This window comes from Taudactylus pleione, unplaced genomic scaffold (genome assembly GCF_031769625.1).
Source record: "Taudactylus pleione unplaced genomic scaffold, aTauple2 ptg000127l, whole genome shotgun sequence".
NCBI classification, from domain to species: domain Eukaryota; kingdom Metazoa; phylum Chordata; class Amphibia; order Anura; family Myobatrachidae; genus Taudactylus; species Taudactylus pleione.
The window spans coordinates 1,140,001-1,209,435 of NW_028284529.1; the positions used below are offsets into that span (position 1 = coordinate 1,140,001).

General features: G+C 43.6%; 1 protein-coding gene across 2 annotated transcripts; it reads left to right on the forward strand.

The window, feature by feature from the left end:
- The first annotated feature begins 24,133 nt into the window (after window positions 1–24,133).
- LOC148523797 (E3 ubiquitin-protein ligase TRIM32-like) lies at window positions 24,134–47,102 on the forward strand. 2 transcript variants are annotated; one of them, XM_088472638.1, is made up of 3 exons: window positions 24,134–24,217; window positions 31,465–32,004; window positions 46,740–47,102. In XM_088472638.1, the coding sequence occupies exons 2-3, from the start codon at window positions 31,471–31,473 to the stop codon at window positions 47,100–47,102; spliced, it is 897 nt and encodes a 298-aa protein (XP_088328764.1). In that variant the 5' UTR covers window positions 24,134–24,217; window positions 31,465–31,470. The 2 variants fall into 2 exon arrangements, with proteins under 2 accessions (XP_088328764.1, XP_088328763.1); XM_088472637.1 differs by lacking the exon at window positions 24,134–24,217 and adding an exon at window positions 29,418–29,459.
- The last annotated feature ends 22,333 nt before the right edge of the window (window positions 47,103–69,435 follow it).

A 69,435-nucleotide genomic window follows, 5' to 3' on the forward strand; every position in this document is an offset into this window, starting at 1 on the left:
CACCCCATGGCACAGACCACACCCCCACATCACTGGTCACACCCCCATATCAGTAATCACACCCCTTGCGTCAGCACGCCATAGGCCCTTCATAAATTTCAGCTCCAGGCCCACGAGGGCCTTAATCTGGCACTGATGGTTAGGGTCTGCGTCTTCCAACACAGATATCCTGGCCCTAGCAGAGGAGTTCCAGTAGCCATTCTGAGTAAGCTTAGGCTTACTCAAATAGTCAATGGCTGCCCGATGGTGATCCAATGCTGAGTCTACGGACACAGTATTCGGATCTGCAATGCTGGCAGTCTTTAGTCTTCAGATGCCTTCTGTAGCATTAGCATTTGTGAACCCCTCAGCCCGGCGCATTGCTAGTGGGGTGCGTGATCAGTGTGATCGCTCTCCCCACGGGCACAGGAGACTGCTGCGGCTGCTACTTAGCTGGGCTGCAATGGGAGACTGCTCCCACTACTACTTAGCAGCTGCGAGCAGTCTCCCAGTGCAGCCCAGCACATAGCAGTGTGTGCTGGGCTGCTTTGATATAAGAGGAAGGGGGTGCGGCGCCGGACCTGGGCCCCCGCCGTGCCCCTCCAGCACACACCAGGACGAAATCGTCATGATTTGGCATATTGTCACGACAAATCGTGTATATCTGCTAGTGTGTACGCACTATTGCGCGTTCCCGCTGGTCTTATGCGACGTCTTCCAGTCGTCTATGCTGCACGGACAATCGGAAGATATTGCATGTGATATGATGCCACTCGTGCAGTGTTTACGGCCAACTGGACGACCAGACGATTTGTTGTTCCAAGTTGGCCAATTTTGATGTCATCATGTAGCCAGTCCCCTTTCCTCCTACAAGCCTCAGTGTCATCATGTAGCCACTCCCCTTTCCTCCTACAAGCCTCAGTGTCATCATGTAGCCACTCCCCTTTCCTCCTACAAGCCTCAGTGTCGTCATGTAGCCACTCCCCTTTCCTCCTACAAGCCTCAGTGTCATCATGTAGCCACTCCCCTTTCCTCCTACAAGCCTCAGTGCTACTCTGGTCATTGTGTTTCTTAGATGAGGGGTATTGATGCAGATCAGCAAAAACAGACATCCATTACAGTTCTATGCCATCCAGATGTTGCTTAACTAAGTCTGGCATTTTACACTGTACTTAATGTAGAAAATTTTAATAGTGTAATAAAAAGCCCAGAATAGTCTTTGCCAAACTATGACTCGTGTGAAGTGATGGGTATTTGGGAGTCCCTGACTTGATAGCTTTTACACATGGTGTGTTCTTTCATTATGTTTCAGACTGGTTTATTGACCAGAACATATATTCTAATGGCCAATTAGAAGAGGCTATGGGCCTGATTCAGACCCACTCGCAAGCGCTTGAGCGCTCGCGAGTGGGTCGATGGTGTGGTCTGCGCACACACGCAGCGGCCGCACTGCGCGTGCGCAAGCCCCAGAGCAAGAGAGAAATTCTCTCGCTCCGTGGCTCACTACAAAAGGGGCGGCTGTCGATGTTGATCGACAGCTTGCCCCATTTTGTAGGCGTGGCGGGGGGGTGGCTTCACAAACGGAGGCGTTCGTATGTGAATGATTGCCGTTTGTGGGCGATGGTGTGGTCTGCGCACACACGCAGCGGCCGCACTGCGCGTGCGCAAGCCCCAGAGCAAGAGAGAAATTCTCTCGCTCCGTGGCTCACTACAAAAGGGGCGGCTGTCGATGTTGATCGACAGCTTGCCCCATTTTGTAGGCGTGGCGGGGGGGTGGCTTCACAAACGGAGGCGTTCGTATGTGAATGATTGCCGTTTGTGGGCGGCCGTTTGTGGGCGGCCGTTTGTGGGCGGCCGTTTGTGGGCGGCCGTTTGTGGGCGATGGTGTGGTCTGCGCACACACGCAGCGGCCGCACTGCGCGTGCGCAAGCCCCAGAGCAAGAGAGAAATTCTCTCGCTCCGTGGCTCACTACAAAAGGGGCGGCTGTCGATGTTGATCGACAGCTTGCCCCATTTTGTAGGCGTGGCGGGGGGGTGGCTTCACAAACGGAGGCGTTCGTATGTGAATGATTGCCGTTTGTGGGCGGCCCCACTGACATCACCAGTGATGTCAGTGGGAGAGCTTCTGGCTCTATTAGAGCCAGAAGCTCTCTGGGGCTTGCGGCCAGGAGACCCTACCACAAGCTTCTCGTCGCAAGCCCCGATGGTCGCGATGGTCTTGACCATCGCGACCATCATCCTGGCCGCTCGCAATAGCTGTGGGTGGTCACCCACAGCTATGCGAGCAGCCAGGAGGCCGCACCAAAAAAAACCTCCCTGATTCAGAGCAAGCGCTCTTTCAGAGCATCCGGCTCTGAATCAGGGCCTATATTTGTTCCCTTCTCTCCTGGTGCCCTTCTCTATATTCCTAAACACGTAGTTCCCTCTCATATTTTATCTAATGTATTGTATAGCGATACCTATTTTTCTTGGTTAATTATATACAATAACATTTCTAGGAATCTGACAACCTCAAAATATATCACATTGTATGGAAACCCTGTTTTCACTCCTACCTTAGACAGCTTGGGGAAATAAGGGGTTAATGGCTGTTAAAGATGTATTTGACCTTTGTCATAAGCATATGTTTGACCTTTCCTATAGCCATTGTTTATGTATCTCCAAACACTCTATTTTGTTACCTCTCTTCCAATAACTATGCTATCATCTCAAGATCCTTTAAAGTATTTGTTGTCAGCGGCGGCTCCTACCCTCTTAGATGAGAGGGGCCACCGCCGCTGAAAACAAAAGGGAGGGACGGTGCAATTACTCACCCACTGCTCCCATCCTGGCCGGGTCCTAGCGCCTGCACAATCGATCTGTCAGGCGCCGAGGCCGGCGCATGCGCTTTAACATCGGGGAGCCGTGCATGCCACCAGCATCCAAAGAGCTGCATCATCTGCAGCCCCTAGGAGCCGGTTAGGGCTTGTGGAAAGGCAGAGTAGCGTTTTCCTCCTGGAAGCCGATCTCTGCTAATAGCAGCCTGGACTGGCAGTCCCAGGGGGAGGACCGCCCCCTGAGACTGCCTTTTGTGTTTGTGACTGGCAGGTAGAGCTTCCAATAGGAAGCCACTGCCAGTCACAGTGTAGCCAGTGCAGTCACGAACTGCATTGACTGCACTGAGGTGGTGGATTTTACTGGGGGGCCTGCAGCCTAACAGCCCCTAGGCAAAATCTGCCACTGTTTTGTTGTCTATCATAATATCTAATGTATACACTTAAAGTGCCCATCCACTAGGCGATTAAATTAAGTGATTGAACGATAACGATATTGTTATCATTCGATCATCGTTTGAAAATCGTTTGCAGATTGTTTAAAAACTTTCTAAAATGACCAGCGATGCACGTTCCTGCTGGTCGTTTAGACATCTATCATCGGGCAAACATGCTGGACAACCTGACGATAACATCAGGTTCAGCAGGTTTGCAGATGATTGATGTGCCTACACTGAATGACTGCTCGTTCAGTGTAGGCACGTCACAGACTGACAAATGACTGCACTATTACAATGTCGTAATCGTGCAGTCGTTTTGAGGTCTGCTAGTGGATGGGCACCCGTAGAAGCGTTATGAGAAGTCAATTTTCAAACTATCAATAGGGCTTACACCTCACAAAACCGGTGGAAGTCCAATTAACTGGATGAAACTGGGCACTACCCAAAATGCAAACATTTTAGAGCTTCATTATTTCACAATTTTTGGGAATATGGCAACATTATTACATTTTAAGATAAAATAATGTCCTTTATCAATACCTTTTATTCAATCAGACTGAAGAAAGACCCATTAGCTAAGCTGTGTTCTGGTTCTGGTTCCCAGCATAAGACCGTTCTTCCCCTGCTTACAGTCACTGTGGCGACAAAAGTTTTTTGCTCAATTAGATGGTCCAAGCTACCTCATTCCTAGCTACAACTAGCTATATTTTGATACTTTTTACAAACATTGAAAAGGGAGTCTTATGTCAAAAAATGTAATGGACAGACTGGTTCATATGCCATCAACTCAAAAGGTCATTCTAACCCTGTGCTCCACTGATGTTTCATGTTTCTCCATGTTATTCGGGAATATTTTTTGTAGATAAAACCTCTTTTGACTGTCATTTATTTTATTGTTCTCATTATGTTCTCATTGTGTTTTCATTTCTCCTACTGTTATACAATAAAAGAAAGGAAGAAAACAGTAGAGTGCACATATAACCTTAGAGGTAAACTTAAATAGTTGTCAGAGCGTCACAAAGAACCTGATTTATGGTTTATAAAAATATTTACTTCCGGATGGAGACTCTGAATTGTCCTTACTCCTCCTCAGCTAACTCACTGATTATGAAGCTGGTATGATTTCTCCACTGAGTGTCCATGTCTTCCAGTAGACACACAATGATACTCTCACCTTGACCCTATCCTTTCTCTTTTGATTGTCTCCTAGTCAGAAGTGTAGCATGTGGCCAGGGTGCCCGGAGCATGAGCGTGCTACGGCACTGCTCCAAAAAAGTGTGTGCTATATTATATAACCGCTATATAGCTATATATATATATATATATATATACACACACACACACATACAGACAGGCAGGGTCACACATACATACAGGCAGGCAGAGTCACACATACATTCATACATACATACACACATACATACAGGCTGGCTCACATATACATACAGGCATGGTCACACATACATACAGACAGGGTCACATACATACATACACACATGAAGGGTTACACAGGCAGGGAGGGTGATAGACATAACTGGGGTATAACCTCTCTCACCTTAATGTGGACCCTGCAGCTTCTTCCTCATCGACATGCTGCTGTAGCCCCCCGTCTGCTGGGGTCAGATGAACATGTGCTGAGCTTCACCAATCAGGGCTCAGCATAAGCTCCTCTGACCCCGAAGTCACTCACTTGAGCAGCAGGAAGGCAGGACAGGACGCTGCTGCTCTGTATCACAGCACCTGGCAGGCTGGACATGGACCCGGCCAGCTGTCAGCTACTTGACAGCTGCTTTCGGAGTCCGACTTCAGGGCGCCCTCTGGTAACTAAGGCGCCTGGAGCTCGCACTCCGGCGGACCCGCCCTCCCTAGGCCCCTGCTCCTGACAGTTTTTTTCCCTTTTTACTGTATACGTTATCCACTGACTTTGACCTATTGTATTGTTTTATTTTTAAATGTATCACATGCCTGAATCCCACTAGGTTTTTCCACTTCCTTTTTTCTGTACCACTTTACTGTTTGAAAAAATCTAATAAAAACCATTGTTTAAAAAAATATATTTTATTACAAGGAGCATAGATCTACTTGATTAAAATACTATTTTATTAGATGTACATAAAAAAAAGATTTGAAATATTTTACACACATGAGATTACAGTATATTATAAATGTATTTTTGTAGATCAAATGTTTATATAAGTTTTATATAGACCCAATAAACTGGGGTCCACAATATTCAATCAATTGTCCATAGTAATTGTTATATTGATTTGATGACATATCTGTCCCATCCCAGCCTACCGAGGGACGCCTCGGAGATGTTATCAAATCAATTTAACAATTATTATGGACAATTGATTGAATTTTGTGGTCTTGGTGCATTTTAAATTTGTGTGTTTTTCACTGCTATTAATTGAATTTTGTATATATTTTCACTGATAGTTGCCTCTGTGGCAATTGTCATCACTTTTCACCATTTCACTGCACGATATGTGCTTCCATCCTATATTGTTTAGTTCTTTATATTTTTACCCTGGAATAATTCTTTCCAGATTTCTGCTTGTGTACATTATTTTTAGCTTTTTTTTTTATTTCAGTATTTTGATGCATAAATTAAAGATTTTCATTTTATGATATAGATTTTTTTTAGGTGTGCCCCAATCACAGGGGTACTTTTTCACTTCTTTTGTGGATTGTGATACTCTCCAGTTTTTGCTCCGTGGGTGCACCCTCTTGAGAACCTTAGTGTCCGGTTAAATTGTTTAGGAATCAATGTAAGTTTGTTACCTGTTGCTTGTTTCCAGTGCGGTTGACCCTCCCCTATATTTATTATTTTATTCTTTATCACCTCTTCCTTCCCCCATCTCCTCATTTTTTGAACACTCTTAAATTACACAGGTTCTGAGGCTGAGGGGCTGGCTTCATACACACAGTGTCTGTCACAATTCTCGGGAGAATGGTGGAGCTTGCCCATACTTGGGATTGGCAGAGACCCAGTATTGAGGCATGTGCCGGTGGTTTTCCCCAGGGACCACTGCAAGGAGGTGTGGACTTAGCTGTGCCCAACATGCAGGTAACGGCCCTATGTCTGGGTTCCCTCATACAGTGCTGGTATACACTGGAGTGTGATATAGCATGTCAGAGAAAAGACGTATAAGAGAAGTCGACAAACCGGGTCAGAACCAGCCGAGCTGCGCAGTATCAGGAATGAGGCAAAATCAGGTCAATGAGGATAGCTGAAGTCAAATGGAATCACCAATCGCAGTACAAGGGAGGAGATGGATACATGTCACAAGGAAAGCCGAAGTCAGCAACTAATAACTGAAAACACAAGACCGCAAGGGCGCTGGAGTATGTATGAGCCTATACTCTGGCACCTGCCTAGTGTCAGAGACTCCCTCTCAGAGGGAGGAGTCCAATTCTTGCGGCAAACGTGACTTAATGTTTGGCGCACCTGTCACTTTAAATTTCCCTGCAGGTTGGCGCACGCACCCCTAGGGGAGCTGCAGCCACCAGCACGTTGCAGCTGCATTAGGAGACCAGGGCCGTATTATAGACGGGAGATCACCTAGGGGCCACCACACATTGCCCCTACCAGGCCCACTTTGCCACCGCCCTTGCCTGTCCGGCTTCCACAAGCATAGCTGACTCACAAACTGAAAATCCGGGCCCTGCCCTACTCAACTTCTAGTCCAGTGTCCAGTCCTGCTTTCCCTCGGGCAGTGTGGATGTGCTCCTCTGCGATCTGCTTGGTTGCCTGGCTTCCCTCTCTACCAGCCCAGGCTGCTGCTGCTTTTTGGTGAAAGCCGGGCCAGTGACAGCACCTCTGGCAGAAGGAATATGGCAGCCAATGGCATGATGCTCACCACTCACGGCCACCAGTGACCTGACAGGTAATGCACCGGTTCCTGGCCCTCTCCTTGTATGTGTTTGTGCATGCTCTGCCCTTCACTGCCCATTGCAATGACACCGGCTGTGATGGGGGGCTCCAGCTGGCAACCTGGTATTGCAAGATGGCACCTGGCTGCCCAGAGACCACCCTCCCTGCTGGCTCTACTGCCCCCAATGTATCTTACAAATGCCACCTGCCATGTGTCATACTAACATGTACGGGCATAGGAGTGACAGCAGGCGTTTAGTGTCAATTTGATTGGTTGAAGCCCCCACAACTTAGTTGCTCCGGGGTCCCCACAAGTCTTTATCCGACCCTGCGGTATATGGAGAGGGGCCGGGAGCAGGGACACCAGCAGCGGGCACCAGGGACTCCCCTCCCGCTGCCCGCAACCGTCCAAGACCCCAGTGTTGCCGGACCCGGCAAGTATTGGCCAGTGTCGGTGCAGTGTGACACTGTCACACTCTCATCTCTTCCAAAGTCTGTGTTATATCAATTCTCCAACAGCCGTATACATGAAATATGCCGTTAGTCAGCCCTCTGTGTTTGCATGGTAAACTTTGACATTAAACAGTGTGCATTATTAGCATTTCACTCACTGTCTCATCCGCAGCTGCTCCAGGGGTCTTAATCATAGCATAATCAATTCACAATCTTGTATCCTGGCAAAGCTTAGCATAAGGAGATTACAAACAGAAGGGTACACTGACCACAGCCACACAGTGCCACTGTGAGCAGGCCCCCTTCTGTCCGGGAATGGGACTCCAGTCCTGGCATTCAACCCTGATGAGCAGCCATACTAGACATGGTCTTCAATGTTGGTCTGTAGAGTGATTTAAGGGGGTGATTCTGTGATTTCAGGGGGAGATTCAACTGTCAGGAATTACGCAGATTCTCGATTACTGGGAATCTGCGCATGCACCTAACCCGTAATGCGTATGTGCAGTACAGGTCTGCGATCCTGCACTCATTCAGGCAGCTGACTGTCAGTGATAGACAGTCTGGTGCCATTTCTGGGCAGAGAGGGGGCAGCAATGGCCTCTGTTTCCTAAAACAGAGGCATGTCGCCACTGTTGCAGAGAAGTGGAGAGGCAAGGATCTCTGGTGGCAGATGGAGATTTCCTGGTCTCTTTTGTTCATCTGTGACTGCTGGCTTGCATGACCCCATGATCACTCAGCCGGCCAAAGGGATCGCAGATGATCCGATGCTGCGTCCTTTGACGCAGCTCAGGTCAGTATTGTATGCAGGAGGTGTGACTTCTCCTGCTGCATCACCATATTACAGCTATCCGTCTGTAGCTGAATCACCCCCTCTGTTGTGCAGTGATTCCTGAAACTCAAGTGATTTTGGAAGCTATAATGATTTCTGTTCTGTCAGTCTGCTCCGGATATACTTTATACTTTATTCCAAACGGTATGAGAATACGCCTGTCTGCACGGTCATTTACTCCTAATTTGCATAGTTATCCATGTTATAGGTGAGGACAATGTAAAAAAATGACGGCTGCAGGTGAACTTCAGGGTCCAGTCTTCAACCCAGGCAACGCTGGGTATTTCAGCTAGTTATGAATAAGTCCCCAGGCAGGTGATCTTTATCATTTATTTGTGATATATGAAATATGAAATTTTCTTGAAGAAGAATATGTCTGCTGTTTGAGAATAGATTGCTTTTCAATATGGTTGTATTACAAGTGGATATAAAGCTTAAGCCTATGTATTTTTCATTCATCAGGGCTGCCAAGAGTGGACACTCGCTCGGGTACTGATGGGGGTGTGGGCAAATTTCAGGAGGTATGGCTATGCTCCCTAAAAAATGCAACAATTTCAAAGCGGCACCAGTGGCTGCACAGGGGAACATTTGTTACCCTCACAGTGCTGCAAAGAGGTACAATATCCCCCTTAGCAGCCGACCTGGGCTGGGCCACTCCAGCAAGCCCAGGCCCGGGTAATTAGTACTCGCTTCCCCCCTCTTAGCGAGTGATGTGCGGTGAGGTGAGGCAGAGCCTTTCCTGTCATACTTAGGTATACGAAACAGTTTACTTTTTACTATAAAAATTATTAGAAAAATGTAAAGAAAATATAAAAAATATCTTCTTTGTAATATTCTAATCATTGTTATAGTCAAAACTCTGGAGTACAAAGTGTATGGCAGATATGGCACTGCCTCCCCTATATACCTTTTCCACACATCCCTGATCAAAACACACCAAATTTCCAGCACTATATACTACTGCACCTTTGTATAATGCCCATATGAACACTTGGTTCGTATATGTATCTATAAATCTGGCTCTGATACTAGCCTGTGACTCCCCAGCCATTTTGGAGAACTCTTATCCTAATACATACGAATAACTAACTGTTGGTATGTTATGGAGGTTCCCACACGGGCGATCCGGTAATCTGGTCTCCACATAGTGAAATGCAATTTGTTAGTTGTGTCAGATTAGGATAACCCCATATAGTTCATGTATCCATTGTCAGCAGTGTGCCTGCTATAGTTACTGTAACTGTTACAGAACCCCTCCACATCCTCAACCCACCACAAAAGTGAATCTGATCCGGTGGGTGCAGAGGTGCAGTATGGAGCCCTTGTGCCCAGAGCAAGCACATGCTATGATGCCACCTCTTAATCCCAACAGTGCTGACATGAACCAGATGCTGCTCGGTCCTCTAGACACACCACTAGACATCCCTCAATCCCATGCATGCCTCTCAGACTTCACATATGCCATCAGACCTTCCCATATTACTTACACACATACGTGTGTGTATAAATCTATTTTAAAAACCTTTGAAGGTTAAAAATAAAGCATTTTTGTAATGATTTCTAAGGATATTGTTGGTACATACAGTACTATGATTCTTATTAAATATGCTTCCCTATGCAAATATATATAGAAAATATATAGTCAAGGTATTGGTGGATTGTATTATTATATCTATTTTATATAAATTGAAAAAGTGCATATTTATGCATGTCTTATTGATTGTTTTACAAAGTTGCCTTTTTGCATGTCACATACAATATATTAGCATGATGGAATATGATAGGAGCTCATTTAGACCCGATCGCTAAGCAGCGATTGCTCGATTGCAAAAGGGGCCGGGTATGCAAATCAAGCGTTCGCACGTTGCGGTGTAAGGACGCCCTCTATGTCCTAGAGAGCGATGGCAGTGAATGTAAGCAGGACTATACACGTCATCTCCAGGAAGTGTGTACTTAATCGGGAACATCGAGGGCCATCGGAGCTGCTCACAGCGCTTGTGATAGACACCCTCCCGCAAGCGCTGCGACTTCAGGCTAAAAAACAACCAAGTGACGTGTTTATTGATGCTACTTTGCTAATTATGCACACCCATTAAACTCTGTTCTGACGGTCAGACACGCCTGCGTTCACAGCACCACTCCCCCGTTCACAAGCACCTTCCCCTGTTACCACCCGCTATCTGTCACTCAAAGTAGAGGCCATTCTGTTTGCAATGAGCGCTCGATTCCCGATCACTAAGACTGGCTTGCGCACGCGCATTGTGAACCATACGTATGCGCAGATGTGTTATTATCGGCAACAGCGAGCGGCCGCTGCTTAGCGGTCGGGTCTGAATGAGCTCCATAGTACCATAGTACATTAACATTATGCATAATAATATATAATTTGGAATATTTCACAATACAATAGAATACATATTATACCATTATCACACACCAACACTCATTTCTCTAATGGAGTATTGGAAATAAGCACCCAGTGTAACCAGGCTGCAGAACTCGCAGGCTACATATTATACCATTATCACACACCAACACTCATTTCTCTAATGGAGTGTTGGAATAAGCACCCAGTGTAACCAGGCTGCAGACCCATCTCTTTAATTTAATCTCTAGTCACTGGAAAAAGTAGGATGGAAATCGGAACTCTATCCTCAAATCCCAATAGCGGCTAGGTAAGTATTATAACCCTCCCCCCTACACCCTTTCTGCATCCTAACCCTAATCCTCCATACCTCCCACTCTAACCCTCCCGGGTAGTGCTTAAACTTAACCCTTCCCGCTTAGAGCCTAACCCTAATCCATCCCCGGGGGTGCCTAACCCTAAATCCCAGTGGTGCCTAAACCTAAACCCCACCGCAGCTAACAGCTATCCCATCCCATATACTTACGATAGGGATGCTGGCTGTCGGCATCTCAACTTATGTTGGGATTCCGGCCACAGTGTTCTGGCTGCGGGTTTTCGTCGCTGGGATTTCATCAGTCAACATCCCGATCGTAGGTAAATTGACTACATCCCTATGAGAATGTTTGTGTTATTACCACTTCAGTGTTGTGTCATGTTCTTTGTTTGACCTCTGTCCTATTTATGTTTTCATTTGGAGGTCTGGTATTGCCATTGTGACAAATTACCCATGTTAGATTTGACCATTAGCTATACATCTGCCTGCTCTGGGTTCCTGGCCTTGGTCTGTCCAACTATTCTTTAATTGTGACATCATTATTGGATGCTGACTTTCTTTGCAACATTGATATATTTTCCTAACATCTTTGTCCTATGCATTATGTTAGTTCCTGCCCTCACAGCTGGTGCAAATACTAATCAGCACACAACCAGGTAAAGGCAAAACAGTTATTCATTACATTTTAGGAATTATGAAATCAGGTGTTTATTAAAAGATCTACAGTAATTAGATAGACAGTCAAAAGATTGACACCAACTGGTAGACAGGCAATAGGTTTGACAAGTACGAAAGCTCAGCAGGTACAAAAGGTCAACACATAAATGGTCGTCATGGATGAAGATGACAGGTACAAAAGGTCGACATTGGAATGGTCGATACAAAAATGGTCTACACATTTTTTCTATACCCTAATCTTCACCCTAACCCTCCCCTTGCTGCCTAACCATAACCCTCCCTCCTAGTGCCTAACCCTAACTCTCCGGTAATTGTCTAAACCTAACTGTCCCTACTAGAGCCTAATCCTAACCCTCCAGTAAGTGCCTAACCCTAAAAAACAGAAACAAAATAACAGGCGTCAACCATTTTTTTGTCGGTCATTTTGTGCCGGTTAATCTTCATCCATGTCGACCCTTTATGTGTCAACCTTTTGTACCTGTCAACGTATTGCCCGTCTAGCAGTTGGTGTCTACCTAGACCAGGGGTTCCCAACCACGATCCTCTAGGCACACTACCAGTCCAGGTTTTAAGGATAGCCATACTTGAGCACAGCTGACTTAGGGCCTGATTCAGAGCCGTTCGCTATTTGCGGTCGTTCGTTCAAAAACAAGGGGTGGCTATTCAAATGATCCGTTCGCAAATTGCAGTCTGTTCACACCTCTAAGTCTGAACGAGCGAGCAAAACATACGCTCGTTTATTTGTTAAAAACGCCCCCTGGCCGCTCGCACCATACGTCATGTCCGCTATTTATTAGATTAATCGAGTACATCGACCAGCGTATGAACTGCTCGCTATTCTTGTGGTTGGTTTTTACTACCACAATTTTGCGAACAGTTCTGGCTTAAAAAAAACCCAGTGACGTGGTCAATGACGCTGCTGTTTTAAATATGCACACCCATAAAACGCCCGTTTTGACCTTTAAGCACGCCTGCGTTCTGATTTCCACTCCCCGTTTTCAAGCACCTTCCCCTGTTACCACCCACATACGCCTCATCCTGTCACTCAAATTATCAGGCATTCGCTATTTTGCGAGCACATGAATTTCGGCCGCACTGACTGGTTCGCGCATGCGTATAACGATCCGTACGCATGCGCAGATGTGCGAACATCGCTCGGAACGAGCGTACTGCCGCTAGCGAGTGGCTCTGAATGAGGGCCTTAATTAGTACCTCAGTTATTTTGATTTAACCATCTGTGCTCAAGCATGGATATCACTAAAACCAGGACTGTTAGTGTGCCTTGAGGACCGAGGTTGGAAATCACTGACCTAGACACTGTCGACCTTTTTATTGTAGATCTATTGATTGGAACCCGATTAAATCAGCTGATTCTCCTCAAAATAGAACAGAGTAAATACTACATAGTAACTGTCTATTAAGTTAAGACAGTCATTAGCAAGGATAACGAATGTACAAAGAGACAAGAAGAACATTGAATATTGTCTTAAGCAACATAGATACTTGATAAGTCATATTGTACATAAAATGACATAGTTTCCAGGAACTGTCTCGTCATTATTCATGAAAGTATTACATTTCAAATCCACTCACAGGAAGAGCTTGCAGTTCATTTAGCGAAGTACATTGTAACCAGATATCTAGATTAGCTTTTAAATAGGATCTACCTGAGTGGTGTCTACTTGTCTACCGCTTACCTATTCAGCCATGTATAACCTTTGACTTACTTTTTGGTTAATGGACCAAAACAAACTAGTGTCACACACTGACCATACTGACTATAATGCCATGCTCCTTGTCAGATAAGATGATTGCAATAATTTAAACCTTGTATTTGACAAAAATATAGTCAGTCCTATATGTCAGAAAAATGTAGAACTTAGGACTGTGGGCCTGATTCAGACCCGGACGCAAGTGGCCGTTCGCTCGTTCGGCGTACGAGCGATAAAATGTAAATTCAAGCGTTCGCTCGTATGTTCGCTCACAGCTAATCTTCCGCCCCATAGTCTCCCAACCCCTCCTCTAGCTAGCGAACGTTCTAAATAGCGACCGTCCGTCTCCTCTTTGGTTGCAGGGAACGCTTGCACAAGTCAATTCCGGAAGTGGCCCTGTCAGTTTTTGATTGCCAGCTATTTCATTCAGCAAACATACTTGAATCGATTAATGGCAATCACTATATTAATTACCTTAATTGGTATTCACATGTTTGCCATCCTTTTTTTTTTTTCAATGTCAATAAACTTTATTATTGTTAGTGTGTGTCATTGATTCCGCAGAATACGTACGGTTGGACCAAGGGGATGGTTGTTCAAAATTAAAAGTTTGTTTGAATGCTACTATTGTTTTGCGATTTTTTATATGCAGATTTTTCATCTTTTTTATTAATATTTAAATTAGCTTACGCATGCCACTGCATCAAGTCATATTATATTTGTGAGGGTGTAGGTCACATGACTCATACAATAACCAATAGAATGCTTTCTGTTAATTTACAAAGTACATTAGCCAATCAAATTTTTTCTAGGACCTTTATTAAAACTGTTTGGTGTAAAAAAAATCATTGCCATCATGAGAGCCGCAGCTTATTGTCGCCGTGAACTCCTGGTCATCACTGATGTGATGGACTGGAGAATAACAAATTCCACGGGCCCCATCACTAACCTCCGCAAGCGGCTTGCCTACGAGGAGGTGCGGCGCCGCCTGCGTACGATCGGCTACCGCCGAAATATCGGACATCTGGAAAGAAGGTGGTCCGATCTGCGGCGCCGATCCCCACGCCTGTTGGCCAATTTACGTCAGCAAATACTGGAAAGTAAATGTTTTTTTTTTTTTTATTTAAAATGTAAGCATAACTGCATGTGCATGTTTCCCGTATAGCCCTGTTTCTTTATTTTGGACATACCTGCGTGTGCATGTTTCCCATATAGCCCTGTTTCTTTATTTTGGACATACCTGCGTGTGCATGTTTCCCGTATAGCCCTGTTTCTTTATTTTGGACATACCTGCGTGTGCATGTTTCCCGTAGAGCCCTGTTTCTTTATTTTGGACATACCTGCGTGTGCATGTTTACCGTATAGCCCTGTGGTTTTTTTTGGTTTGTAAATTTTGGAATCAAAATATTAAATATGTAATAATATAAATTTTTCGACATCATTTAGGGGTTGAGCGCAGACTACGACGTCTCCAACGTCACCGACGTCGGGCTTGTCCCCTATCCCCCACTCACACCCAAACATCCTCTCCCCACTCTTCCCCAAATTCCCCCTCCACCCCAGACCTGGCAGACCGTGAGGCCCCTCCCTCTCCTTACATTCCCATCCCTCCAACTTCACCCTCCCCTCCACCCCCCCTCTCTTTTCCTCACCCTCCCCTCCACCCCCCCTCACTTCTCCTCACCCTCAACTTCCTCCCAAATCACCCCTCCTCCATCCGTGCAGCACTGGCCCACCTCTGAGGAGGAAGATTTCGGGGCACCTGGCCCAGGCAGCATTAGGCCCGGTATGTTTCCCTTTTAAACTATGGTTGCTTTTGCATTTTTTGTTTTTTTGGTGATGTTGTCCTTTTGCCTGTGCAGTTCAAAATTGTAAAGTAGTTCTAATGTTTTGGATATATATCTTTGTGAAACAATGTCTAGGATGTTTTCCCCTTACACATATGACACATGTCCAAACACTCATACTTGTGTCTTTCTTGTTTAGGGTACCAACAAATGTAGTATTTTTGCGTAGTTGTCCCTATTTTTTGTTGAATTTTGATGTAAAATTTGTTTTTGTTTTTTTACAGCAATCTTTGCGTTTGGCATTTCTTTTGTTTTGTAGATGTTTTTTTTCTCGTTTTTTTGTATAGTGTGATTTTTAAGTTGTTTGTTAACATATAAATTAAGGTGTCATTTTAGTAATCCCCACATTTTTTAAACCCACAGAGGACCAGAGGCGTAACGAACAAATGTATGCAGGCTTGCAGAGCTTGAGGGGCCATCTAGTTGGCATGCTAGTGGTCTTGGATCATCTGTTGGCGCTCCTGCGCCACTAGTTTTTGTTTTTTCACCCAAAAAAAAAAAATATATATATATATATATATTTTTTGATTTATTTAAGTCTCATTCCTTGTCTGTAAATCTTAGATTGTTGAACCTTACATAAGTCTACTATTTTACCATGAGGTTTTAAGTAATGTAAATTGGATTGTAGAAAGCTCAAGTAAGTATGTAAGCTGGCACATTAAACACCTAACAATACCAATAGGTTTGTAGAATTAACGGCAACAATAGTTTGTTCTTTTTTGGGGGTAACGTAAAAATTAAACCAAACCTGCTTAGGCCTACATTGGCAAACAGACTGATTCACCATAATACCTTTGGTTTTTGTTCTTAGCCACAAAGCAGGGTCAAAAAGATTACAATTTAACACATTACAGGATTAGCCATTAAGCAAGTTTGCCTTTTTTGGACCAGGTTACACTTGCTTGTAATTTACCCAGGAAATGTTTGTTTAACGGTAAAAAAAAGTTTAATGCACACAAATAATAAACACCAAGTGATTTGTCACAATCAATTCACACAATGAAAACACACACAAAAATCCAAAACACACCCAAAACAACAAAAGTAAAACAACAATCAGGAACTGTTTGAAGAAGTAGCATGCCAACATGATTCCACAAATGAGGTGAAGAAATCATTGTTCCCGAAGTTATATCCAATGTGTCCACATGAAGTAATTTTTTGGGATCAGGTAGTAGGCATCGTTTTTTATGGTAATTTTATGGAATAAAAGAAAAAAAAATTTAAATTGTACATTAAAATCTTACATGTCTACATTGTGTCAATTAACTTAATTTTGGAAAAGAATTACCTAAAAAATCTGGCCACAATGTCATCGCGTATGGCCCCCCCACATACTGACCTCCGACCAACCTCGGGGGGGCCATCCTCAGGCAAGGCATCCTCTGGCTGCATTGGGACACCACTCCTTATGGCGATGTTGTGAAATATCCCACATAGGCCCACAATTTTCGAAACCATAGCCGGCAAATACATGAGCTCGCCACCAGAGCGGTGGAGGCATCTGAATCGTCCTTTTAAAAGGCAGATACAGTGCTCCACCACCTGTCTGGTGGCTGTAAGTGCGGAATTATACTCACTTTGTGGCCCTGGTGTGGGAACCAAATAAGGAGTGAGCAGCCAGGGCGTGCAATGGTAACCACTGTCTCCTGTGAAAATATAAAAACAAACATCAGAACCATTGTGTAACAAGCTTTGCATTGGTTTCAACAGAAGGTTTCAACTTACCCAGAAGCCACGCATCACCACCTTTTAGGTTGTTTAAGTTGTGCCAAATCCCTGATTGCCGGATGACGAAGGAATCATGTCCACTGCCTGGGAATTTGGCATTCAGGGACAGGATCTGGAGGGAGGCATCACATACCACCATTACATTCAGTGAATGAAAGTGCTTTCTGTTCCTAAAAATAGCCTCCAGCCTTGCTGGAGGCTGAAGTGGTATGTGAGTGCCATCCACAACCCCTATGATGTGTGGGAAGCCAGCTATTTGGTAAAAATTCGCCTTCGCCACATTAAGGGTACCCATATCCAATGGCATTTTAATAAAATGATGGAGGTGTTTATAAAGGGCCTCCATCACTGCCCTCAGGATCCTTGAAAAGGAGGATTGGGATATTCCCGCAACTATTCCCACAGTGGTTTGAAAGGATCCTGAGGCACAAAAATGTAACACCGACATTAATTGAGTAAGTGGTGGTATTGCTGTAGGACTGTCAATTTGCCGTTCAAGATCACTCTCTATTAATGAGAGAGTGTCTATGATGATTTGAGGCGGCAGACGGTATCGCCTTAACACCTCATCATCTGGCATTCCAAAAAGGGTGACACGTGTTCTATATATCTGGGGCCTTGCACGCCTACGAGGCCTATGCCTGGAACGAAGTTGAGGTTGGTCGGGTTCTGGAACCATGGCCAATATAATACGACCAACATCAACCTGAAATGGTAAGCCAGGTAGTTATTGTTTTAGACAAATGTGTAAAGAAAAATATACTTATCTTTTCTAAGAAATCCAAAGATGCTTACAGGCCTGGGATGTGTCATGTGCAGAACAACCTACATTTCAAAAGTAGAAAATATGTTTAAGATTAATTAAATAAAATATGATTGGAAACAAATTTTTTTAGTGAAAAAATAGAGAAGGGAGCACACATTAGTTCAGAAAATAGTGCGCTACATTTAGTGGTAAGACATGATTTTACACTGAAAAATTCTAAAAACATTAGTTCGCAAAATAGTACGCTACTTTTACAGTTAAATCAAGACACATTAGTTCGCAAAATAGTACGCTACTTTTACAGTTAAATCAAGACACATTAGTTTGCAAAATAGTACGCTACTTTTACAGTTAAATAAGGACACATTAGTTCGCAAAATAGTACGCTACTTTTACAGTTAAATAAGGACACATTAGTTCGCAAAATAGTATGCAAATTTTACATTTAAAACCACTCAAACATTAGTTCGCAAAATAGTACACTACATTTAGTGGTAAGACATGATTGTTCCCAGAAAATAAACAACATTACTTAGCGAAACACATCAAATTTGTAAATTCATGAAACCAAAAACACTTACCAAAAACAGACAAATATCCTAAAGTTCAAAAACGTCACTGGGGCAATGCCAAAGTAACTGTAAAACAAAACAAAAAAAATTATTACAAACTTTGTAAACTATTTACTATTATTTTTTATGGTGGTTTTTTAAAATACTTACTCAAAAATTCAAATAAAAATAGCCAAACAATAAAAAAAAAAGCGAACGGAAAAGAAAGAAGTTAGAAAATAAACAAAATATCGCACAAAAAAAGTCCTCCTTCTACTCAATAAGCCAACAATCCACTCCAACGCAAAACCTCCAACAATCAACATGCCATATCGACTCGAGTCACACCAAGCCATAAATAGTCTTTATTTTCCCGCTCAAATTAAGGACGGACAATAGGAGCGCACAGTCCATGATGCAGCCGAATAATGCTGATGCATGTATAAAAACGTCATTGAAAACCCAAATCGGTCTGCTGTAGTGAGACCTGAAAGTCCAAAATGACTACAGAGCAGCAAAGCACTGGCCAAGAGGCGCCAGGTAAATATTTCTCTTTTTTGGGCTAAAGGATTATGTTTAACAATAATTTTGGGAACATTTTACATTATAAATTTTAATCCCATTTTAAAAAAAGGTGTTGAGGATGCCATGGAAGAGGCTGCTGGGCCTGGTAGGCCAACTAAACAAAAAAAAAAAAGGCAGCCACAATTCATAAGAAAGGAGATGGAGGTTTTGGTGCAAATGTGCAATGACAACCTGCCACAGGCAGCAAGGAATATGGGTGCAAGCCAGAAATGGAAAATGTGGGATGACATAGCCAGTGGTGTCAATAGGGTGGGTGATTTTGAACGTTCAACCCGGGAGGTCAAACGCCGGTACGTAAAAACTACATTTTAGTAAAAAGTGTTTACAGGTCCAAATGCTGCAGGAATAATGCCAACTTTTTACCCCACAGATGGAGCGACTTCAAATATCGTCTTAAGCAAAAACTGGCTGGTAGGGCTAGGCATGCAGGGGGGACAGGTGGGGATTCCACCCCTGTGTCACTGGAGCTCACAGATTTGGAGGAGATGGCCCAGGGGTGTGTGCAGGATGAGGAGGTGTTTGGCGTGTCGAACATGGATACCGACATGCCAGACTTTGCGGCTCCTCATGTTGCCCCAGTTAAATGTTGTAATGTTAACAACTCAGAAATGTGTTTGGGACAATATCTAGATTATAAAGTTACTCTTTTCTCTTTTTTCTCACAGAGACACAGGCGGATGAGTCTGCTCCAGAGGGGAGCTTTGGCCGCAGAATTTCTGCTGGCTCTGCAGGGGAGGCAGCAGTAGATCCGGCTGGGGACCCTGTGGCAGACAGTCCAGGGCAATCCCCCTCGCAGGCAGTGGGCCTCCTCACTGATCTCAATATTAAAACAGATCAGCAGACCGAGATTCTGCAGAGGCTGGATGCCAGTCTGCTACGGGTGGCGGACGCCCTGGAGCAAAGTGCTGCGGCCAACGTGACCATTGCTAAGGCCCTGGCGGAAAATACTGGGGCCAACGTGCGAATAGCAAATGCCCTGCGGCAGCTCGTTCGCCAGCACATGTTGGAGCCGGCCTCCCTTCCTGCCGGAACACCAGGACCTCCACCTCTGGCACAACAACAGCCATCCCTCCAAATGTGCCTAGCCCTATGCCTAGTCCAGAGGCCACAACATCTGCCTCTGGCCAGGCCAGCAGAAGGACATCCCAGACCCGTTCAGGCTCCCTCCCTACCCCGGCCAAACGGGCTAAAAGGCGATGACAGCACTGGCTAATTTTCCCACAATCCTTCTCTGTGTTTGCCCCATATTCCTTAATGCCCAAAACCTCCCTCTCCTTTCTTGTGAATTTTTTTTAAATTCTGTTTGTTTGTGGATTTCAAATGCCACTTATTTTGTTTGTGTGTTTCTAAAATCATTTGTTATTTGTTTTTACGTTATCAAGTTTTTATTATTTCCCAAAATTTTTTTTAAATAAACAACAACAAAAGTAAAATCTGCACAATTCTATTGTTAATTTATTCAAAAACTGGTTAAACGGTAATCCCGCAAACAAAATTACAAACAATACAATGGAAATCTAAACATTATTTTTGAATAAAAAAACCAAGGGTTAAAAACAATTTATGAGTTTTAATTAACACTTAGCAAAAAACAAAAAGCACCATTGTTTTCTTGGCCCCTAAAAAATGAAGAAAAAAAACAAACATGCGTACAATATTGTTGCCCTAAAAAAAGAAAAAACAAATTTGGAAAAAACACGCAAATTTAAAATAAATTTGTAAGCTAATTGATTTTCTAACCCAGAAATTAGCAGCTGAGTAGTTTACCTGCGTACGTTTTTTTGCTACTAAAAAAAGGCTATTTGCTAAACACCTTACAAGCATTTTTGCAATTCAAAACTGATTGTTTTTGAGGCCTCAATTGATAAATCGGAATACCATCGATGTGCCTTGGGAAGGACGAAGAGACCATCGTCATTGCGGTAGAGTATACCAGACCACAAGCTGAGCGGGCAGTTTTAATGGAAAGTGGATCAGACAGTGACGTAACACTTGTTCCATTCACATTGGCCGTTCGCATCAGATAATTTATGTACGCCCAAAAAACGCCTCGACACGCCTGCGTTTTCCCATCTCCACCCCCGTCACCGCCCCAAAACGGACAGTTCTGTCAATCACACTTGACATGTCACTTCCCGTACGCTATTCGACAAACGACTGAAAAAATTATCGCAATCAGCCGTACGCACATGCGCACTGTTACACCGACGCATGCGTGGTTTTACAACATCGTATGACTACGAGGGTACGGCCGCTTACAAGCGGCTCTGAATGAGGGCCCGTGTGTGCAAACTTGTTAAAGCAACTTTGCAGCTTGAAGACGTATGGTTTCTCTGTGTGTGTTATATACAGTAGGCAGCAGACACCAAAGTACTTCTAACTTTGGGCTACGATTGGGCAGTACTTATTATTTTTTTAAATAGCATGGTGATTCCAAATGACTTGACTCCTCATAAGTAATCATAACTATTTCCAAAATAACTTTGTTATATGGTAATTATTGTTTAATTACAAGTAAAAAATTGGGGAAAAATTAAGAGTGTAAAATTGTTTAGACACCACAATCTAGCTTGCTATAACCAATAACATATCGCACATTGGGCCTGATTCATTACGGATCGCTATTGCGATCGCAGCTGCGATTACGCACGCATTCCCACTGCGAAAATATACTAATGTTTACAATCACAATGCCGTCCCAGCCTAACATAAGGACGCCCACATCCCCTTACTCACATGCGTAATACTTAGCAAGTCTGCAAAATCATCGGTAACATTGATTACCATCGTAGCCTCACGCACACTTGCTCAGGAATTGCTAGCCTCATCGCACGCAGTGAAAGCCCAAGCTGCATATGGCATCGCAGTGGCTAATTTATGCATGCCCCTGTAACTGCGTTCAAACGTACTGACACGCCTGTGTTTTGGCGACCACCACCCTGTCACCACCCCCAAATACTCACTTCCTGTCAATCACCCTGCGATGGGTCTGTGTAGTCACAATCTGATCGCAGTGAGACCTTCGCGCACACGCACTGCGATGCATGTGCAAAATGCAACAATTGCCTGTCTGCGTGCATAATCGCAGTTGCGATTGATAATGAATTAGGCCCATGTTTATTAAAGAAATACATATGGTGCTTCAACATTCTCTAATGAACACACAACTCTGCAAATCATAATTCTGTTATAAATATAAATATGATGCATCATTCAGTATAATTGCAACTTTGTAATTTATATTATTAGACCAAAAACATTTTTCGTATAATCTTTTTAGGACAATCGTTTATATCCCGTAATACATTGGGAGAAATTTTTTTTCCTACTTAGCTTTTGGCACCCATGAACTTTTTCTTGACTCTTATAGACCACTAAATACAGAGCCGGCCCTAGCCCATATGGTGCCCTAGGCCAAATTTTGACTGGTGCCCCCTAACAATTTCCTATACCGAGCTGAACAGCCCCTCAGGAAAAAAAACAGGCGGCACTCCTCAGTAGGTGCTGTCGTTTTACGACCCATCTGTCTTTTCATCAGGACATGTCATGATGAAAAAACCAATGGGTCTTGAAACATCAACAGAACCTATGTGATTTGTGACAAAATATCACTTTGTTACAACTACTGAGGAGTGCCGCCTGTTTTTTTCCTGAGGGGCTGTTCAGCTCGGTATAGGAATTTGTTTATTATGCTAGGAGGACACCCTCGAGATTACCAGTAAATGTACCCAGAGTGTCGGGCTGAATGCATATATATATATATATATATATATATATATATATACACACACACACACACATATACACACATATATATGTATATACACACACACACTATATATACATATATATATAGTCCCCCCCAGCAGTGCCCTTAGTAGTAGTCCCTCCCCTTTCAGCAGTGCCCCTAGTCGTCCCCCCTTCCAGCAGTGCCCGACAGACACACACACAAAAGAAAAGAAAAAATTCCACTTCCCTTATTCCCCGCTCCGCCGTCCACTCCTCCGTCCAGCGTCCCCCCGTGCCGGCCCGCTCTGCATGACGGGAGAGACGTCATGATGTCTCTCCCATCAGCCACTCCGGGAGCCAGAAGCCCGGCTCCGGCAGTGGGCGCAGCAGCCGATGAGAGTCTGTCTGACTCTCATCGGCTGCTAAAACAAACACACAGCTGCTGGCGCTGGCGGCTGTGTGTTTGTTCCTGGCAGTGTAGTGCGGACTGCACTTATGTGCGGTCCACACTACCGCCGTGCGCCTGGTCCTATGGAGGTGGAGCTGTGTCAGTCACGGCTCTGCTCCGCAAAGGCCCAAGGGAGGAATGGACGCAGCTGGGCATGCGCAGCATGTCCTCCCGCGGCCATTTTGTTTCCTCCTGTAGCCAGAATGAGCTTCTGGACAGAAGCTCATTCTGACCTGGGCGGCTCAACTGGCCACTGCGCTGCTCGATCGGAGCTGAGCTCCGATCGCGGCAGCAGCAGGGTAGGGAGGAGGGGTATGCAGCGCCGGTGGTGGTGGGGAACTGTGACAGAGTCCTGGAATGCCCCTGGGCATTCCAGTCGCCCCTAGGCATTTGCTTATTATGCCTATGCCTAGGGCCGGCTCTGACTAAATAGACAGCTGTAGAACTACTAGGGGTATATTTTCTAAAGGTCGATTGTAATCAATTGTGATCGATGAACATAGATGTTGTGTTTCTAGTGCCAAGTCACACATTTACTAATACTTGTTGATCGATCTTCATCGATTTTAAATTAAACAAAATTTATCTTTAGTAAATATAGTAAATATATCCCCTAGCCTTTAATCATAGGTAAGTTGAGAGCAGGAAATTAGCATGTAATAAATCAAAACAATGAATACATCATAGTGTATTTGTACAGCACATTAAATCCTAACACATAGTAACAAGTCACCACTCCTGTAGTTTATTATTCTTAATTGAAAACTTTACCCAGGGAGAGCAGTACTTCATGCTAATATTTTATTGTTGACATTCCAACCAGCAAATACAACATTATGGGTTTCCAGGGAACCTTGTCTTGACAATAACACAATCAAATTGATAGTCTGTCAGTGGTGAGTGTTAGTGTGAAATATATCTGAGCTGAACAAATTGGATATCCTGATGTACATCAGCACTCAGCAATGCTGGTCTCTCAGGTATTGCTCCATGGTAACTGCATTGGGATAAGACTATAGTAGCTGGCTGCTTCTGCTCAGGTCCCCTGGCTTCTCTCACGTCTGTGCTGTGGATGAGACGCTAGCAGCAGGATAGGTAAGTAAAATACTACAAAATGAAGAAAAACTGTCACTTGGACATTCATGATAAATTTTATTATCTTAAGTTTAAATATTATACGTTAAAGCTCTTTATACAGACGCAGTCATAAAGTTGTTTTGTGAGTATGAAAGAATACCTCATCTGTTAGCACAGGTGTGTGAGGAGGGGTTCGGGAAGGATAGACTATTGGGTTTTTAATCACTGGTGGTAATTTGTGAAGCACAAAACTACTAATTATCACAATCCACATCTAAAATGCAAATGGGTGGTGGTAATATCTCAAATACGTATCAAATATTGCATGCAGGAACAGAGCTTGCAAGACAGGTCTGTCCCTGTGAATCCTCTATGCACACTTTTCAGGGTATTTTTCCCCCCAAAAAGACCCTGACAGTGTGAATGTGCATGCGTCACAGGCTTACCCCCCCCCCATCCCCTTCCTCGCGTGACCCCCCTGGACTGATACTCTGGTCAGCTGGTATCCGGGCTTCTGCAGTATGACCCCGGTCAGCTGCTCTGTGCTGTAAACTGAGAGGTCGGCAACGAGTAGGTGACCGGAGTCACAGTGCAGGAGCCCAGAGACCAACTGACCAGGGTCCCAGAGGTCCTCACCAAAGCGCCGATCACCAGTCCCTGGATGCAGGTAAGTGTTGTTTTTTTTTTTTAAACAATGTGATCTTCTTGTGGTCTATTTAGACACACAAAGCTGATCACAGGGGCCAGCTCCTGGCTCTGCCCTGCCTGTTAGAGCAGAGCAGGAGTCGGGGATACAAGTCAAAGCCTGGATAACACCTTCTGAAGATGGAGTTATTATCACAGGGCTTTCCCCGGTATTTGTTTTACAATTCATTTTTAGTAAATCTGAGCAGATCACACTTCACATTACAAGTATGGAAAATGTGATTTGCTTACAAAACATATGTGAATTGACGGGCTTGGATTAGTTTTTTTTACGAAAACTGCTTTAAAAACCCCTTTAATACATTTAAGTGAGACTAAAATAATGTAAAAAAGGTGTAAAAAAGAATGACTAGTGGGGCTGTAAAGCACAGAGTAAAACCATCTTAAGTAGTGGTTTGCACATCAATTTGAGCAAAAGTGCCTTGACGACCGCCAAAGTGTATAGTTTTAGGGGTAAAATGACAGCAGTAGAGGAGCAGATTTTTGCACAGGCTGATGGGAGGAGCTGGATGGAGAGAGGACATGGAGTAGTGTGAAAATTAAATCTCTGCTTGCAAAACAAGGCTTCTGAATGGAGATAAAAGTGCGCAGAGGGCACATTTTTTTGGGCAGTCCTTTGATACACATGCCCATTTGCACTTCACAAAAAGCATTTGTTTGCTCACCAGCTGTGCACTGATAGACTGGGTTTTGGTCTATATTTTTATTGGGCTGTATCTTGTGGCTTCCAGTTACACTTCAGTTGTGAAGCACATTTGTTGAACTTTCATGTGATATTTACACATTTGCTCAACTAGGCCAGGAGCAAATGCAGGATTTCTAAAGAGGGCAGAGGCGTATCTATAATGGGTGCAGGGTGTGCGTGGCACATGGGCCCCTAGGGCCAAGCACACCCTGCACCCACAGTCCTATACTTACCGAGCCGGTGCAGAGCAGCAAGAATCACTGGGAAAATGGCAGTGGCAGGTTGTGGCAGTAAGGTAGTGTCAGGGGCGAATCTATAATGGGTGCACACCCTGCACTCATATTAACGCTCCGAGGTCCCGCGCCGGGTGTTAGCGCTGTACAAAAAATGGCCACCGTGGCCATTTTACTGGCGTTTTGCGCATGCGCAGTAGAGTCTACTAATGCTACGGTGGCCAGCTAGTCACGTCAGATGGCTGCCGGGAAGAGAGGAGGGGGCCCCAGATGGGGAATGCACACGGGCCCCACCCTCTCTAAAGACACCCCTGGGTAGTGTCGTAGGCCCTCCCCCTAAATATTTGTTATCTGGTGAATTATCCTAACAGAATTTTACTCTTGATTTGCACAACTGATGTTTCCACACTCTGGGGTAAATTTACTAAGGATCGATTTGACTTTCGATTTGTAGTTCAATTTAGCTCACCTCAAACCGACTCAAATCAAAAGTTCAAATCCCTCATTTACTAAAATTAAATTTGAGAAGCATTTCTCAAATCAAATTTGATTTGGTTCGGTTTGGAACAGTGATTTGCTGTTCGATTTGACATGTTCATGTGCAAATCGAACTGCGAATCCCACTTCAAAACGAACTGCAAATCCCCGACTGCATAGAACTGCTTCATGCTTTCACTTTCAGCATGAGCGGTTCGTTTTCACACAGATACATGCAGACATCAGTGATATGCCTGCATGTATCTTACTGTAACAAGCTTTTAAATAGTTAAATTAAGAAAAAAATTGACGTGGGGTACCCCTCCAAAACAGAACCAGCCCCGGACTTTTCATAGCCAGTCCTGGTTGCTTAAGTACAGGGAAAAAAATATGTAGGGTTCCACTGTACTTAATCAGGGCCGTAGAGAGCCCTGGCGGGCCCAGGTACAGAGGGGGCATGGCCTAATCGCGGGAGGAGTGGCCATGCCCCCTTGAGCAAAAAAAAAAAGCACTTTTGCAGCGCCGGGGAGGGGGGTGCTGTAAGCCCCTCAGCCCGGGACAAAGCCAGGGGGGGCACAATCAGTGTGATCAGTCCCCCCCAGAGGCAAAGGAGACTGCTGTGGCTGCTGCTCAGCAGCCACGAGCAGTCTCCCACTGCAGTTCAGCACACGCTGTGTGCTGGGCTGCTGTGAGAGTGAGAGAAAGGAGGGGGGATGGCGCCGGACTCCCACCGGGCCCCTCAGGAAGCCCGGGCCCGGGTAAACAGTACCCGCTCCCCCCCTCTCGGTGCCCCTGTACTTAATACAACCAGCACTGGGCTCTGGGAACCAGTCCTGGTTCTGGACTTACAGGGAAAAAATTGCATATGGTTCCCCTGTAAGAACCAGCACCAGACCCTTTCTAGCGGCGACTGATACCACAGCCAGGGGAGCCCTATCACCAGACGGGGATAGCCCCAGGCTATCAGCCCAGGCTAGGGGTGCCCTGGAGAGAGGGACCCCTTTATTGGGGGAGTCCCCAACTCCCCAGGGATCCCTGGCCAGGGTTGACTAGCGGTCAGGGCTGATGCTGCGGCTGTGAGGCCCCGTGATAGGCTGGCTGTGGCATCAGTCCCCTGCTAGAAAGGGTCCAGTGCTGATTCTGGGAATTACAGGGAGACCCTACACAATTTTTTCCCTCTAATTCCAAAACCAGGACTGGTTCCCAGAGCCAAGTGCTGGTTGTACTAAGTACAGGGGAACCCTACGCAATTTTTTCCCTGTACTTAGTCAACCAGGGCTGGTTCTGTTTTGGGGAGGTACCCCACATAATTTTTTTACAACATTTAACTCACTGATGTATGCATGTGTTTGTGTCAATCCGACCTGCTCATGCTCAAATCGAAAACATGAAGCAGGTTTATTCATTTGGGGATTTGCAGTTCGATTTGAAGTTCGATTTTGTGTTAGATTTCAAATCGAATGATAATAAATAAGGGATTTGTGTGTTGGTCTATATAAAAGTACCGATGTTTGTCCGATGTTCGATATTACTAAAATTCGGTTTAAAATTCGATTTTACATTCGATTTGGCCTTTAGTAAATACCCAAATGCAAAATCAAATGAAAATCGAATGCCAAATCGAATGTTAGTAAATTTACCCCTCTATCTGAGAATGATATAATTCGTACATCAACATTTTGTTAGATTTTACAGCAGGATTTTGTTTATATTGCTAGTAAATCTACCCGAACATTGGTGTTCTGTGTACATTTTTCTATACATGTTTTTCTATATACATTAATTTGTTTATTGTCCTCTGTGATTAAGATGTTAAGTCACATTTAGAGCACATTTGACTTCTTAAAGTTTTGTAATATATATTCACAATCACAAATACATAAACAGAAAAAAAAGCATGTACCTCAAAAAGTTTTTCATTCTTTTCACCTCCTTGCAACCCCCCCTATAGGGACAGTGTGGTCATATGTGACCATAGGCGGGATGATGGATAGTGGGTAGAAGCATTTGTGACAAAGGAACGGAGAGTTAGGAGCATAGTGTGACCCAACCAACAATAGAGGTGCATATAGCAGCACCATACCAGTCTCTATGTGAAATATAAAAGAGCTGATTCTGAGTTGGATGAATCTCGTTTCACGGGAGCAAATAATGAGTTTTAGCATGCTGCGCGTGTGCAGGAGCAAATTTGTGCAGTTTTCCCTATCTCCAGCTGATTCTGAGATGTATGGATCTCTCTCTGCATGAAATGGGAGTTTTGGGGTGGGAACTGGGCCGTGACAATGCAATCACACAGAACTGTTCTATCTTGCGGAGAGTCACGGGAGTGTTGTGGGCCTGTAGCTTGATACCAGTGCTAATCTGAGTTGTGCATATGGGGAAGGTAAGTCTGTTTCAGATGTAGCTATTGCGCCTAGCATGGGGCTGGTGCAAGTATTGATGACAGTATTGATGTGGATGGAAAAACAGATGGCAGTACTATAGAACTGGCATTAGCATAAGGTAGTAAGACTGGCTTCCGCGGCATCACACAAACACAGCCACTTTGCGTCCACTCAGAAGCAGTCTCACATTGTGCCACACATCCACCATTTTTGGTGTGCTGCATAATGTAGTAAAGACTTGTGTGTGTTGGAGGCACTTGGCATATGTACAGCTAGAGTCCCAGGTCACCATAATCTACCAATGAGGTAGTTGGATATATGAAAAGCACTTACACTACCACCCCAGTGTAAAAGGGGCCACACAATCTATTGCTGATTAATGGTATTACCATTCGCTAAAGATACAGCTGCTTTTGTGGCACGGTGTATGTGACATCATGCTGTCACCGCTGCTGCATTGTACACTGAGGAGCCACGAAAATGAGCAGGGGCCAGGGCAGACATGAAGACACAGGCACAAAGGTGAGCTGCTGCTAGAGGGACATGGGGGAGGGGGGTAAGCTGCTGGTGGAAGAGGAGACACAGTGGCGGGAGATGAGTTCTATCACCTTTCCAGGATCACTTTAAGCCCTGGTTCTATCTATTAAATTGTGTCTATATTATGCATGCAGGTAAGTTGTATTAATCATTTTTTTTGCCTCTCGTTTCTTTATTCCTGCTCTCCATAAGGAAATATGCTAGATCCTTATTATTTACAGGAACTGGATGATGAGGAGGTATTGTGTGTACTTTGTCTACTGCATGAGTTTTATCTTTTATTTAACCTTTATAGCGATGGTCCCATTTTGTCTTAAACTGTCTTTATTTTTACTTTGGTTTGTGTTTTAACAGTATATATTATTACCTTTATAACACACCTATATAATTATATGCAGCATTTAAAGAGCAAGTAAATAAAACAGTATTACTGCATGTGCATTTTTTTAAACTATTTAATATACTATGGCCCTCATTCAGAGCCGCTCGTTAGCGGCGGTACGCTCGTTCCGAGCGATGTTCGCACATCTGCGCATGCGTACGGTTTTTAGTACGCATGCGCGAACCAGTCAGTGCGGCCGAAAATCGTTTGTACGCTATATAGCGAGTGCCTGCTATTTTGAGTGACAGAATGAGGCGTATGTGGGTGGTAACAGGGGAAGGTGCTTGAAAACGGGGGAGTGGAATTCGAACGCAGGCGTGCTTAAAGGTCAAAACGGGCGTTTTAAGGGTGTGCATAATTAATCCAGCAGCGTCATTGACCACGTCACTTGGTTTTTTTAAACTCAGAACTGCTCGCAAAATAGCGGTTGAAAAAACCAACCACAAGAATAGCGAGCAGTTCATACGCTGTACGATGTACTCGATTAATCAAATAAATAGCGGACATGACGTATGGTGCGAGCGGCCAGGGGGCGTTTTTATCAAATAAACGAGCGTATGTTTTGCTCGCTCGTTCAGACTTAGAGGTGTGAACAGACTGCAATTTGCGAACGGATCATTTGAATAGCCACCCCTTGTTTTTGAACGAACGACCGCAAATAGCGAACGGCTCTGAATGAGGGCCTATATCTGTCTAATAGAAGTATTTATACTTATACAGTAACTGAAATCCAAAGAAACAATTACATGCATCTGTATTCTAAACTTAAGTCATTCAGGTTTAGCTCAAGAAGATGTATGGTGGGGTTCTTTTGTTTGCACTTACCTACTAAGTTAATGATTTATAGTTTGCTTAGTGTCAGTCAACAGCCATGGCATCCACAGTCACATTCACAATCCCCCACCCCACTTTCGTTTTTTTCCCACGCTGTACACGGAAGGAGGGCACTGGTTCCTAGATCACATGACCTCACCCTTGGGTATGAACTTGAGGGTTGAAATGAAACTAATGCAACCAGGCGGACTGTGTCTTTAAAGTCAGTCATATAAGTCTGCCTGACAGAATTTGCAAAGTTTAGAGTGAGTTATAGAAGACACATAATGAGATCTATTTTTGGTCATCAGAAAACTACAAGTTACAAAAAAATTATATTGTATCCATTATCATCTTTAGCATATCACACACTGAGAGGAGATGAATCAAACCTTGGAGAGAGATAAAGGGGGGACATGTATCAAACCTTGGAGAGAGCAAGTTATACAGTGCAATATTACACTTGAACATCAGAGTGTTTTGGGATTTTTTTCCATTACATAAAGCACTGTAAACCATATGTGTGTGATTGTAATGGTTTGCTTTGAGGTCATTTCAGCAGCGTGCTTTAAAATAATTGCATCCAGCATGGCCATGCCTCCTGTATGTGGCCACGCCTCTCGTATTGCCAACCCCCCTCACACCCACTCCTTTTCTGTATGTTTCCAGAACAAAGGTGGCAACCCTAAGTTCGAGACTATGATTGACTATAATTAGAAAGTGTAACTGGAGCCAGGAAGTTGCTAATATGTGATACAGATGTGGGACTACCAGATGAGGAAATAAGAATGTATAAATAGGGGAGATAAGTTATTGCAGAGAGGTGGAAACTTGTTAAAAATTAATTGAAATGACATTTACAGTATGTGGATAAACACATTTTGTTTTTTCATTTATGTAATGCAAAAAAGAAAATATCAAAGTCTTAAAGAGCTGTAAAACAATTTTGTGCAGCATGCAGCATGTGTGTATTAATATTTTTGCTGTAAGTAATTATTTTTTAATGTTAATGTAATATTATTGCTTATTTCAAACCCCGTTTGCTCTAGAAAGCCATGCACGAATTCCGTAAAGAATGGAAGCTTTCAGGTATTCAAAGGATTTTCTACAATAGTCTGGTTAAAGAGCTGGGAGGGTTTGGCTCTGAAGCTGGAAAATTTATTTGGCCCACTAGTGTGATTAATACTTTAGATGGTGATCTAGCCATTAAAGATACTGGCAATCAACAAATCCAAATCTTCTCTCCTGAGGGCCACCACAAGCAAACATTTGTATATGGTTCAGAAACTACCAAATGTCTTGGTGATGTGGCATGTACAGAAGATGGTCTTTTTTTGGTATCTAATGGATGCAAAGGTATAAAAGTTTTCTCTAAGGAAGGAGAAATGATCCATCTTTTGAAGTCATCTAAGGCCGATTGGAAACATTCATATGGGCTGGCGGTACTGAGATCCAACACTATTGCAGTGACTGACTGGACAGATGGGGGTAAAGTACACATCATTGCTGTAGATTGGAGGATGAATGCAATTCTGAAGACAAATGTTGTTGATGGACTTCAAAGACCAGAGCATATTGCAGTTACTGAGGTATGTCCTGCTTATGATTGCATATCCTGCTAATCGGTTTTCCATTATAGGTATAATAATATAAGTAAACAGAATCACCACAAAAGTATAAACACAAATTATCACCATCCTATTAATTTCCAGACAACATGACATGACCATGTATTCATGGCTCTTTCTAAGCTGGAAGCTATCTTTTGTATGAGCACAATGCCATATTTAAGGCTTTGAAAAAAATCCTGAAGTGTGGGCAATCAATAAATAAATAGGGACACAATCCTATATCAATTGGTGATAAGATTAGAGTAATTATATATATTCTGCATGTGACAACATTGGACTGTGATGTCCTCTTTACTTATTTTATTGTTATCTTTTACCCTACATGTTTATAGGTTTCAGAGACCACCTTTACAGTTTTCAAATAACAATTTATGCAGACTAATACCCCTTTCAGACAGAAAAACAAATTACCGGGTCAAACATTTCAACCCGGTAATTTGCTGATCAACACGGGTCCTTTTTCTGCCTGAAAGGGTCAACCCGGGTCAAAAATCCCGGGATTTCGACCCAGGAATTTACCAGGGTCGGAGACCCAGGTTGACCATTTCAGACAGAAGAAATACCTGTGTTAATCAGCAAATTACTGCGTAGAAATGTCTGACCCGGTAATTTGCTCTTCTGTCTGAATCAGGCTGAGCCCGGCAAAACGACCCAGCACTCAAATACCGGGTAAAAGTCGGGTTTTTTAAATTTTTCTGTCTGACAGTGGTATAAGGGGCTGATTCTAAATTGGGACTTTGGAGCAAAGCAAAAAATCAAGTAACTTTATTCCTGGACAAACTATGGGCCTGAATGCCAATACCTGCAGGGGGCGTCTGAAGGAAAAAGACTCCTCCTTGCCAGCATCTCAGATCCAATGCCTGCTTGCATCAGAAGATAAAAGATCAGATCACCATCGCGACAATCGGTTTGCAGCATCGGCCATCTAAGCTTACTCAGAATGACAACCTCCTACCCACATGTGAGGCTAGTAAATCTGCGTCGGAAAGGTGCAGACACTGGTATCGGCACTCCCAGAAAACAGGGTCGTCATGCCCCCATTATCTGGAAGCACAGGCAGAACCCCCCGTCCCTGTCCCCAAGCAGCTGCAGCATGTCAGTCATGTTGAAACTTGGGAGCAGTGCAAGTGATCTCACAGACAGACCTGGACATGTGCAGCACTGATCCTGTGCATGTGCAGGTCTCTCACCATCAAAGTTGTATGCAAACCATCGGGTTTGTGTACAACTCTGTATCAGGCCCTATGTTGCAATGCAAGGGGAGAAAAAACATTTTTGTTTTTGCATGCATGGTAAATATTGCCCACTTTTACATGTAGCCCACAAATGCTTTATTGTTACACTGCAATTGGAATTTGAGTTTGGACGCAACCTCGCAAGTCTAACGGCTTGATTCTGAGTAGCGTACAAAAGTGCATGCAGCAGTGTCTATTAGTGGTCTCCTGTCTGAGATTTATTGCAAATGACAATTTGCAATAAATTGTGCACACCCGTGCATATAACTGTGCAAGGACTGAGAAGTCCCTGTTTTAGCATGCATGCTGTAATACCGACCACCATCGGTCACATCATCAAAACTTGCCCCAGCCCTATGGCAGGTGCAGTGTCTCCTTCTGACCATGGTCTCCTATGCTTGCCACTGTAGGTCATTTATTGCAGCTGCTTGCATTGACACGCCCATAACACGCCCACTGAACTGACTATTTTACATGCACTACCAGTCACCGCTCAGGAATGGCCATCAATTTTCTGCCATATTTCTGGTAACAATTTTGGGATTAGTTATCTAAATATCTTAAGTTTTATCAACAAGTATAAATAAATATATACACTATATAACTATCAAAAAAGTGTGCTGAGCCATTACTGAGTTATCAAGTTATTACAACATCAAGTTAATAAAAACATTGGCTATTAACCTGCCTCAATTCAGTTTATTTTGTGAATCTGCGAGTGGCAAACTTGTGGGGCAACTACATGGTTTTGGTCTGTGAGGGCACCGGACACAGTAATCTTTTGAGAAGTGGAAGTGCTTGACATTGTGGTTTTCTGTATGTAATCCACACATGAAAAGAAATCAAACCATAGATGTCCATAAATTAAGTTATGTGTAATAATGTGAAATGACACAGGGAAAAAGCAGTGAACAGTCTTACTGAAATGGACTTAATACTTTGTACAAAAGCCTTTGTTGGTAATGGCAGCTTTAAGACGCCTCCTGTATGGAGAAACTAGTCGCATGCATTGCTCAGGTGTGATTTTGGCCCATTCTTCCACACAAACAGTCTTCAAATCTTGAAGGTTCCGTGGGCTTCTTCTATGAACTTTGATGTTTAGTTCTTTCCATAGATTTTCAATTGGATTCAAGTCAGGTGATTGGCTGGGCCATTCTAGCACCATTATTTTCTTTCTCTGAAACCAATTGAGAGTGTCCTTGGCTGTGTGTTTGGGATCATTGTCTTGCTGAAATGTCCATCCTCGTTTCATCTTCAGCATTCTGGTAGATGGCAGCAGATTTTTATCAAGAATGTCTTGTACATTTTTCCATTCATCCTTCCTTCATTTACATGAAGTATGCCAGTACCGTATGCTGAAAAACAGCCCCACACTGTGATGTTCCCACCTCCAAACTTCACTGTTGGTATGGTGTTTTTGGGGTGATGTGCAGTGCCATTTCTCCTCCAAACATGGTGTGTATTATGGCATCCAAAGAGTTCAATTTTGGTCTCTTCTGACCAGACTATATTCTCACAGTATTTCACAGGCTTGTCCAAATGTTGTGCAGTACACTTTAAACGAGCTTCAACATGCTTTTTCTTCAGCAATGGGGTCTTGCGTGGTGAGCGTGCATACAGGCCATGGCGGTTGAGTGCATTACTTATTGTTTTCTTTTAAACTGTAAGAGTGTGTTTTCCGGTGGTCAGCGTGACCTCCACTCATCTCTGAGGGTCTAATAGTTACACAAAATCTTCTCTTCATCAATAGTGACGATTATAATTAATTACAAGAATATGACACAATATTTTCCTCTTTAATCTATTTTTTATGTCAGATATAGCTACATCTATGACCTCCTAGATTACTTTATTAATCTTCCATACAGTCTTCTCACTTTTTCCATCTCTTATCATGAAAACCCAGACAGAGGGTTACCGTTGTTATGCTATGAATAACAACCAAAGCTCCATGTGAGTTAGACATGCAAGCTTTTACTGGGCCGAAATGGCCCAAATATCCCTTATCGAATCTATCAAGTCACCTGATTATCTTACCCATAATGTATTATTGCATATTAATTAAACCTTGAAATCATGGGCCCTCATTCAGAGCCGTACGCTCTGAGCAGAGCGCACGCTCTGAATGAGGGCCGGGCTCCATTTTCATGGAGCGTCCTCCTGGACGCTCGTATAGCTGTGGGTCACCACCCACAGGCTATACGAGCGTGCATTGTGATGGTCGCGATGGTCGAGACCATCGCGACCATCGAATTTGCGAGCCGGAGCCTGCGGTTGAGGTTTTCAACCGCAAGCTCCGGAGTGATTTTGGCTCTATCAGAGCCAAAATCACTCCCACTGACATCACTAGTGATGTCAGTGGGCCGGCTTTTGACGGGAGGCGTTCCCGTGGGAACGCCCCCATCAGGGAGGCACGCCCCTGGCACGCCCACCAAAGGGGGCGTGCTGTCAATCAACATTGACAGCACGCCCCCTTTGATCGGACACAACGAGCGAAGGACTTTCCTTCGCTCGTCGCGTCTGGCGCATGCGCACGACGGAGCTCCCTCCGTCGTGCGCATGCTCAGTCCATAACATCGACCCACTTGCGAGCGGACAGCCGCTCGCGAGTGGGTCTGAATCAGGCCCATAGTCTGTTATCTAAAGACCATGTACATGACAAAAAGTATTTTACTCCATAAACGTGAATTGCAAGGTAATAGATGGCTTACATGTGAATAATGCAAAGAGATAATACAGTACACAGTAAATAACTCAGAAGTGAATTTCTAACTTTAATTCCAGTAATGAATTACCCCATGCAGTTGCTAAATAAACTTCAATGCAGATTCTATTTAATCCTTGTTCTGTTTGTATGTGCAGATATATATATATATATATATATATATATTGTGATAGAAGCACTGGTAAAGTGGTCAATGACAGGTACGTTTGTCCTAGGTTTTTGGCTTGTGTGTTCTAAAAACTCCCAGGAGAAGTCTGTTTTGTAAAGAGACCAGAATATCGGCTTTTGGAAAAGCCGGTTTGAGTCCTGGGGATGTGGATGTGAGGAGAGGGAGGGCTCCATCCACAGGCCACTCCAGGTGCTGGGTCTTTCAGCCTGACAGCAGGCTTCTAAGGGCTTGCACCTGGACATGTCTAATATAAGCTGGGTTTGTTTGTGGCTGAGTGTCTCACACCTGGGAGAGCAGGCAGACTAGCCTGTTCAGAGACAATTGGTTATAATCCTTGTAAGTATTGTGCACGTGTTTTGTTGATGGTGAGAGCAATTGGCCCTACCATTATTATAGAGAGGGAACCTGCGGTGTAGCTAGTGCCCAACCGGGCTAGGACTTATGTTTATGTTTTGTTTATGGTTATGTATTTTGGCACAATAAAGACTGGTTCCAACCAGCTTGCATGAGAACCCCGGACTGGTGTGCTGTTTCCCGGCTGCTGTGTGTGGAAAAGAGGGAGTCTGTCTACCCCAGGAGAGGGACCCCTATCCCGGCCTTATCACTATATATATATATATATATATGTTTATAGGTGTGTAAGAAAAGGTGTAGGCAAGTGTTATATAATTTTGCTATCCTCCGTGTACATGTGTACAAGAATGTGAGATAAAGAAAGCACATGGCTGAAAGTAATGTGAGAAGTGCATATGCGTGAGTGTATGGGGAGATATATGATGCACTTTATGTATAATTAAGGAATAAACATTCTTTTGCACTTCCGGCGAGATTAATAATCTATATATACATTGTGGATGTCAATCTATCAGAGAAATCAATTATTTGTGTATGGATGTGTATATGTGAAAATAGAGAGAATGAATGTGTGGGTTATCCAGTATAGATAGAGAGAAAATAGAGAAATATTAGTGTTCTTTGTGTTGCTATGTGTGGCGGATGGGGTGGTGCCTCATGGCAAGATAGCCATGATGGTGAGCACCAGAGCCGTAACCAGACTTTTTGGTGCCCTGTGCCAGAGAGAGCATTGGTGCCCCCCCCCTCCCAACCATTTTTTTAAATAGAGACTTAAGATAATGCACCTGAAAAAGGGCCATTGTTTCATGGGGAAGGACCAGGGAAGAGATAAAGGCGGCCAGGAGATGCTGGGGATAAAAGAAGAGGAAGTGAGACTGATAACAACCAGGAAAATTGACAGGCCCAAACAGCGCCCCCTGCGGTGCCCTTTGCCATGGCACTGGTTGCACCACCCTAGTTACAGCCATGGTGAGCATCAGGCCCGGATTTCCCACAAGGCAACCTAGGCGCTCTCCTAGGGTCCCACGAGTTCCAAGGGGCCCCTAGACGGGCCCCTTTTCACCAAGAAATCTGGCCGGTCAAAATGCTCCCAGAGGAGCACTGTACAAGTACCGCGTGACATCATGATGTCACGAGGACCCGCTTATAGAGTCCCGCTGCGGCACCACTGTCTGCATTGTCACAGAGTGACTGTGCATAAGAGGGAGGATGAGGGTCACCGGCTCCTCCGACCAGCCTAAACCAGCTCCAGCCCACTCCCAGCACAGCAGCCTCTGCGACTGACTGTCAGGCTTGCAGCTTACCACCAGCAGCACGCATCGGCGGCACCCAGCGAGGAGCAGAGGGACAGGCCAAGAAGGATGTCTGGCTGAGTGAGACAGTGACCAAGGATCCAGATCTCAGCAGCCAGGCAGGTAGGATAAAGTACTATACTATTCTCAACTACTCTAATATAGATTGAATTATGTAGGATTTATTTTTTATGGTAGATGGGGTCTGGGAAGTGGACAGGACTGCCTTATATTACAAGCATATAGTAATATACATTATGATGATCATGGTATTATTAGTACATCAATCCAGGATGATGGTATTTTCATTATAGGTACTTGTAATATACTATACTATAATACAGTCCTGTCCACTCCCCTCCTACCATTACAAAAATAAATCCTACAGTGTACTTTAAAAAAAAGGGGGGGGTGTAATGGTGATGACTCATCCCCATCGTTGTACTCAGCTGAGCACAGTCACACACAATACTGGGCATGGCCACACCACAACCCCCACTGCAGATGCCACCTCGCAGCTACCTTCTAATCCTTAGCACTTCTCAGGCTTGTGTGATGTATTCAATGGATAATGAGGAGTATAACCTTAGGGTATTAGGTTTAGTTTGGGTTTTGGCATTAGGGATAAGGTATTAGGGTTGGTGTATCAGTTTGGATTAGGGTATTAGGGTCAGATTAGTTGTTTGAGTTGGGGTATTAGGGATGGAGTAGGGTTTAGCGGTTATGGTTAGGGTCAGGTTTGAGCTTAGGGTTGAGTTAGGGGCAGAATTAGGGTAGGGATGCTTTGCATGAATCAGGAATGCAAATAAAGTGCTATGGATTGTTTGAGGTAGGGGGGCCCCAAACTGGTATCCTGCCTAGGGCCCCATGAGGTCTAAATCCGGCTCTGGTGAGCATGCCTATGAGCATGGAGGTGATAGGGTGTGCTATGTGTGGGGTAGGGGTGAAGCCTCATGGCAAGGCAGCCATGATGGTGTCCTTTTGTCGCCATATAGGCATTTGTGAGCATGCCTGTGAGCATGGAGATGAGAGAAAGAGAGATGATTTCAGATTCATTGTCCTATCTATTGTATATAAATAATTATGCAGGCAGTATTACAGATATAGTTATCAGATGCAGGCAGAGAAGGATTAATAACGGCAATTATAGAGAGAGTTATAGCTATTTTGAGAGAGATGCAGGCAGGGAATACAGGCAGAGAGTACAGGATGCAGGCAGAGAAAGGGTTAATAGCCAGGGGGTCCAGGGAGTTGCAGAAAGAGTGTGTATAAAGAAAATAATGTGTTATAAGTAGCAGAAAGTGTGTGCGTGTAGTATGGTTAGTACAGAACTACATGCAGACAAAAGTATGGTTAGTTAGTACAGACCTTATAAAGCAAATGTGGTGTATCTAGATCTCAGGAAGCCTGGTGTGTGTCTTGGATTACAGTGGCAGAGAAGAGACCTATTTGCAGGAAGTTTCAATTTATATACCTCTAGCCAGCATGCATTTCACCAGCTCAAACCCCCACACATCCACATGGCCTGAAACAAGAGACCCTGTTAGGTATTATTTCCTGTTGATAGAATTAGATTGCTAGCTTCTATTACAGTCATGTTTCTTTGTTTGGTATGAGCTGGTTTAAAATCTAAGGGGCCCATTTATTAATGATCGCATTTTGCAATGCGATCAGGGCATGCAGTACCGCCCATGATCGCATTGCAAAATGCGATCCTATCTGCCGGATGTATTATCCGGGACATGCAGGGAGACGGGCTCCGAAAAGAGCCCGTCCCTGCGATGTCTCCGGAGGGCAGTCGGGGCTTCTGTGCATGCACAGTCCCGCGGACTGCACATGAGCGGCGCCCATTGCCGGCGGAGGGATCTGGCAGATCCCTCCGCCGGCTGATATGCGGTGAGTCCACATAGACTACAGCGGCTAACGCTATCTTTAGATAGCGTTAGCTGCTGGGGCCAATATCGGGAAGGCTTCGCATTCCCGATATTGATACATTTTGCAGCATCGCATCCCCCATAGAAACCTATGGGGGATGCGGCTGCCGGCGGCAATGGAGTGATCGCAGCAGGTATCGGAGATACCTGCTGCGGTCCCTCCTTCATACATCCGGGGGATACTAAGTATTTGAGGTAAATTTACCTCAAATTCACTTTGATAAATGGGCCCCCAAATCTTCTGGCCCCTGCATACCTATTCTAATGGCACTGAGATGATTACAATATTGGAGCTCTTTCACAGAAACAATTGTACCTGCTAAAAGTCTCCATAAGTGGTCTTTGGCTCTTGAACAACTCTTTTCACTCCTCTGTCAGAAATCTTGTGAGGAGCACCTGGTCGTGGCCGGTTTATGGTGAAATTATGTTCTTTCCACTTCCAGATTATGGCACCAACAGTGCTCACTGGGACATTCAGATGTTTAGAAATCCTTCTATAACCAATGCAATCAGTATGTTTTGTAACAATAAGCTTGTGAAGGTTTTGAGAGAGCTCTTTGCTTTTGCCCATCATGAGATTTTGCTTGTGTAACATCTTGGTAATGAGACACCTTTTTATAGGCTATCAGTTGGGACTGAACCAGTTTATAATAATTTTCACTGACAAGGGGCAGGATAGCTTTCTAACTGCTGATATATTTCAGCTGGTGTCTTGGCTTTCCATGCCTTTTTTGCACCTCCCTTTCTTCATGTGTTCAACACTTTTTCCCTGTGTCATTTCACATTATTGCACATAACTTAATTTATGGACATCTATGGTTTGATTTCTTTGCATGTGTGGATTGCATGGGTTGTTGCTGACATTTGGTGAAAATTTCATTACAATAGCCCCAAATATGTTTACTGAGAAAAATGTGGATGTGTTCAATACTTATTTTACCCACTGTAAAATATCTGATACCATCTGATCCGAGTGCAACATCACCTTTGTGCATATACTCTATGTAATGCATGCGCTGTATGGGTTTTCAAAAATTTGTGCGCATGCATAGCTCTAAATATTCGCTCAACTAAATGAACATCGGCATTGCATGCGGATTGAGTGTGACTCAGAATCAGCTCCTAAATCTCTCTGCACATTGTAAATATGCCTCACATGCAGTGCAGCACTTTTTCCAATGTGCTCTTTTTGCTTTGTTCCCCTCCCCTCGCTCTGAGAATATATGCTAATGCTGAAGCGACCTGGAAATGTATAGAGATGCCCACTGGCAGCTATGCAGATCCAAGCAACTGGGTACAAATATGTTGCTGCGTTTGCAGATCCTTTGATAAGCGACCATCTGAGTATCCCTATGGTCGCACAGAATGGCTGAGGGAACTGAGATGCTGGCGTCATATTTTCTGCATACGGGATCACAGATGTAGGCAGATAAATGCCCCGAAAATGGTCATGCCTGCTATCAGAATACAAACAAAATGCAGACAGCGGCATCCCGATGCTGGGAATCCCGGGGTCGGGTAAGTATGTTAACCCTTCCCCCCCTAACCATCCCTTCTTGCACCCTACTCCTCACCCTCCCCACCCCGGACCCTAACCCTCCCTGTTAGTGCCTAATCCTAACCCTCCCCCCTTGGTACCTAACCCTCGCCCCTTAGTGCCTAACCCTGAACTCCCCCATTGGTGCCTAACCCTAACCTCCCCCAAACCCTAACTAACCCCACGTGGTGCCTAAAGGTAACCCTCCCCCCATGGCTAACAGCTAATGACACCCAGGCTAACCTTCGATCGGGATGCCGTCTGTCAGGATTCCGGCATCGGTCTGTGGGCTGGTGTCGGGATTTAGCCTCCTTTGTTAAATCCCGGGTCAGGATTCCAACGCTGGGATTTCAACAAACGGCGTTCAGGTCATCGATATTTTTACTACATCTCACCTGGCCAACCCTTTTATAGACATCACTACTCCACCATTACCTGTCCTGGGTGTTGTCAGACTACAGTAACATAATGATAGTGCTTGTGGTTTTCTGTTGTTTTTTTTGTTGTTTTGCCAGGCTCAAGTTGCTTGAAGGAACACTCGACACAACATGTTTTGCTTATTAAGTGTCCTGTGCAGCAATTCTGTGTTGGCAGCTTAATGTGCTTATTTTGCACAATACATTCTTGGGATGGGCTGCAAACATTGTGGGTATTGTGTTTTTTTTGTTTATAGCAAACTGTCATCTATGTTGAAAAAGCTTACTCTTATTCTGGTCCTGATACAGAATGAGAACTATGCAAGATGCTTGTTTAAAATTGCTTTGCACATGCTTGCAAAGGGAATGGATGCATATGAGAAATTACACACCAGTGCATATTTTACAATTATGACTCCTTCCTACTGGAAAGGCGTAACATGGCAGAGCGGGTTCAGCATAGGAGTGTTCATGCAAATAAGGCTCATGCAGGTGCAGAAATACAGATATATGCCTATTAGGAGACATATCATTTTTACCTGCTAGAGGGCAGATGAATATACATGATGATGAGGATCATAATGATGTGAACAAGGCACTTATGCTGATTTGTTGTTGATATTCTGGCTGTCCTCTTTCCAGGAGGGGACAGTCAGGTAAGAGGAAAGGGGGTGTGGCACAACAAGGTGGGTGGTGCAGGGGGTGTGTCATCACATGATCCCACACCCACTATACAATGCAGTGATTACTGACACCGAGGGGCCACGCAGTGAATCGCATCATCAAGCAGCCCAGATTGCTTCACCCGGGAAGTGGGTAGATGAGGGAGGCAGTGGGGGCCCTCTGGTAAATTTGCCTACTTTTCCTGTAGCCCTAGAGAGCCAACCTAGATTCAGGAGTCTCCTGGACATTTTGGGAGACTAGGTAAGTATTATATGCTGCATTATAACATTGGGCAAAAGATACACTATTTTTGCATGCACTTTTTGTTTAGCATAATTCGCCCATTTTGCAAACAACAATTGTCTCTCATTATAACCTTAATTATTCCAAACTGTTAGGAAATCACCTACAAAACTAAAGCAAGCAGATAATACTAGCAAAATGAGTATAGCACAGGGGTGGGCAAAATACATCCCATAGGCCACATGCGGCCCTTAAAGCAAATGGGACCAGTACGTTTCATGCAGTACATCATGGCCGTAGAGAGTCGACCCAGGCCTGGCGAGGGACATGACTTAATCGCGGGAGGCGTGACCACGCCCCCTTAAATAAAAAAGGAAAAATCTATTTGCAGTGCCGCACGCTGGGGAGGGGGGCACTGTGAACACCTCAGCCTGGCGCAAATCCAGGGGGGGATGATCAGTGTGATCGCTCCCCCCCACAGGCAGAAGAGAGGAGACTGCTGCTGCTACTACTCCCACTGCATCCCACCACACAGCAGCGTGTGCTCAGCTGCTGAAAGGTAAGAGGGAGGGGGGGCAGTGTTGGAGGGGCCGGACCCCTCCAGCAAGCTCGGGCCCAGGTAATTAGTATCCTCTCCTACACCCTCTTGGCGCCCTTGAGTTCATGCACTGGTAATGTTATCAGCAGTGATCAAAATGAACTACAGCTCCAGAAAGCCCTTGTTGCCGGAAACCAAACACAATCAAACATAGGCTTGCCATAATATCCCTTTAATCCAGAACACACATGAATTACACAGGTTCTGTGGCTGGCTAAATTCAAGCCTGGATTTCATCTGGTTTTAATCAGCCACAGAATTTGTGTAAATCACAGGTGTCCCGGATTAAAGGGATATTATGGCAAGCCTAGTCAAATACAGATCACTCTCAATGAGCCTGTACAGAAAAGAAGAGAGCAGAAGATTGTTAGGCACAAGGAGAGAGCAAAAAGAACTTGAGCCAGAAACTAGGCGTGCATGTAAAATGAGAGTTGGAGAGGAGAGAGAGCTGGCAGTCTGTGAGCGAGAGAGTTTTGAGGAAGGAAGAGGAGGATAAGTGCTACCTGTAGAGTGGGACAGGGAAACACATTGGAGGGGAAGGCACAGGAAATCTGAAGAGGTTGACAAGAGAGCAGTGACACTGGATAAGTGCTTTTGATATACAGAGGTGTCCACATACATCTATCCTCAATGCACATTAAACAGCCTTTCTAGTGGTCATGCCATGGCATGACTCAGTAGCACCGAGCATCTTTTCATGCAACTTTTTCCCTTCCAGTTCATCTTATTCGCACAGTTATTCGAATACGACGCACAATGATTAAAATGATATGTGATATGCCTATATTCTGTGTGCAACTGCAGGTGTATCTGCATGCGTAACGCTACTTTACAGTGTCACAGCCACTGACACAGCCACAGTCACAGCCGCTGACACTAACGTAGCATTTCACATGCAGATACACCAGCAGTCGCACGCAGAATATAAACATGCGGCATATCATTTTAATCAGCAGAAGCTGCTTGTGTGTCCTATTTACATCAATGTGCGAATAAGACACATTGGAAGGGGAATGTTGCACAAAAAGATGCTTGGCGCTAATGAGTCACATGGTGCTCACGCGTTATGTGTAGCTCGACTTGTGGCGCACGGAAGATAGATGTATGTGGACACATCTGTAAAGAGGTACAAGTGTGCCAAGTGACAGAGTATTCTTCCCCTGCACTAAATGTGGGAAGCGTTTTAACCTGCCAGCAGTGCTGTAAATATGGGTGAAAAATACAATAAAACCATGACAATTTTAGGTATAGGTGTTGCAAATACAAAATATTTTTTGTGGGTTATAAACGAAACTTAAGTGACCCCTCTGTTGAAATAACTGCCAACCCCTGGCCTAGGGGACAATGACTGTTTTTGCACACCCAACAAAAAAATTTGCACCATAATCTTATTTATTAAAATGAATCAGTTGAGACATGTTATTTTACCATTCCACATAACCAGATATGCTCTAATTTACATCCACCCACAGCAGCATAATATATCTAATGTACAAAATTACATCTCTCAGTAATGTTGTACATTAGATGAATTATTCTGCTGTGGGTGGATGTAAATTAGGGCATATCTGTTTATGTGAAATGGTAAAATAAGCTATTTTGTTGTCGCCCTCTCGGATGGTGTCAACAAAGAGCGATGATAGATAATGCGCGCATGCACGTATCATCCACACTCTACCTGTAGAGGCTGGCAGCTACCCAGCAGCTCCCGGAGCACTAGTCAAGCCCGGAGCATGACAAGAATGGGGGCATGATGAGAATGTCACATCCCAAAATGTCATACAACTGGGGGCGTGGCTTCACAGGCATGAGACCACACACCTTCCACGAACGTGAGCGCCTTCGGCATGCGTAAGTAAACAGACAGGGGTGTCGTGTCATGGTGAGTAGGCGCACTGGGTGACACCAACCCCAGGGATGCTACTGCCTGCATGCTATTAGACATAACAGATTGGCCCTTTATTATATGTATTGTTAAAGGTAGGCCTACAATGTTGTCTCTACAAGAGCTACAGATGTATGCAGTGTACCATTTATTTTTCTTTAAACTTTGCATCTTATCCACATCACAGATGCAGCAAGCACCACTCAAAGTGTACTAGAGACGCTGGGCTGCGACGTTACCCGCACAGTAATTCATTTTTTAACACGTCAAACACACATATAAAGCACACAGATGTGCAAATGTCACACAGCAAATTGATCAATGCAATCTAGCAAACTAGTTTTGTCAGTTCCAGTTGTTTTATGGTGCGAATAAGACGCACATTTTCAGCGAGAAAGATACTTGGCCAGGCCTTGATGCCTGGGACCTGATTATCCAAGAGGGGCTATTTGCAATGACTTAAGCCACAGTGTATGAGGACACATATGTCTGTGGATGTAATGGGATTGTATTGCCAGTGGCTGTATTACTGGCCGAAGGGAGGAATTCCCGACAGCGGAGATAAGTATAGCTAACCCTCCCCTCTCCCCCACCTAACCCACCATTAGTGGTGCCTAACCCTAACCTCCCCCCCTAGTGCCTAAACCTAACCTACTCGCACCCTAAACCTAACCCTCCCAGGGGGTACCTAACCCTAACCTCCCCCGGGGGTGCCTAACCCTAACCCCCCTTTCCCCTAGCCTAACCCTCCCTGGAGGGTGCCTAAATCTAAGTACCTCTGGGGTGCCCTAAACCTAACCCTCTCCCCAGAAGCTAAGAGGACGGGCACCCGTACTTACCTCATCCGGGCCCGCGTCGTACTGCATTCCTGTGTCGGCATTATGACAGGCGTCGGTATTTTGACACCTGTCATAAATCCCTAGCCGGCATTCCGGCGTCACATAACTCCTACCCCTGTAGATAGGTAGTTGTTAACAGTGGTGGCTCCTACATGTTATCTTCAGGGGAGCTGCCGCTATGCTGGCCGCCTGAGCAGCACCATGTGTGTAGGAGAAGGAAAAAAAAACAGAGACTGCCACACAAGCACAAGCTTCAGCAATGACAGTGAAGTGTATGGGAATTGAAAAACAAGACTTGCGCATGTGCACAAGCCCATTACGACTATCAGGGGAACTGGCATTGGCTGCAGTCCCTAGAAGCCCATTACAACTAGCAGGGGAACTTGCGCATGCACTCCTCCCATCCTTCTCCCCAGCGGCTGCTAGGAACTGCATCGACTGCAGCCCCTAAAAGCATATTAGAGCTGACTAAAAGGCAGGGGAGTGACTTCCCATTGTAAGCACTATCTGCAATCGCAGTCCAGACTGTCTGTCCAGCATGTGATTAGCAGATAGTGCTTCCAGTAGGAAACCACTGCAATCACCTGGGGCTCATTGGTGGTGGTGATTCTGGATCCTCCATACTTCTGTGATGTCCCTGATTTACTGTCCCTGGAAGATTAATAGCTAACAATGGGTCAGGGTATTATTATGAGCGAACAAATGCACTGTGCCAAGGCTGTTGGAAATTATATTCAATTGTTACCAATTATGTACAGTATGCTACAAGATTTTGCAACTTTTTAATTTTACATTTCTTCTAGGATGAAGATTTGCTGCTAACAGAGGGACAGCTCTTTGGACAACACTCTGGTTGTTGCCTTAAGATTATAGACAATGAACGAACAATAAAAAAAACAATAGGACCCACATATGGTGACCATTTTCATTTTATAAACCCATCTGGAGTTTGTGTGGATGCGAATGGCAACTTCTTTGTGGCAGATAAAGGCAAGAACAACATCACCATGTTTAATCCAGACTCATCCCTGGTGGCACTGGTGGTGACACGGGACCTGGAGGGTCCCTGTGGGATTACAGTAACAAGGAATGGGCTTCTGGCTGTTACTGACTGTTACCATCACAGTGTGAAAATGTATAAATATAAACAGGCCATAGCATTCTGATTTTGAAAGAAAAATATAATAAAAGATACAAAGAGTAACTCAGTAGCATTTTAATTAAATTATACATGCTGTCTATAAACAGAGAAGGCAACCACTTTGTGTGCTGTACCAATATTCATGACAATCCTTAATTTAAAACAGCAGAGATATATCTGAATGTCATAAATAATTGTGACTAAAGGCAAAAAGTGGGGAAAAGAAAGAGTATAAAGGTTTGCCTTCAAATTAACAGTTATTTAATAATGCCAGGAATGAGCTCCCGTCGCTATTCAATTCAGTGCGCTGTTAAGGCCGACCAAGGATTTATTCTCGCACCCCTGCTGTGGTGGGAGCAGAAATCCGACAAAACTCCTGGTGCAATGCTGTTTTCTGCTCCTAGCGCTACAGAAACAGCATTGCGCCGGGCAGTTTAGTCGGAGAATACCCGTTAAAGCGACTAAACACCATGTTTAAGGCAGAAGAACGGGCATTTTCTAACATAACAGTATGCTGAATTGAATAGCTCCAGGAGCTCCTTCCCAGCACTATTCAATTCACGTTGGACACATTTGGATTTCCATGAGAAAGTGAGGCTTGAAAAAACAGCAAGCTGGTGGGAAGGGGTAAGAACTCTGGGTCTGATCCAGCAGTGCACAATAGTGCATTGCTGATTGCAGATTCACGATTATGCACAGGGCCCATTCTGTCAAGTGCAGAATGGGCCCTGCAAAATCACACGCAGGCCTGAATATATCTCTGACTGATTGCCTGAAAGGGGGGCTGATGTCCCCATTATCTGGTAGTGGCCAGGCAAGGATCTGCATCCATGGACACAGACTTTCTGGCCTCGCAGGCTGACAGGCCCTGGCCATGCTGCTGTAAACTTCAGCTATCACAGCCTGACCAAAGGGGCAACCATTGTGACCGATGGTGATTTCAGCGCTGGGATCAGAGATGCAGCAAGGTGTCAGACACCACCTGCTGCATTTGCATTTTTGCAGGACGGAATTGCAAAGACACTTGTGTGCGGCTTTGCAATCTGTCCTCTGCTAAATTAGGGCCTCTGTTCCTATAATAATTATTTGCAGGAACATACATTTCTCAGAACTGCAGATGCTAATACTGCCACATTAAGGGGTGGTTAGCGGTACCTATAAATATTGTCCAAAATGATAAGAAAGTTTTAAATATAAAAAGTATTTCTGAACATTTTCTACTCGAAGTACATGAAAAGTATAGTTTTTAGGTTATACTAGGGCATGATTTATATATTTGTGTATGAATATCTATATTCCACATACTCTATATCAAAATGTAGTGTGACATTTGACAAAAAGTAATTGTAGAAATGTGCATATAAAATCCTTTGTTGGCCCAAATTATTTTGCAGACCTGATTACAAATTATGATGTCAGAGCCTGGGGCTGTAGGTGAAGGCTTGCCCCAGGCCTGCTGTTACTCACAGCTTCTCTAGAGATTAGTAGGGGTATTCAATATGAAGCGAAAAGTCTTTTTTTGCGATAATTTCGCAAAAAATTACGTAATTTTCGCTGGTTTTGGTTTTACACTGTATTCAATTTCAAAGACTTTTCGCAGGTTCGAAAAGTCTTTGAAAAAAAACGGGGATAACTTTTCACCACTGAATAGGTGGTGAAAAAAAGTGCAGAATTGGGGTTTAGGGGTGCAGGCTTAAAAAAAATAGCCTGCACCCCTGGGAATGACATTTTAAAAATAACTGTGTTAAAAAAAAAAAAAAATAGGGACACCCCAAAAAATTTATTTAAAAATTGGGGTGAAAAAAAAAAATGGGAAAAAAGTGTTTAAAAATAGGGAAATAGGTTCAGGGCTATTCTGCAAATATGCGGCTGGTGTATTCTAGAATAGGCTATTAGCGGCAGGTGCATAGTTGCAGAATTTTTTAAAACTTACTTTAGGGACATAAAAATATGCTAGTACCCATTTTCATGTACCCCAAATTTGATGGGACCACTTAAAAAAAACGAAAAAAAAAATAACCTAAGTGCTCTTCTGCAACACTCCTTCAATGTCGGGGAAAAAACACCCGCTGCGGCTATTTAAATCCCCGACTTTCATTTGCAGGCTAAAACAGGGGTACCCATAGTGATCCCCCATGTTTTTACAACTTTAGGGGGGTGCTACAATTTATTCAAGGAAAAATTCGTTTTTTTACGCAGATCCCACTTCGCAGTTTCCCGTTTTCGTAGCTTTTATATTGAATACTGGGATAAAGCGGGCGCGCGCCCGATACTTTATCCCAGGAAAATCTCCGATGTGGAGCGAAAAGTCCAGCACGGACTTTTCGCTCCCATATTGAATACCCCTCTAGATATAGAATTAGTTATGCATTTATAGCTTATTATATTGAATTATTTTTATAGGATATATCCATTTCTAGCCCTAGTCTATAATTATTTCTACTACAGTCACCAAATGAACTGATAACACCATATTGTGGCCTGCAGTCAGAAGCATGTAAAAACAAACAAGAAAAACAAGCTGTAAAGTACTGACAGATCTATATCCTGCATCCTGATACTGAGAGTGGTGTCCTAAACTCCTCTCTATGCTATTCATTCTGAGATGGCATTGTTTTATGTTTTGTTTTTCAAAAAAGAGTTTATTAAGGTATTAAGTAATTTAAATCTGCTAGGTAATTAACTACAACACTCTACATATTGTAGCTTGGTTTTTATTTGCACAGCCTTTTAAATCTGCTAGGTAATTAACTACTGCACCCAACATACTGATTAAACAGTATTTCATATTATTTTAAAATCTGTATCAAGGCAGGAAATGACTCTGTATCTGTTGGTATATTGTCCTCTCACTATTTGTTTATTTTACTGCTGACCCTTTGTTATGTGATGAGGGTGTTAGGGGTGGGGGTGGAATCAGTGTGGACACCTGGTTTGAGTCTTACTTATTTGTCACTATTAGGCTGCCATAGTCGAGGCTGCTACAACATCAGTGCCTAGTTTAAAGTGTCAATAGAACATTTAAGTTAAATCTGGAGTTATTCAGGAGTTCAACAGGAGGAGAACAGAAGGAGAATTTTAACAGCAATTCCTGCTATTAAGGACTGTTTTTATCTACCACCATATTTCCATCATGCCTATGGATTGTGCCTGCACCTGGATCTTCAATGCTGCCCGCATCCCTCCTGATCTCCCCATGCAATCTGCTTATCTACTCCAACTATACCTTACCAATCCACACAGCAATATGACCTCTCAAATAGTCCTTAGCTGTGGCCCCCAAATCAGGAGGCATAGTGCAATTTTGCTGTACTCATTGTTTTTTTTCCTCTTAAGTTTAGACTAACCTTCCATAGATGTTAGATTACTGTGACCCTTGTATCCAGCTACTCTGTGTCACCCATGTTTTTCTGCCCCCTCCCCTTTAGAATGTAAGCTCTCACGAGCAGGGCCCTCTTCCCTCATGTGCTTCTCTTTCACTTAATTATACTCTAATTTACAACAGCACCCAACCCTTGGTTACAGACACCATGCGCTTATCTAATGCTGGGCATACACGGCAAGATAAAATGTCTGTCAGACGGACAGACATTTTATCTGGCCGGCTGCCAGCCGCAGATGTCCGCGGCATACACTGGGGGGAGGAGACATTTCCCTGTTCCTTCCGTATGAAAGAAACACAGGAAAAGTCTGTCTGTCGGCCGCACTGGGCATACACTGCCCGATGCGGCCGACAGTTACCGGGTAAATATCGCATCGGACGGGCATGCTGGACAATCCAGCATGCCCGACCGAGCAATATTTAGCCCTCGGTCGCCCCCCCCACGCTACAATTATTGCGGCGATCCGCCGATATCGGGCGGATCATCCCGATAATTGCAGCGTGTATGGCCAGCTTAAGTCTTATGCAGCAATGTATAAATCATGTATCTGTCCTGCATTGTTTGTACTGTTAATATCTGTTTTCTTGTGGGCTTATTTGTTTATGTATTGTGTAAGGCACTGTGGAACCCTTGTGGCGCCATATAAATAAAGGATAATAATAATAATACAGCTTGAGCAAAAAACAATAATACCGCCTGTGCAGGGGACAGAGAGATGCAAGCAAGAAAATCAATGGTTATAAGTTTATTAACAAGTAAATGAGAAACAACTTGCATGCCAGTTATCAGATAAGTGGAAAGGGAGGTGACAAAGAGGATAGAAAAAGAGTGGGGGAGAGAAGACCAAGAGGTTAGAGAGACAGAGTTCCTCAGGCAGTTTAAGATGTATGTGTATCCAATGAGGCTTAATGAACCTCATGGAACAAGGAAAGAAGTTTGGAAATGGTAGTAGAAGTAAAACATGTTTTTATTATTATTATTATTATTATTATTATTATTATTGTTATTATTATTAACAGTTACTTATATAGTGCCAGTATATTCCATTGAACTTTACAAAACAGTAATAAAGCAAGACTGGCTACTAACAGACAAAGAGGTAAGAGGGCCCTGCTCGCAGGTTACAATCTTTAGGGAAATAGGCTTTGATACAGAAGGATAAATGCTATTTATTGCATATTGGTCCAACCAGATTGCAGAGGCTCTTAGTGGACTGTAGAAGGGATGTAATTGGGTAAAATATCTTATGGAGGTTATGTGAATTTTGATAAGGTTGTCTTAAAAGAGGAGAGTTTTCAAGGAAAGCTTGAAGGTTTAGAGACTAGAGAAAACTCTTAGGGGTAAATTTACTAAGAATAGTTTTTGGTTGATTTGGGCTTTTTCTCCGATATTCCTTCAAATTGTCAAATCAGAGATTTACTAAAGACAAACTCACATTGAAATTGCAGGTGAAACAGTTAAGACGGCAACAGACTTCATTAGATCATCGGAACAAACATCATTTGGTTTACATAGAGAATACAAATCACAAATTTACTGAGAATCATGTAAATCGTGTAAGAATGAAATAAATAAATAGACCTGCTTGTGAGTGACTGGTTTGTCTGAGCACTGCACAGATCAGTATGATCTGTGCATACTTTGTAGAGCTAAAGTGTAAATAATGGGTTATTTTAAATAAAAATTACGTTGGTCCCCACCCCCAAAAGCATAACCAGCCATGGACCTCTGAGTCTGTAACCAGTAACCAGCCCTTGGCTGTGCCAGCCGGAGGACTTACACAATAGCAGGGAGACACACAACATGTAAAGACAGCCTCAAACTGGTCAGCCCAGGGATGAAATTCCTCGGAAAGCTGGGACCGAAAAATAAAATGGGGTCACCCTCCTGTGGCTCAACCGCCAGGGTTCTTCTCCGCATTCCTGGTGACATTGGATGTTGGGGTAATTGTGTAAAATATAGAAAATATTAATGTTCTTTATAGTGGGACTACAGGTCCCAGCAAGCCTGTCCCGGTATGCTGGCACTTGTAGAACCACAAGTGCCAGCATGCCTGGACATTATGTGCCTGCTGGCACCTGTAGTCTCAGTGTAAAGAAAATAATTTAAAAATGACAGGATGCGCACACAGAATGTGTTAATCCTTTATTTAAAAAAAATAAAATCACACTCACACTTACCTATTCCTTGGATGTGCCCGGACTCTTGTCCATATAGTAGTCCATGAGTCTTGGTAAAACAAAAAAAACATCTGTGACACAATCCCATGGACACGCACTGTATATACAGCACTATCCCCAAAATGACAGTTCCCATGTGGGTTACTGTCATGGGAGTCTAGGGGGAAGTGCTGATTGGCTAAGAGCCGGACGCTCTTAGCCAACCAGCGGATGCTGCCATAGAAACCGCCCACTAAGTGGCTGAAAGCGTCCTGCTTCGGCTTTTATGTCAGGGATTTATTGACTTAAAACTCTGTATAAACGGGCAGGACTACCAAATGTGAAGGAAGGCCCCATGGTCTGGGCAAGCCCTCCAGCAGAGTTGGGAAACTGAGTGAAACATTCTGTAAAGTCTAGTAGGCACCGAAAACCATCAAAAATAGTTTAATACTAATTATTATTAACCATCGAAAACAGTTTATTAATGTCCTCTTTGATGCTGGCACAGATGGAGGACTTAGCGACCATAGACCATATATCCGACCAATCCGCTGCTTCCAGGGGCTCACCCAGGTCCCTGTCCCAATTTAATTTATGAAGACACTAAACAGGAGCAGAAGACATCAGGACAAAATTATACAGAAAGGATATGAGACTCCTGGATGCATAGCTTAAATGGCAATAAGTTTCAAATGGAGCAAGAGGTCTGGAGGACAGTTTACAGAAATGACAATGAAAGTAGTGTCTAAAGCGGGGTACACACTAAACGATGCATACCCAGAACAATCTTGCTAACGATGGGACCCGGCGGGGGTCCCAGCATCGGCAAGTGCACACTTGCTGATGCCAGGAGCGACGGAGCGGGAACATGCATCGTCAGCGACATAGCCGGTACACACTGGCTGATGTGGATGATATGTTGTCTGATCCACCGGATTGGATGACATATCCTCTAGTGTGTACCCGGTTTAAGTTGCAAGAATTAATAAAAGGAAGAGGTAAGGAGGCGGATATTTGGAAATACGCCCCTGACAACAGTCACTGAAAAATTGGATCCTGACTATAGTCCAGGAGGAAAACACTAACAGGGAGAGCCTGGGCAGGAAAATCCAGATTGTTCCACTAATGCTTTGGAACCTGTGATTATAAGGGATAGAGTATTAACAGCCAACAAAAAAAAGACACACACACTCATTTTACTACTGATACTCCCAATTATAGGTATGGATCAGAGGACGGTCAAAAGACAGAGGTGAAAATTTTTAATAGCTTATTTGTAAAAATAATTAGGTTTGGAAAAGAAATATAAGAAAGTAACAAAGTACAGGTAAATAAGGACTCATACATCGGGACTTGGGATAAGATACATCTGGTGAAGTACTGGAAAAGAAAAGCTATTACGGTGAGGAAAAGGTGTAGAGGTTTGCCCCCAATTTCAAAATGTATATGTGAATATTGTGGTCTAAATCCAGAGAAGAGGTGTATACAATGGCTCAAAGACAGCACCTCTATACAAACTGACCCTTCTTCCCTGGCTACTTATTATGAGCTGAGTAGAAGAACAATAACGTTGACTGATTGTTGGTATGTATATGTAGTCACCTACAATATCATTCAGGGAATGTTGGGTTAATGGCTATCCCATTGCATTCAAATCGAATAACACTTCACTCACTATGTGGAACTCACAGACTAGAACCTTATAATATCACTGGCTCCCTAGGTTTAAAATTAACAAAGTATCAAAGGTATGATCAGGACAACATCATGTGTATTAACAAAACGGTATGGAAAGTGGGAGCTGAAGGGACGTATATGAGAACTAGTGTTTGTAACACAATCTTACAGAGAGGATCTTTCAGAACTAAACTTGATTGTTGAGATCATTAAATACTGTACATGAAACCTAATAAGGAAGAATGTGTGAGTGTATTGGTAAAGTGTATAAAGACAGAAGGAATGTTGGGGTACAATAAAACATGCAGTCATCGTATTGCAGAATGTGACAAGAAAGTAGAAAGTATGGATGAAAAGGGTGCCAGTTGTAATGTTCCTTATGATGCTTTTTCAAATATATTGTCTAATAAACCATGTACACTATCACAGGGGTTATATTATATGTGCGGACATAGGACTTATAAATGGTTACCGGTAAGTTATTTTGGAATATGTTTTATAGGAACATTGCTACCCGATGCAGTGGTAATACAACATGAAGATCTAAAAGAAACATATATGAAAGAATTACTCCCGAAAAGAGTAAGGCTGGTAAAAATAGATATACAAATGGTACATGAGAAATACAAGCACCTTTTTACACTGTCCCAAGGTTACAAGATTGGTTTGGGATTTGGGAACATAATAACATTTGGTACATGGGGAATAACTGCAAATCAAAGAATGATACAGGAATTGGGAGATTTAATAAACAATATCACGGACATATACGACAGTACTTTTAGATTTGTGGGAAGACAGCTTTAAACGATAAAAAACAATTTGATGCAACACAGAATGGTGTTGTTAAACTACTTGACAGCTGCAAATGGTATATAGGTTGTACATACATCAAAATTTCTTCTGATGCTGAAGAAATAATAAAATAAAGGTTGAATGAAATGACTTGGGTTCAAAATTAATTTGCTGAACCAAATAGACGTGATGGTGTGATTATCGACAGTTGGTTTACCTGGTTGAACCCTAGTACCTGGTTCGCATAGTTGGGAAATTGGTTTGTCAACATTATGCATACATTGGGAAGTTTAATATTTTTGATTGGTTGCTATGCGCAACATCCCTTCTAAAACTCACTTCTAAAAACTCTCACTTTAGTAAATTTAGGCCCTCATTCAGAGCCGTACGCTCTGAGCAGAGCGCACGCTCTGAATGAGGGCCGGGCTCCATTTTCATGGAGCGTCCTCCTGGACGCTCGTATAGCTGTGGGTCACCACCCACAGGCTATACGAGCGTGCATTGTGATGGTCGCGATGGTCGAGACCATCGCGACCATCGAAATTGCGAGCCGGAGCCTGCGGTTGAGGTTTTCAACCGCAAGCTCCGGAGTGATTTTGGCTCTATCAGACCCCAATTCACTCCCACTGACATCACTAGTGATGTCAGTGGGCCGGCTTCTGACGGAAGGCGTTCCCGTGGGAACGCCCCCGTCAGGGAGGCACGCCCCCGGCACGCCCACCAAAGGGGGCGTGCTGTCAATCAACATTGACAGCACGCCCCCTTTGATCGGACACAACGAGCGAAGGACTTTCCTTCGCTCGTCGCGTCTGGCGCATGCGCACGACGGAGCTCCCTCCGTCGTGCGCATGCTCAGTGCAGACCATCGACCCACTTGCGAGCGGACAGCCGCTCGCGAGTGGGTCTGAATCAGGCCCTTACTTCTTAGGGTCTGATTCACTACCGATCGCTACTGCGATTGCAATAGCGTTTGCGCATGCAGTCTCACTGCGATAGTATGCTAATCCATTGCAATCATTATGCCATCGCAGCATAACATAAGGACGCCCACTTTACCTTACACACATCCGTAATGTTTAGCAAGACTGTAAAACCATCAATACAATCGAGTACCATCATGCCTCATGCACACTTGCACAAGCTCTTACTCAGGAATTGCTAACTTCATCAGACGCTATGAGTACTCAGGTTGTGTAAGGCATCGCAGTGGATAATTTATGCACGCCCCTGCAAGGGCGTTCAAACGCCCTGGCACGCCTGCGTTTCACCTACCACGCCCCGTCACCTCCCACAAATGGCACTTCCTGTCAATCACTCTGCAATGGGTCTGCGTAGTCACTGAGATTGCAGATCCCGATCACAGTGGCCGGTTCGCGCATTTTGATGCATTTGAAATATTGATTGACTGCTATCCTGTTAGTGTCTGTACTAGTTGTCACAAATTTCTTTTAGAAGTATTCTCTACTACTGTTGGTATAATCTTTCTTATTTTGATGTAAGGGGGTCATTCAGACCCACTCGCGAGCGGCAGTACGCTCGCAAGTGGGTCGATGTTCCCCACTGCACATGCGCACGACGGAGGGAGCTCCGTCGTGCGCATGCGCGAGACCCGGCGAACGACGGGCTTCCCATCGCTCCGGGTCTCGCACCAAAGGGGGCGTGCTGTCGATGTTGATTGACAGCACGCCCCCTTTGGTGGGCGTGCCTGCCAGACGGAGGCGTCCCCATGGGAACGCCTACCGTCTGAAGCCGGCCCCACTGACATCACTAGTGTCAGTGGGAGTGATTTTGGCTCTGATAGAGCCAAAATCACTCCAGGGCTTGTGGCTGGGAAACCCGACCACAGGGTTTCCCTTGCAAGTCCGATGGTCGCAATGGTCAAGACCATCGCGACCATCTTCTTGGACGCTCGTATATGCTGTGGGTGGTGACCCACAGCTATACGAGCGTCCAGGAGGACGCACCATTTTAATGGAGGAGGGCCCTGATTCAGAGCGAGCGCTCTGGTCAGAGCGTCCGGCTCTGAATCAGGCCCTAAGTCTGTATTGGTGAAATATATATACAGTATATATGGATGATTAATCTGTCGATAAGTAAAAGCATTGTCATTCATTTAAAAAATCGGTATTTGTGTTGAATTATTTCGGTACACTCCATTACAAGTAAGGTTTGAAATTTGTTTAGAACTAGCTGTGTTATCAGGTAGTAGATCTGGAGACCAGCAGGGGTGTGAATGGAGCCAATAGCAATTACGACCACAACATTGGGCCTGATACACTACAGATCGCAATATTGCATACACACATAGTTCAACTGTGATAGCAAGGCAAACCACTGCGATCGCACTGCAAACTCAGGGCCGGACGCTATTTGCGAACGGTCGTTCAGAAAAAGGGGCCGGCTATTTAAATTGAGCGCTCGCTCTTTGCGGTCTGTTGACACCTCTATGTCTGAGCGAGCGAACGAAACATGTGCTCGCTATTTTGTAAAGACGCCCCCTGGCCGTTCGCATCATACGTCATCTCCGCTATTTATTAGATTAGTCGAGTACATCGAAAGGCGTCTGAACTGCTCGCAGTGCTTGTGGTAGGTTTTATTTCCCGCAATCACTGCGAGCAGTTCAGGCTAAAAGATAACCAAGTGACGTGGTCGAGGATGCTGCTTTGTTAATTATGCACACCCATTAAATGCCCGTTTTGACCGCTTGGCACGCCTGCGTTCGGATCTCCACTCCCCGTTTTCAAGCACCTTCCCCTGTTACCACCCACAAACACCTTATTCTGACACTGAAATTAGCAGGCCCTCGCTGTTTTGCGAGTGCACGATTTCCGACCGCAATGACTGGTAGGCGCATGCGCATTATGGGCCTGATTCAGAGCCGGACGCAATTTGCGGACGGCCATTCAGGAAAAGGGGGTGGCTATTCAAATGAACCGTTCGCTCTTTGCGGTCTGTTCACGCCTCTATGTCTGAACGAGCGTACAAAACTTGCGGTCGTTTTTTGGATAACTACGCCCCCTGGCCGCTCGCATCCTACGTCATGTCCGCTATTTATTAGATTAATCGAGTACATCGACCAGCATATGAACTGCTCGCTATTCTTGTGGTTGGTTTTTCCTACCACAATCTTGCGAGCAGTTCTGACTATAAAATAACCCAGTGACGTGGTCAATGACGCTGCTGTATTAATTATGCACACCCATAAAACGCCCGTTTTGACCTTTAAGCACGCCTGCGTTCGGATCTCCACTCCCCATTTTCAAGCGCCTTCCCCTGTTACCACCCACATACGCCTCCTCCTGTCACTCAAAATAGCAGGCATTCGCTATTTAGCGAGCACACGATTTTCGGCCGCACTGACTGGTTCGCGCAGGCGTATTATAATCCGTACACATGCGCAGTCGTGCGAACATCGGTCGGAATGAACGAGCGCCCGCTTACGCGCGGCTCTGAATCAGGCCCTCAGCACCACATAAGGACGGCCACTTTACCATATGGACATCCATAATGTTTAGCAGAATAGCGAAACCATCGGTACAATCGAGTACCATTGGACCCATACGCACACTTGCACAAGCCCTGACCTTACTCAGAAATTGCTTACAGCCACGCACACTGCGTATGGCTTCGTAGTGGCTAATTTATGCACGCCCCTGAAACGGCATGTGAACGCAGTGGCACGCCTGCGTTCAGCCAACCACTCCCCCCGTCACCACCCACAAACAACACTTCCTGTCAATCACTCTGTGATGGGTCTGCGTAGCCTCTGCGAGCGCAGTCCTGAAAGCAGTGGCGGGCTCGCGCACGCATGAGCGGAACGCAACAATCGGCAGATCCAAACTAAATGAGGCCCATTGTCTGCTAGCTAAAAGGGAGTATGACTTGTCAAACATTCGGTTCAGCCACTTAAGCTTTTTAGCTGCCCTATATGACAACTCATGTTGAGCTGGCCCTTCAAAACCTGCAATCGACCAAGAGTGTCATCCGAGGGAGTAATTTAGTTGGGAAGTCAGACAGACTACAAATGAGATGCAAGGTCTACAATAAGGGTCTGATCATGTTTCTTTTCGGCCATAGAGAGGCTAATCAACTTGCTATGGATGGTAGCCTTATGGGCATTCCAGGGCATGGAAGGAGAAATATCATCAGTGGAGGTAATCTCAAAGTAATCCTCCAGTACCTCAGCATGCTCGGGTGTGGTATGATTTGTCATATAAATAGTGACCATGTCAACATTTATATCTGCACAGATGATATGTTGACATGATTAACTGTCAATGAACCATCCCTGGTGGCCCAGTAGTCATTTACCTTCACCCAGCACCAATAGCATCTCTAGCGCCTTTTTCCGAATCCCACCAACCATGTGACCTGTGATGCCCCATCATTCTGGTAAGTATTTCCCCCCTTATCCCTAATCCTCCCCCTAGTGGCTAACTCTAAATCCCAGCACCACCCCGCAGCCTAACCCTAACCATCTGCATTCTGAGCATGTCAACATTTCACATGGCGACAGTTGAGGATGTTGACATGTTGCCTGTCGACAGTTTTGAACTATGTTGACATTCTAATGTCGACATTGTGGTGTCAACATTCTGAATGTTGACATGGCTACTGTTGACCAGATACCAGCAAGCTCAGAGTAGGTCAGGGGGTTCAATAGCAGAGACTCATGAAATCTCCAGGTGGAAGACTTCAGAGAACCACTTTGGCTGTATGATCCACCCACGAAAACATGACTACGTCTGACTAATTACGTATGACATGGGCAGAAGAGAAAAATGTCTGTGGAAAGGCTTTAGACCATAGCCTAGAATGATGGCGAGAAATGGGTCTCCTGGAGAAATACTATATCATAATGATCCCATTTCAGTGCTGACAGCAGGATAGAAAAGTTTTTAGGGGATGTCAGGCCATTTACATCAATAGAGATGAGTTTCAGATGCATGTGTTACAATAAAGAAGAAGAACAAGCATGCTTACCAGCGAATGTCCCCCAGGACATCCAGACAGACAAAAGTCCCAGGGAAGAGGTGCTTCAAAATCCAGAAAAGTTAAGGGCACCCGAAAAAGAATGAGGAAGAAGAGGAGGGACGGGTGGGGAAATACAGAGAAATACATGGCATACAAAGAAACCAATCAAACATAACAATTAGTAGCAACTAGGGGGAAGTCCCTCATGGAGGGACGAACATCAAAGATATCAGGAGGGGAAGTTTGTAAAGGAAATAAAATAGGGAGACAACCATTATAGGAGGGATGGAGTCTATACTCTAATCAGAAAAAAAACTAAAATGGCATAGCTGGAAATGGGTGGAAACCCGTGGAGCCAACTACAAAGTGGACAGTATGGAAGAAATGTGCAAAGCAGAATCACATATTGTATCTAACCACAAAGAAGTGAAAACTTAAATGGTTTGGCACATATAAGGAAACAAATAGTATAAACAGTAATGCAATTAGATGTTTAAGAGAAATCAGTGTAAGAGAAAGAGAAATTTGAAATTTTTTCTCATTCCAGAGGAGGAGTCCGGCAAGGACTGCATGCAATTGAAACACCAGAGGTGAGGAGTTTGGTGTAGCTCTTATACACAGCTTTCGTAGGAGAAGAGCACTGTCCTCCAGGGACTTGGTAAAGAGTGGCCTGGACTCTCTGAAGACCTGCAATTGGAAAGGAAATAACCATCTGTAGAAATAAACATGTTGTCGCAAAGATTTGGTAATGTCCTGGAGGGCTTTCCTTTGTTGGACAGTGGTGGGAGCCAAGTCGTTCAAGAAGTGGACCTCTGTATTTTCATAAGGAAATATAAGGGAGGCTTGAGAGGCTGCAATCAGTCGGTCCTTTATATAATTGTAGTGCATATGAAGAATGACATCTCGTTGGTCAGCAGGTGAGCGAGGGAGGAGAGGTCTATGGACTCTATCCAATATTAGATCATAATCAGATACCTCAGGAAATATGGATTTAAAGAGGCCCACAAGATAGGCAAGGAGAGCCACCAAGTTAATTGAATATTATGAATGTATTTGATCTTGGTTATTTCTTGCAGGCTCTCTTTTTCTATGTCCTTCTACAGTATTTGTCGGCCATCAGTAAAATGTCAGTTAAAAGTGCAGCTAAAGACATACAAGTGTCATTGTGACTTTTTGGGCAAGTGATTTAACATGCTTTTTGGAAAAGCTGGAAGTGTCCAGGGTGCTCTGATGTTTATTGTTGAAAACCATGTTGAAAAGAATGTCCCAAAAGGTATGCGTATAATGTTGTCCCTGGAGAAATGCCATACGAGTGAAGAAATGGAAAATGAGAACTGGCTGCAGAGAACATAAGTTTTTAAAGCTACTCCCCACCAAGGTTCTAATAGAAGTTAGCCCACATGATAATTGGAAAAGTAGCCAACCCATGTTGGATGTCAGCATTCACTGGCAGGGATAAGACTTAAGATTATTGACTATTTAATTTCCACTTGTCTACCTTCACAGGATCCAGACCTTTATTATGTAATGGTCACACCCCTTGTCCCAATCAGACACCAGTGGGTATATTTACTAATGTGCAGGTTTTTAGAAGTGGAGATGCTGCCCATAACAACCAATCAGAATCTAGCTATTATCTTCTAGAATGTGCTAGATAAATGATAAGTAGAACCTGACTGGTTGCTATGGGCAACACCTCCACTTCTAAAAACCCACACTTTAGTAAATATACCCCGAAGAGGGGATTGTCAATGCTGCATTAGGTATATCTACTTACTGCAAATGTAAAGGAAAACCAAAGCAATAGAAGGTAAAAAATGTTGTTCTAGGGAAGAACATGCATAGAAATCCTGTTTATGTATCCAATTTTTTAAGTAGTGACAGAACGCCACCTAGTTGTAGAGTCTGATATCAGAAAAATTAATAACACTATGTATCCTGGTCTTCTGCAACCAAATGCAAACAGATAAATGCAGTGGCTTTTACACAGGAAAATACTGTACCTACAACATTTCATTTTACCTAATCTTCTCTATTTGATTGATCATGTAATCTATCATATGAGAGAGATGATATGAGAGGCAGAGAGGGATGAGAGAGACCTCAGCACCAGCGGTATGAAAGAGAGAGACCTCAGAGCAGGTGATATAGGAGAGAGATCTCAGCGCAGTTGATATAAGAGAGAGACATCAGCACCAGCAGTATACAAGAGAATGACCTCAGAGCAGGTGGTATAAGAAAAAGAGACCTCAGCGCAGGTGATATTAGAGAGAACACATCCAGGCAACGCCAGGCACAAGAGCTAGAAAAATATAGTATATTTTGTGAGATATTTTATATATGTACATTTTCAAAGAAAAGCAGCAAAATTATTATTTTTTTTAAATCTAGGATCTGAAGCAGAGTTGTTTGTACAATTGATGGCAATTACTGTAAAATAAAGAGATCAGAAAAAGATCATATCTCTGTCCATATGCAGAGCGGTATAGATCTCATAATGCAGCATATGAACATAGTTTATGACAAGTCATCATAGTCAACGTGTGCTTGCACCTGCACTGGTGTATGTGCAAAAGGTACAACTCCTAGTAGGTGTATTGTATGCAGTTTCTACTGTCTGTATTTGTGTACACAAACTTTTACATGGCCTAGGTTAGAAAGTCCCTTCCCTCCTCTACCTCTCCAGGTGCAGGTGGGCAGTAAGTTGCAGACTTCCGCAAAGGCTGCATAGGCACATATGCGTGTGTTTACTTTCTGAGGTTGTGCCAGAACCGGCCCTAGCCAATTCGATGCCCTAGGCAAAATTTTAGCTGGTGCCCCCTACTGTGTGTATAGAGAGAGAGAGATTCTTTGATGGCGGCACTCAGAATAAGTACTCAGGCAGGCTGGATTACCAACGTTTCAATGCTTTATGTGTCGCATCTTCGCCAGGGTGCTGACCCTGACGGAAATGCAACACATTAAGCATTGAAACGTTGCTAATCCAGCCTGCCTGTGTACTTATTGTGAGTGCCGCCATCATGGAATCTCTGCATACAGCATCAAATATTAAAGCGACTTATGGAGGGCAGCGGCTTATGTAAGCCGGTGCCCTCCAGCACTCCGGACACCCCTTTGGGGTAACTTGCTCTTGCTCTGGTGACCTCTATCGGGACTAGCCCCAAGCAAAGTTTATGTTATCCTCGTCAACGTTTCGGGGACATGCTCCCCTTCCTCAGGACGATAACAAAATTAGTGCAATGTGTAACAAACATATTTATACACTTACCCCACACCGAATCTCCCATCAGCGCTGTCCACAGCCACGCCATCCGAGACCTCCGTCCAGGCACTTCCGGGAAAGAATGTCACTTCTGTCCCATGTGACTCGACGGGCCCCGGCAACCCTGCAACATCCGTGGATAAAAATATCCTTTAAATAATTCTTTAAAACATCACAGAACAACCATAAATATACATATATATAAAAAAAGCCAAAAACGGTCCGGCACTCATATAACAAATGTAGATTGGTCCGGTGCCCCCACAAAGTAGGTAAGTAGTAACGCAGAAGGTGCGGCACTCAGGACTCGATCAGACAAATAAATCAGACACGATGTAATAAGTTTCAACGTTTCAATCCATGTTAGATTGTCATCAGGAGATACAGAATGAAAGAAGTGTCTTACCTTTAAACACTCACCCAGCAAGTGTATCAGTGACACCAGCGAGACCCCAAGCCGTGCACGGGGAGCAGGAGGCACAGAATGATGACGTCGTCGGCGCATCAATGCCGCGCACGTCAGTGACAAGAACCCATCACCATGGAAACTCATAACAGAGGCAATACACTGTAAACAACACAAGCAGATATATAACAAGCGTAATGTATAAAAACATAATACTATTAAACAGGCTAAACCCATCCAATGCCGGCCAGTGATAAATAGACAAACAAAATTACATATACTGATAAAGTCGGCAAGACAACATGTCGAAGTTAAGCAGGCAACTCTGTAGTGCCCAACACCTATATGTATATTAATATTAGGCTAACAGATTATAATAAAAGTAGATTACTCATCGGTAAACCATGATAGAGGTAAAACGTCATTTAGACCTTTAGGGGTGATCACATCCAAAAAATGGATCCAAAACGCTTTGCGTATTAAGAGAGTCCTATTCCTATCACCACCTCTTTTAAGTGGCGGAGTGTGGTAAATCATTCTGTAGCGAAGACTCGCTAAGTTATGTCCCGCCTCAACGAAGTGGCGAGCCACCAGTTGATCGCTGGTGCCACTAAGCAATGCTTTTCTAATAGAGGATCTCTGCACCCCCATCCTCTCTTTGAATTTGCGAAAGGTCTTACCTATATAGGTAAGGCCACAGGGGCATAAGATTTGGTACACCACATACACTGATTCACAGGTAAGATTGTATTTAATATGTAGTTCTTTACCCGTATGGGGATGATAAAAAGTGTCACCAGTAACCAAAAAGCTACAGGTTACGCACGTACACCTGAAGCAACCAAGTTTCCTAGGTAAAAAACTTTTTATCGGGGTTTTGCCTCTACCAGTGATGTCACTCTTTACTAGGAGGTCCCTTAAATTGCTGCCTCTAGAGTAGCAAGGGCATAGTGAATGGTCTGTTAGTTGTAATTCACTATCTGTCTGGATAAAATTCCATAGTTTCTTAGAGATATTATTGATCTGTACGGATAAAAGGTTATATTGTGTGACCCATGTAACTTTATTACTTTTGTCACCCTTTATTTTCCTAAGTAATAAGTCTTTTTGTTCAAAAGACAACACTTTTTCTTTAAGTAATACTAAATTACTGCGTTCATAACCCCTAGAAACAAAACGATCAATTAATTCATTAATTTGACTCTCTGCTGTTTGTGTGACATTATTAATTCTCCTCAGTCTAATCATTTGTGAATACGGAATACCATATTTTAAGCTTTTAGGGTGACAACTATTTGCGTGTAAGAAAGTATTCCGATCAGTACTTTTACGGTAGACAGTAGTATTAATCACAGACTCTTGTACTGAAAGTTGAGCTACCAGGAACTCAATAGTTTCCTGATGCATCTTATACATATATATATATATATATATATATATATATAACATTGTAAGTTACAGAATAGTACTGTAATATCATTTAAACTAAAAAACATCTACATAAAAGTGTCAATATCGTATTCAACCTATAATCATGTGTACATTTATATATAAAGTGCATTAGTGATAACCTACAAATATTGTTAAAATTTTATATAAAACTGTGCAATATAAAATTATTATGGTCAGAAAAATACAGTGAATATAGGGACTGATTCAGACCCGGTCGCAAGCGTTGAGCGCTCGCAACCGGGTTGATGGTGGCCCAGTGCGCATGCGCACGATGGAGCCGGCTCCGTCGTGCGCATGCGTGAGACCCGGCTAGCGACGAGCACTCCGTCGCTCCGGGTCTCGTAACAAAGGGGGCGAGCTGTCAATGTTGAGTGACAGCTCGTCCCCTTTGGTGGGCGGGCCAGGGGGTGGCTGCCCAAACGGAGGCGTTCCCATGAGAACGCCTGTCATTTGGGGGCGGCCCCACTGACATGAGTGATCTAATCTATGCATGGACAGAGCCTTATCTTTAACTTTCAATAAATATTTTAAAGGATAACCTCTGTCACAGAATTTTTCTATCATCTGGTTAAGCTGTTTTTCTGTATCTGTTCTAACATTGGATACTCGACAGACCCTTAAGAATTGTGAATATGGCAACCCTTTCACTGCGGACCGTGGATGGAAGCTGTCAAACCTTAACAACGCATTTGATCTGTGGGTTTAGTATATAAGCTGGTTATAATGTTACCTTCCGATATTTTAATCAGAATATCCAAAAAACAGATTTCAGAGTCACTGATGTTCACTGTGAGTTTAACTGGGCTATTAGATAAATTTTGTATACGGACCAATTCCTCCAATTGTTGTGCCTCACCCAGCCAAAACAGTAAGAGGTCATCTATGTAGCAATAGTACAAAAAAATCAGACCACTGATGTTTCTGTCTGTAAAAAACAGATTCCACTCTATCTCCCACATATAGGAATTGGCGAAGGCTGGAGCCACCGCCGTTCCAATGGCACAACCGTTATTTTGCATGTAGAATGTTCCATTGAATAGAAATTATATAGAAAAAATAGAGCCAGCACATCCATTTAAATGCAAAAAAAGATTTTTTTATCCAGTAACAAGGAATGAAACATCCATAAAGTGCATGATATGCATTAGAGTATGAGGAGACTTCATAGCAGCAGAAATTGCATAATGTGAAGTCCCCATCAGGTATAAGGTGCTCGACAGCAGCTGTTTCGGTGTCAACCATACACCTTCATAATGAGCAGTAAATACACCAAAACCCCTAGCAAAATATATACCTGAAAAACCAATCAACACAAATCAATTCACCTGTATGCTGCATCATCCAAAAAGCACATGGAGTGCTCCGGTCAGAGCCCACACATATGGATATACATGAACAGCTGAACATCACAAGCGGAAGTGACGTTCCGCGAGGGTGGCACAAATACAACATCACAAACGGAAGTGACGTACCGCAAGGATAGAAAAACCCAAAGTCGGCATAGCAACACCGGATAGCCAGACGTCATACAAGAATGATGGCGGGCCGCGGATGTCTATATCCATAGTCATGGCAACCTCACGCATCATAACAGATGCCAAAAAAAGATACTAGTATAATGTGAGGGCACAAAAAGGGTAACCAAAGAAAAATATAATTAATAAAAACCGGGTAACAATGAGGATTTGTGCAGAAATGGAAAGCAGACATATACATACTAAAAAAAGAAAACAGAACACATTCCCTCTGAAGAAGTAATTTGTTTCGGTCTCCGCCCCTCCTGAGCGGTGGTACATGATCAATTGGTTGAAAGTGAAAGTCTCGCATAGTATGTTTACATGATGCAAAATGTTTTGCAACTGGGGGAGTATTAGAGTCCACAGTATGCATTGCCTTCTTAATTGACGATCGATATAACGCAATCCTCTCTTTTAATAGTCTTATGGTCTTCCCAACATTGAGCAATTGACATGGGCATTTAAAGTGCTTGTGTCTGTGTCATAGTTTGACTATGTGATATGGCCTCCTCAATCTCTTGTAGAGGATAGCCCCTATCGACAAATTTACTGCCCATATCCTGTAAGGCCAAAGAAAGTTCCATCTGATCAGAGGTTATGCGTACCACCCTAAATAACTGTGATAGTGGTAAACCCTGTTTAAGCGGCATGGGATGGAAACTATCCGCTGCTAAAAGGGTATTTTTATCAGTTAGTTTCCTATACAATCTAGTACACAAAAGGTTATTCACCTTATAAATGGAGACATCTAGATAATTGATCATGGTCTCACTGAAGGCTAAAGTAAACCTGATGGTTGTCGCAAGCGTGTTAAGTTGGTCTACAAAGCTGGTCAAGAGCTCGGTCCCCCCAGTCCAAATCATAAAAAGGTTGTTGATATAACGTACACAAAAATATATATATTTAGAGAAGAAATTATCCGACATTATATGCTGTTTCTCATACATGTGCATGAAAAGATTTGCATACATTGGGGCCATATTAGACCCCATCGCAGTATCTCTTAGTTGTAAATAAAATGAGTTTTCAAAAAGAAAATAGTTCTTCTGGAGAATAATTTCAATCAATAATAATAAAAACTCAACATTGGAACCAATATAATGTGAACTGGAGGAAACCAGGTTCCTAACCGCATTAAGTCCATCAACATGATTGATAGTTGTATAAAGGCTAGTGATGTCTAGCATAACCAATAGACAAGACTCGGGGATTGTTCCCAGGTCTTTGAGTCTATTGATAAAATCACTGGTGTCTGTAAGATAATAGGTGGTCTGCTGTACCACTGGTTGCAACCAAAAATCTACATATTGGGAAAGAGCCACATGACGATATAATAGGCCTCCCAGGGGGCTTGATTAAGGTCTTATGCACCTTTTGCAAAATATAGATAAGGGGCACTCTGGGATGAGTTTGTGTCAGAAAATATGATGTTTGCTCATCCATCCAATTATTAGAGAGACCAAGATTGATAACTGAATCACTCTCTTTCTTGTAATTGTATGTAGGGTCATAGGTCAAAGGTTTATAGCACTCAGTATCTAATAATTGTCTCTTGATCTTGTCAATATAATCAGATATTTTGAGTAAGACAATGCCACCTCCTTTATCGGAGGGGCGTATAACAATCTGAGTGTTACCACGTAATGAACCAAAGGCCATATTTTCTTCCCTAGACAGGTTAGAATATGAGATATTTTGGTTATTTATAAAGGAGAACGTATCTCGTTTAACTAGATTAATAAAAGTCTCAATAGAAGAATTGACACCCGGAGGATCAAATACACTTTTAGGCTTAAACCTATTGACATCACTATTTGGTTGGGGATGTTTGACAAAAAAGTCCTTAAATTTTAACAGGCAATGAAACCTGTATAGTTCTACACCAAAATCAAAAGAATTTTGTTTAAAAGTCTTAACAAAAGACAGGCCTTTGGAGAGAGCAGACAGTTCAGGGGTGCTCGGAACATATGAGAAGAGATTAAATATAACTACTTCCTCCTGCCCCTTGCTGTCATTTTTCTGTAATTTGTGTTGCTTGACTCCTTCCTTTGGCCTTACAGGATATGGGCAATAAATTTGTCGATAGGGGCTATCCTCTACAAGAGACTGAGGAGGCCATATCACATTGTCAAACTATGACACAGACACAAGCACTTTAAATGCCCATGTCAATTGCTCAATGTTGGGAAGACCATAAGACTATTAAAAGAGAGGATTGCGTTACATCGATCTTCAATCAAGAAGGCAATGCATACTGTGGACTCTAATACTCCCCCAGTTGCAAAACATTTTGCATCACGCAAACATACTATGCGAGACTTTCGCTTTCAACCAATTGATCATATACTACCGCTCAGGAGGGGCGGAGACCGAAACAAATTACTTCTTCAGAGGGAATGCTATTGGATTAATCGCCTTAATACTGTAGCACCTAATGGTTTAAATTAGGGTTTATCCCTCAGCTGCTGTCTATAATTCATATATTGGCTTATTTTCCTGATGGTTGTCTGTCATTATATTATTATATTATGTTAGTTATATTGTGCTGTATGATCTGGGTTTTTTTTTATGTGTTCTGTTTTCTTTTTTTAGTATGTATATGTCTGCTTTCCATTTCTGCACAAATCCTCATTGTTACCCGGTTTTTATTAATTATATTTTTCTTTGGTTACCCTTTTTGTGCCCTCACATTATACTAGTATCTTTTTTTGGCATCTGTTATGATGCGTGAGG

Coding starts and splice junctions, on each gene's coding strand:
- LOC148523797 (XM_088472637.1), top strand. CDS start 29,418: ATGCTAGATCCTTATTATTTACAGGAACTGGATGATGAGGAG. Junction 29,460..31,464: donor AGGAACTGGATGATGAGGAG/GTATTGTGTGTA, acceptor CGTTTGCTCTAG/AAAGCCATGCACGAATTCCG. Junction 32,005..46,739: donor AGCATATTGCAGTTACTGAG/GTATGTCCTGCT, acceptor CATTTCTTCTAG/GATGAAGATTTGCTGCTAAC.